This window comes from Lathyrus oleraceus, chromosome 1, assembly GCF_024323335.1.
Source record: "Lathyrus oleraceus cultivar Zhongwan6 chromosome 1, CAAS_Psat_ZW6_1.0, whole genome shotgun sequence".
NCBI lineage: Eukaryota > Viridiplantae > Streptophyta > Magnoliopsida > Fabales > Fabaceae > Lathyrus > Lathyrus oleraceus.
In genome coordinates this window covers 81,232,537-81,304,625 of record NC_066579.1, presented here as the reverse complement: position 1 = coordinate 81,304,625, position 72,089 = coordinate 81,232,537, and the positions used below count along the sequence as shown (strand labels likewise).

At 30.1% G+C, this 72,089-nt stretch overlaps 1 protein-coding gene and 1 long non-coding RNA gene across 2 annotated transcripts; both read left to right on the top strand.

Moving 5' to 3' along the window:
- Positions 1 to 47,101: 47,101 nt before the first annotated feature.
- Positions 47,102 to 48,918, top strand: LOC127117306 (uncharacterized). The gene is made up of 2 exons (XR_007801969.1): positions 47,102 to 47,199; positions 48,655 to 48,918. It is a non-coding gene; the product is annotated as an uncharacterized LOC127117306 (long non-coding RNA).
- A 399-nt stretch (positions 48,919 to 49,317) lies between these two features.
- Positions 49,318 to 49,895, top strand: LOC127092620 (uncharacterized). Its single transcript, XM_051031509.1, has 2 exons — positions 49,318 to 49,746; positions 49,812 to 49,895. The coding sequence occupies exons 1-2, from the start codon at positions 49,318 to 49,320 to the stop codon at positions 49,893 to 49,895; spliced, it is 513 nt and encodes a 170-aa protein (XP_050887466.1).
- The last annotated feature ends 22,194 nt before the right edge of the window (positions 49,896 to 72,089 follow it).

Here is a 72,089-nt window from a genome sequence, read left to right as displayed (position 1 = left end):
AATTTAGAATAGACTTGTGAATCTAAGCATCTATATAATATTTTAAATCTAAATAGACAGATTATATCACGACAAATGCTGATAATTCTATTTTATTAGTGCCACATCATCCCATAATCCTATATGGCACCTCTAAAACTCATTTTCAATTTTCAAATAGAAAAATAAAATATTTATTCTCTATTGAAGACCACGAGTTCGAACCTTGAGAAAGATAAAAAAGAAACTTATTTTTTAGCATAAACGGTTTAACACTAAAATAGACATGTGAATTGATATATTTTAAAATTTAGAATAGACATGTGAATCTAAACATCTAAATAATATATTAAATCTGAAGCGACAGATTATATGTTACATCTGTATAATATATTAAATCTGAAGCAACGGATTATATCACGAGAAATGCTAACAATTCTATTTTATTAGTGTCACATCATCCCATAATCCTATGTGGCACCTCTAAAACTCATTTTCAATTTTCAAATTGAAAAATATAATATTTATTCTCTATTAAAGGTCACGAGTTCGAACCTTGACAAACACGAAAATATCTCATTTTTTAACATAAATAATCTAACACTAAAATAGACATGTGAATTGATATATTTTCAAATTTAGAATAGACATGTGAATCTAAACATCTAAATAGTATATTTAATTTAAAGCGACAGATTATATCATGACATCTATCTTTATAATACATAAAACTTGAAGAGATGGATTATATCATGACAAATGCTAATAATTCTTTTTATTAGTGTCACATCATCCCATAATCCTTTGTGGCACCTCTAGAACTCTTTTTCAACTTTCAAATAGAAAAATATAATATTTATCCTCTATTGAAGGTCACGAGTTCGAACCTTGAGAAAGACGAAAATAATATCATTTTTTAGTATAAATGATCAAACACTAAAATAAACATGTGAATTGATATATTTTCAAATTTAGAGTAGACATGTGAATCTAAACATCTATATAATATATTAAATATGAAGCGACGAATTATATCATGACATTTATATAGTTCGTTGCTTCAGATTTAATATATATTATAGATGTCATGATATAATCCGCCGCTTCAGATTTAATATATTATATAGATGTTTATATTCACATGTCTATTCTAAATTTGAAAATATATCAATTCACATGTCTATTTTAGTGTTAGATCATTTATGTTGTGGCACTAATAAATCTGAAGCGACGGATTATATCACGACACTTGCTAACAATTCTATTTTATTAGTGCGACATCATCCCATAACCCTATGTGGCACCTCTAAAAATCATTTTCAATTTTCAAATATTAAAATATATAACGTATTCTCTATTGAAGGTTACGAGTTTGAACCTTGCCAAAGACAAAAAAAATCTCATTTTTTAACATAAATGATCTAACACTAAAATAGACATGTGAATTGATATATTATCAAATTTAGAATAGACATGTGAAACTAAATATCTATATAATATATTAAATCTGAAGACACGAATTATATCATGACATCTATCTATATAATATTTTAAATCTGAAGCGACAAATTATATCCCAACACATGCAAACAATTCAATTTTATTAGTGCCACATCATCCCATAATCCTTTGTGGCACCTCTAAAACTCATTTCAATTTTTAAATAGAAAAATAAAATATTTAATCTTTATTGAAGGTCACGAGTTCGAACCTTGACAAAGACAAAAAAAATCTCATTTTTTAGCATAAATGATCTAACACTAAAATAGACTTGTGAATTGATCTTTTTTAAAATTTAGAATAGACATGTGAAGCTAAACATCTATATAATATATTAAATCTGAAGCAACGGATTATATCATGACACATGCTAACAATTCTATTTTATTAGTGCGAAATCATCCAATAATCCTATTGTGCACCTCTAAAACTCATTTTCAATTTTCAAATATTAAAATATATAATTTATTCTCTATTGAAGTTCACGAGTTTGAACTTTGCCAAAGATTAAAAAAAACTAATTTTTTAACATAAATGATCTAACACTAAAATAAACATGTGAATTGATATATTTTCAAATTTAGAATAGACTTGTGAATCTAAGCATCTATATAATATATTAAATCTAAATAGACAGATTATATCACGACAAATGCTGATAATTCTATTTTATTAGTGCCACATCATCCCATAATCCTATATGGCACCTCTAAAACTCATTTTCAATTTTCAAATAGAAAAATAAAATATTTATTCTCTATTGAAGACCACGAGTTCGAACCTTGAGAAAGATAAAAAAGAAACTTATTTTTTAGCATAAACGGTTTAACACTAAAATAGACATGTGAATTGATATATTTTAAAATTTAGAATAGACATGTGAATCTAAACATCTAAATAATATATTAAATCTGAAGCGACAGATTATATGTTACATCTGTATAATATATTAAATCTGAAGCAACGGATTATATCACGAGAAATGCTAACAATTCTATTTTATTAGTGTCACATCATCCCATAATCCTATGTGGCACCTCTAAAACTCATTTTCAATTTTCAAATTGAAAAATATAATATTTATTCTCTATTAAAGGTCACGAGTTCGAACCTTGACAAACACGAAAATATCTCATTTTTTAACATAAATAATCTAACACTAAAATAGACATGTGAATTGATATATTTTCAAATTTAGAATAGACATGTGAATCTAAACATCTAAATAGTATATTTAATTTAAAGCGACAGATTATATCATGACATCTATCTTTATAATACATAAAACTTGAAGAGATGGATTATATCATGACAAATGCTAATAATTCTTTTTATTAGTGTCACATCATCCCATAATCCTTTGTGGCACCTCTAGAACTCTTTTTCAACTTTCAAATAGAAAAATATAATATTTATTCTCTATTGAAGGTCACGAGTTCGAACCTTGAGAAAGACGAAAATAATATCATTTTTTAGTATAAATGATCAAACACTAAAATAAACATGTGAATTGATATATTTTCAAATTTAGAGTAGACATGTGAATCTAAACATCTATATAATATATTAAATATGAAGCGACGAATTATATCATGACATTTATATAGTTCGTTGCTTCAGATTTAATATATATTATAGATGTCATGATATAATCCGCCGCTTCAGATTTAATATATTATATAGATGTTTATATTCACATGTCTATTCTAAATTTGAAAATATATCAATTCACATGTCTATTTTAGTGTTAGATCATTTATGTTGTGGCACTAATAAATCTGAAGCGACGGATTATATCACGACACTTGCTAACAATTCTATTTTATTAGTGCGACATCATCCCATAACCCTATGTGGCACCTCTAAAAATCATTTTCAATTTTCAAATATTAAAATATATAACGTATTCTCTATTGAAGGTTACGAGTTTGAACCTTGCCAAAGACAAAAAAAATCTCATTTTTTAACATAAATGATCTAACACTAAAATAGACATGTGAATTGATATATTATCAAATTTAGAATAGACATGTGAAACTAAATATCTATATAATATATTAAATCTGAAGACACGAATTATATCATGACATCTATCTATATAATATTTTAAATCTGAAGCGACAAATTATATCCCAACACATGCAAACAATTCAATTTTATTAGTGCCACATCATCCCATAATCCTTTGTGGCACCTCTAAAACTCATTTTCAATTTTTAAATAGAAAAATAAAATATTTAATCTTTATTGAAGGTCACGAGTTCGAACCTTGACAAAGACAAAAAAAATCTCATTTTTTAGCATAAATGATCTAACACTAAAATAGACTTGTGAATTGATCTTTTTTAAAATTTAGAATAGACATGTGAAGCTAAACATCTATATAATATATTAAATCTGAAGCAACGGATTATATCATGACACATGCTAACAATTCTATTTTATTAGTGCGAAATCATCCAATAATCCTATTGTGCACCTCTAAAACTCATTTTCAATTTTCAAATATTAAAATATATAATTTATTCTCTATTGAAGTTCACGAGTTTGAACTTTGCCAAAGATTAAAAAAAACTAATTTTTTAACATAAATGATCTAACACTAAAATAAACATGTGAATTGATATATTTTCAAATTTAGAATAGACTTGTGAATCTAAGCATCTATATAATATTTAAATCTAAATAGACAGATTATATCACGACAAATGCTGATAATTCTATTTTATTAGTGCCACATCATCCCATAATCCTATATGGCACCTCTAAAACTCATTTTCAATTTTCAAATAGAAAAATAAAATATTTATTCTCTATTGAAGACCACGAGTTCGAACCTTGAGAAAGATAAAAAAGAAACTTATTTTTTAGCATAAACGGTTTAACACTAAAATAGACATGTGAATTGATATATTTTAAAATTTAGAATAGACATGTGAATCTAAACATCTAAATAATATATTAAATCTGAAGCGACAGATTATATGTTACATCTGTATAATATATTAAATCTGAAGCAACGGATTATATCACGAGAAATGCTAACAATTCTATTTTATTAGTGTCACATCATCCCATAATCCTATGTGGCACCTCTAAAACTCATTTTCAATTTTCAAATTGAAAAATATAATATTTATTCTCTATTAAAGGTCACGAGTTCGAACCTTGACAAACACGAAAATATCTCATTTTTTAACATAAATAATCTAACACTAAAATAGACATGTGAATTGATATATTTTCAAATTTAGAATAGACATGTGAATCTAAACATCTAAATAGTATATTTAATTTAAAGCGACAGATTATATCATGACATCTATCTTTATAATACATAAAACTTGAAGAGATGGATTATATCATGACAAATGCTAATAATTCTTTTTATTAGTGTCACATCATCCCATAATCCTTTGTGGCACCTCTAGAACTCTTTTTCAACTTTCAAATAGAAAAATATAATATTTATCCTCTATTGAAGGTCACGAGTTCGAACCTTGAGAAAGACGAAAATAATATCATTTTTTAGTATAAATGATCAAACACTAAAATAAACATGTGAATTGATATATTTTCAAATTTAGAGTAGACATGTGAATCTAAACATCTATATAATATATTAAATATGAAGCGACGAATTATATCATGACATTTATATAGTTCGTTGCTTCAGATTTAATATATATTATAGATGTCATGATATAATCCGCCGCTTCAGATTTAATATATTATATAGATGTTTATATTCACATGTCTATTCTAAATTTGAAAATATATCAATTCACATGTCTATTTTAGTGTTAGATCATTTATGTTGTGGCACTAATAAATCTGAAGCGACGGATTATATCACGACACTTGCTAACAATTCTATTTTATTAGTGCGACATCATCCCATAACCCTATGTGGCACCTCTAAAAATCATTTTCAATTTTCAAATATTAAAATATATAACGTATTCTCTATTGAAGGTTACGAGTTTGAACCTTGCCAAAGACAAAAAAAATCTCATTTTTTAACATAAATGATCTAACACTAAAATAGACATGTGAATTGATATATTATCAAATTTAGAATAGACATGTGAAACTAAATATCTATATAATATATTAAATCTGAAGACACGAATTATATCATGACATCTATCTATATAATATTTTAAATCTGAAGCGACAAATTATATCCCAACACATGCAAACAATTCAATTTTATTAGTGCCACATCATCCCATAATCCTTTGTGGCACCTCTAAAACTCATTTTCAATTTTTAAATAGAAAAATAAAATATTTAATCTTTATTGAAGGTCACGAGTTCGAACCTTGACAAAGACAAAAAAAATCTCATTTTTTAGCATAAATGATCTAACACTAAAATAGACTTGTGAAGCTAAACATCTATATAATATATTAAATCTGAAGCAACGGATTATATCATGACACATGCTAACAATTCTATTTTATTAGTGCGAAATCGTCCAATAATCCTATTGTGCACCTCTAAAACTCATTTTCAATTTTCAAATATTAAAATATATAATTTATTCTCTATTGAAGTTCACGAGTTTGAACTTTGCCAAAGATTAAAAAAAACTAATTTTTTAACATAAATGATCTAACACTAAAATAAACATGTGAATTGATATATTTTCAAATTTAGAATAGACTTGTGAATCTAAGCATCTATATAATATATTAAATCTAAATAGACAGATTATATCACGACAAATGCTGATAATTCTATTTTATTAGTGCCACATCATCCCATAATCCTATATGGCACCTCTAAAACTCATTTTCAATTTTCAAATAGAAAAATAAAATATTTATTCTCTATTGAAGACCACGAGTTCGAACCTTGAGAAAGATAAAAAAGAAACTTATTTTTTAGCATAAACGGTTTAACACTAAAATAGACATGTGAATTGATATATTTTAAAATTTAGAATAGACATGTGAATCTAAACATCTAAATAATATATTAAATCTGAAGCGACAGATTATATGTTACATCTGTATAATATATTAAATCTGAAGCAACGGATTATATCACGAGAAATGCTAACAATTCTATTTTATTAGTGTCACATCATCCCATAATCCTATGTGGCACCTCTAAAACTCATTTTCAATTTTCAAATTGAAAAATATAATATTTATTCTCTATTAAAGGTCACGAGTTCGAACCTTGACAAACACGAAAATATCTCATTTTTTAACATAAATAATCTAACACTAAAATAGACATGTGAATTGATATATTTTCAAATTTAGAATAGACATGTGAATCTAAACATCTAAATAGTATATTTAATTTAAAGCGACAGATTATATCATGACATCTATCTTTATAATACATAAAACTTGAAGAGATGGATTATATCATGACAAATGCTAATAATTCTTTTTATTAGTGTCACATCATCCCATAATCCTTTGTGGCACCTCTAGAACTCTTTTTCAACTTTCAAATAGAAAAATATAATATTTATCCTCTATTGAAGGTCACGAGTTCGAACCTTGAGAAAGACGAAAATAATATCATTTTTTAGTATAAATGATCAAACACTAAAATAAACATGTGAATTGATATATTTTCAAATTTAGAGTAGACATGTGAATCTAAACATCTATATAATATATTAAATATGAAGCGACGAATTATATCATGACATTTATATAGTTCGTTGCTTCAGATTTAATATATATTATAGATGTCATGATATAATCCGCCGCTTCAGATTTAATATATTATATAGATGTTTATATTCACATGTCTATTCTAAATTTGAAAATATATCAATTCACATGTCTATTTTAGTGTTAGATCATTTATGTTGTGGCACTAATAAATCTGAAGCGACGGATTATATCACGACACTTGCTAACAATTCTATTTTATTAGTGCGACATCATCCCATAACCCTATGTGGCACCTCTAAAAATCATTTTCAATTTTCAAATATTAAAATATATAACGTATTCTCTATTGAAGGTTACGAGTTTGAACCTTGCCAAAGACAAAAAAAATCTCATTTTTTAACATAAATGATCTAACACTAAAATAGACATGTGAATTGATATATTATCAAATTTAGAATAGACATGTGAAACTAAATATCTATATAATATATTAAATCTGAAGACACGAATTATATCATGACATCTATCTATATAATATTTTAAATCTGAAGCGACAAATTATATCCCAACACATGCAAACAATTCAATTTTATTAGTGCCACATCATCCCATAATCCTTTGTGGCACCTCTAAAACTCATTTTCAATTTTTAAATAGAAAAATAAAATATTTAATCTTTATTGAAGGTCACGAGTTCGAACCTTGACAAAGACAAAAAAAATCTCATTTTTTAGCATAAATGATCTAACACTAAAATAGACTTGTGAAGCTAAACATCTATATAATATATTAAATCTGAAGCAACGGATTATATCATGACACATGCTAACAATTCTATTTTATTAGTGCGAAATCGTCCAATAATCCTATTGTGCACCTCTAAAACTCATTTTCAATTTTCAAATATTAAAATATATAATTTATTCTCTATTGAAGTTCACGAGTTTGAACTTTGCCAAAGATTAAAAAAAACTAATTTTTTAACATAAATGATCTAACACTAAAATAAACATGTGAATTGATATATTTTCAAATTTAGAATAGACTTGTGAATCTAAGCATCTATATAATATATTAAATCTAAATAGACAGATTATATCACGACAAATGCTGATAATTCTATTTTATTAGTGCCACATCATCCCATAATCCTATATGGCACCTCTAAAACTCATTTTCAATTTTCAAATAGAAAAATAAAATATTTATTCTCTATTGAAGACCACGAGTTCGAACCTTGAGAAAGATAAAAAAGAAACTTATTTTTTAGCATAAACGGTTTAACACTAAAATAGACATGTGAATTGATATATTTTAAAATTTAGAATAGACATGTGAATCTAAACATCTAAATAATATATTAAATCTGAAGCGACAGATTATATGTTACATCTGTATAATATATTAAATCTGAAGCAACGGATTATATCACGAGAAATGCTAACAATTCTATTTTATTAGTGTCACATCATCCCATAATCCTATGTGGCACCTCTAAAACTCATTTTCAATTTTCAAATTGAAAAATATAATATTTATTCTCTATTAAAGGTCACGAGTTCGAACCTTGACAAACACGAAAATATCTCATTTTTTAACATAAATAATCTAACACTAAAATAGACATGTGAATTGATATATTTTCAAATTTAGAATAGACATGTGAATCTAAACATCTAAATAGTATATTAATTTAAAGCGACAGATTATATCATGACATCTATCTTTATAATACATAAAACTTGAAGAGATGGATTATATCATGACAAATGCTAATAATTCTTTTTATTAGTGTCACATCATCCCATAATCCTTTGTGGCACCTCTAGAACTCTTTTTCAACTTTCAAATAGAAAAATATAATATTTATCCTCTATTGAAGGTCACGAGTTCGAACCTTGAGAAAGACGAAAATAATATCATTTTTTAGTATAAATGATCAAACACTAAAATAAACATGTGAATTGATATATTTTCAAATTTAGAGTAGACATGTGAATCTAAACATCTATATAATATATTAAATATGAAGCGACGAATTATATCATGACATTTATATAGTTCGTTGCTTCAGATTTAATATATATTATAGATGTCATGATATAATCCGCCGCTTCAGATTTAATATATTATATAGATGTTTATATTCACATGTCTATTCTAAATTTGAAAATATATCAATTCACATGTCTATTTTAGTGTTAGATCATTTATGTTGTGGCACTAATAAATCTGAAGCGACGGATTATATCACGACACTTGCTAACAATTCTATTTTATTAGTGCGACATCATCCCATAACCCTATGTGGCACCTCTAAAAATCATTTTCAATTTTCAAATATTAAAATATATAACGTATTCTCTATTGAAGGTTACGAGTTTGAACCTTGCCAAAGACAAAAAAAATCTCATTTTTTAACATAAATGATCTAACACTAAAATAGACATGTGAATTGATATATTATCAAATTTAGAATAGACATGTGAAACTAAATATCTATATAATATATTAAATCTGAAGACACGAATTATATCATGACATCTATCTATATAATATTTTAAATCTGAAGCGACAAATTATATCCCAACACATGCAAACAATTCAATTTTATTAGTGCCACATCATCCCATAATCCTTTGTGGCACCTCTAAAACTCATTTTCAATTTTTAAATAGAAAAATAAAATATTTAATCTTTATTGAAGGTCACGAGTTCGAACCTTGACAAAGACAAAAAAAATCTCATTTTTTAGCATAAATGATCTAACACTAAAATAGACTTGTGAAGCTAAACATCTATATAATATATTAAATCTGAAGCAACGGATTATATCATGACACATGCTAACAATTCTATTTTATTAGTGCGAAATCGTCCAATAATCCTATTGTGCACCTCTAAAACTCATTTTCAATTTTCAAATATTAAAATATATAATTTATTCTCTATTGAAGTTCACGAGTTTGAACTTTGCCAAAGATTAAAAAAAACTAATTTTTAACATAAATGATCTAACACTAAAATAAACATGTGAATTGATATATTTTCAAATTTAGAATAGACTTGTGAATCTAAGCATCTATATAATATATTAAATCTAAATAGACAGATTATATCACGACAAATGCTGATAATTCTATTTTATTAGTGCCACATCATCCCATAATCCTATATGGCACCTCTAAAACTCATTTTCAATTTTCAAATAGAAAAATAAAATATTTATTCTCTATTGAAGACCACGAGTTCGAACCTTGAGAAAGATAAAAAAGAAACTTATTTTTTAGCATAAACGGTTTAACACTAAAATAGACATGTGAATTGATATATTTTAAAATTTAGAATAGACATGTGAATCTAAACATCTAAATAATATATTAAATCTGAAGCGACAGATTATATGTTACATCTGTATAATATATTAAATCTGAAGCAACGGATTATATCACGAGAAATGCTAACAATTCTATTTTATTAGTGTCACATCATCCCATAATCCTATGTGGCACCTCTAAAACTCATTTTCAATTTTCAAATTGAAAAATATAATATTTATTCTCTATTAAAGGTCACGAGTTCGAACCTTGACAAACACGAAAATATCTCATTTTTTAACATAAATAATCTAACACTAAAATAGACATGTGAATTGATATATTTTCAAATTTAGAATAGACATGTGAATCTAAACATCTAAATAGTATATTAAATTTAAAGCGGCAAATTATATCATGACATCTATCTTTATAATACATAAAACTTGAAGAGATGGATTATATCATGACAAATGCTAATAATTCTTTTTATTAGTGTCACATCATCCCATAATCCTTTGTGGCACCTCTAAAACTCTTTTTCAACTTTCAAATAGAAAAATATAATATTTATCCTCTATTGAAGGTCACGAGTTCGAACCTTGAGAAAGACGAAAATAATATCATTTTTTAGTATAAATGATCAAACACTAAAATAAACATGTGAATTGATATATTTTCAAATTTAGAGTAGACATGTGAATCTAAACATCTATATAATATATTAAATATGAAGCGACGAATTATATCATGACATTTATATAGTTCGTTGCTTCAGATTTAATATATATTATAGATGTCATGATATAATCCGCCGCTTCAGATTTAATATATTATATAGATGTTTATATTCACATGTCTATTCTAAATTTGAAAATATATCAATTCACATGTCTATTTTAGTGTTAGATCATTTATGTTGTGGCACTAATAAATCTGAAGCGACGGATTATATCACGACACTTGCTAACAATTCTATTTTATTAGTGCGACATCATCCCATAACCCTATGTGGCACCTCTAAAAATCATTTTCAATTTTCAAATATTAAAATATATAACGTATTCTCTATTGAAGGTTACGAGTTTGAACCTTGCCAAAGACAAAAAAAATCTCATTTTTTAACATAAATGATCTAACACTAAAATAGACATGTGAATTGATATATTATCAAATTTAGAATAGACATGTGAAACTAAATATCTATATAATATATTAAATCTGAAGACACGAATTATATCATGACATCTATCTATATAATATTTTAAATCTGAAGCGACAAATTATATCCCAACACATGCAAACAATTCAATTTTATTAGTGCCACATCATCCCATAATCCTTTGTGGCACCTCTAAAACTCATTTTCAATTTTTAAATAGAAAAATAAAATATTTAATCTTTATTGAAGGTCACGAGTTCGAACCTTGACAAAGACAAAAAAAATCTCATTTTTTAGCATAAATGATCTAACACTAAAATAGACTTGTGAATTGATCTTTTTTAAAATTTAGAATAGACATGTGAAGCTAAACATCTATATAATATATTAAATCTGAAGCAACGGATTATATCATGACACATGCTAACAATTCTATTTTATTAGTGCGAAATCGTCCAATAATCCTATTGTGCACCTCTAAAACTCATTTTCAATTTTCAAATATTAAAATATATAATTTATTCTCTATTGAAGTTCACGAGTTTGAACTTTGCCAAAGATTAAAAAAAACTAATTTTTTAACATAAATGATCTAACACTAAAATAAACATGTGAATTGATATATTTTCAAATTTAGAATAGACTTGTGAATCTAAGCATCTATATAATATATTAAATCTAAATAGACAGATTATATCACGACAAATGCTGATAATTCTATTTTATTAGTGCCACATCATCCCATAATCCTATATGGCACCTCTAAAACTCATTTTCAATTTTCAAATAGAAAAATAAAATATTTATTCTCTATTGAAGACCACGAGTTCGAACCTTGAGAAAGATAAAAAAGAAACTTATTTTTTAGCATAAACGGTTTAACACTAAAATAGACATGTGAATTGATATATTTTAAAATTTAGAATAGACATGTGAATCTAAACATCTAAATAATATATTAAATCTGAAGCGACAGATTATATGTTACATCTGTATAATATATTAAATCTGAAGCAACGGATTATATCACGAGAAATGCTAACAATTCTATTTTATTAGTGTCACATCATCCCATAATCCTATGTGGCACCTCTAAAACTCATTTTCAATTTTCAAATTGAAAAATATAATATTTATTCTCTATTAAAGGTCACGAGTTCGAACCTTGACAAACACGAAAATATCTCATTTTTTAACATAAATAATCTAACACTAAAATAGACATGTGAATTGATATATTTTCAAATTTAGAATAGACATGTGAATCTAAACATCTAAATAGTATATTTAATTTAAAGCGACAAATTATATCATGACATCTATCTTTATAATACATAAAACTTGAAGAGATGGATTATATCATGACAAATGCTAATAATTCTTTTTATTAGTGTCACATCATCCCATAATCCTTTGTGGCACCTCTAGAACTCTTTTTCAACTTTCAAATAGAAAAATATAATATTTATCCTCTATTGAAGGTCACGAGTTCGAACCTTGAGAAAGACGAAAATAATATCATTTTTTAGTATAAATGATCAAACACTAAAATAAACATGTGAATTGATATATTTTCAAATTTAGAGTAGACATGTGAATCTAAACATCTATATAATATATTAAATATGAAGCGACGAATTATATCATGACATTTATATAGTTCGTTGCTTCAGATTTAATATATATTATAGATGTCATGATATAATCCGCCGCTTCAGATTTAATATATTATATAGATGTTTATATTCACATGTCTATTCTAAATTTGAAAATATATCAATTCACATGTCTATTTTAGTGTTAGATCATTTATGTTGTGGCACTAATAAATCTGAAGCGACGGATTATATCACGACACTTGCTAACAATTCTATTTTATTAGTGCGACATCATCCCATAACCCTATGTGGCACCTCTAAAAATCATTTTCAATTTTCAAATATTAAAATATATAACGTATTCTCTATTGAAGGTTACGAGTTTGAACCTTGCCAAAGACAAAAAAAATCTCATTTTTTAACATAAATGATCTAACACTAAAATAGACATGTGAATTGATATATTATCAAATTTAGAATAGACATGTGAAACTAAATATCTATATAATATATTAAATCTGAAGACACGAATTATATCATGACATCTATCTATATAATATTTTAAATCTGAAGCGACAAATTATATCCCAACACATGCAAACAATTCAATTTTATTAGTGCCACATCATCCCATAATCCTTTGTGGCACCTCTAAAACTCATTTCAATTTTTAAATAGAAAAATAAAATATTTAATCTTTATTGAAGGTCACGAGTTCGAACATTGACAAAGACAAAAAAAATCTCATTTTTTAGCATAAATGATCTAACACTAAAATAGACTTGTGAAGCTAAACATCTATATAATATATTAAATCTGAAGCAACGGATTATATCATGACACATGCTAACAATTCTATTTTATTAGTGCGAAATCATCCAATAATCCTATTGTGCACCTCTAAAACTCATTTTCAATTTTCAAATATTAAAATATATAATTTATTCTCTATTGAAGTTCACGAGTTTGAACTTTGCCAAAGATTAAAAAAAACTAATTTTTTAACATAAATGATCTAACACTAAAATAAACATGTGAATTGATATATTTTCAAATTTAGAATAGACTTGTGAATCTAAGCATCTATATAATATATTAAATCTAAATAGACAGATTATATCACGACAAATGCTGATAATTCTATTTTATTAGTGCCACATCATCCCATAATCCTATATGGCACCTCTAAAACTCATTTTCAATTTTCAAATAGAAAAATAAAATATTTATTCTCTATTGAAGACCACGAGTTCGAACCTTGAGAAAGATAAAAAAGAAACTTATTTTTTAGCATAAACGGTTTAACACTAAAATAGACATGTGAATTGATATATTTTAAAATTTAGAATAGACATGTGAATCTAAACATCTAAATAATATATTAAATCTGAAGCGACAGATTATATGTTACATCTGTATAATATATTAAATCTGAAGCAACGGATTATATCACGAGAAATGCTAACAATTCTATTTTATTAGTGTCACATCATCCCATAATCCTATGTGGCACCTCTAAAACTCATTTTCAATTTTCAAATTGAAAAATATAATATTTATTCTCTATTAAAGGTCACGAGTTCGAACCTTGACAAACACGAAAATATCTCATTTTTTAACATAAATAATCTAACACTAAAATAGACATGTGAATTGATATATTTTCAAATTTAGAATAGACATGTGAATCTAAACATCTAAATAGTATATTAAATTTAAAGCGGCAAATTATATCATGACATCTATCTTTATAATACATAAAACTTGAAGAGATGGATTATATCATGACAAATGCTAATAATTCTTTTTATTAGTGTCACATCATCCCATAATCCTTTGTGGCACCTCTAAAACTCTTTTTCAACTTTCAAATAGAAAAATATAATATTTATCCTCTATTGAAGGTCACGAGTTCGAACCTTGAGAAAGACGAAAATAATATCATTTTTTAGTATAAATGATCAAACACTAAAATAAACATGTGAATTGATATATTTTCAAATTTAGAGTAGACATGTGAATCTAAACATCTATATAATATATTAAATATGAAGCGACGAATTATATCATGACATTTATATAGTTCGTTGCTTCAGATTTAATATATATTATAGATGTCATGATATAATCCGCCGCTTCAGATTTAATATATTATATAGATGTTTATATTCACATGTCTATTCTAAATTTGAAAATATATCAATTCACATGTCTATTTTAGTGTTAGATCATTTATGTTGTGGCACTAATAAATCTGAAGCGACGGATTATATCACGACACTTGCTAACAATTCTATTTTATTAGTGCGACATCATCCCATAACCCTATGTGGCACCTCTAAAAATCATTTTCAATTTTCAAATATTAAAATATATAACGTATTCTCTATTGAAGGTTACGAGTTTGAACCTTGCCAAAGACAAAAAAAATCTCATTTTTTAACATAAATGATCTAACACTAAAATAGACATGTGAATTGATATATTATCAAATTTAGAATAGACATGTGAAACTAAATATCTATATAATATATTAAATCTGAAGACACGAATTATATCATGACATCTATCTATATAATATTTTAAATCTGAAGCGACAAATTATATCCCAACACATGCAAACAATTCAATTTTATTAGTGCCACATCATCCCATAATCCTTTGTGGCACCTCTAAAACTCATTTCAATTTTTAAATAGAAAAATAAAATATTTAATCTTTATTGAAGGTCACGAGTTCGAACATTGACAAAGACAAAAAAAATCTCATTTTTTAGCATAAATGATCTAACACTAAAATAGACTTGTGAAGCTAAACATCTATATAATATATTAAATCTGAAGCAACGGATTATATTATGACACATGCTAACAATTCTATTTTATTAGTGCGAAATCATCCAATAATCCTATTGTGCACCTCTAAAACTCATTTTCAATTTTCAAATATTAAAATATATAATTTATTCTCTATTGAAGTTCACGAGTTTGAACTTTGCCAAAGATTAAAAAAAACTAATTTTTTAACATAAATGATCTAACACTAAAATAAACATGTGAATTGATATATTTTCAAATTTAGAATAGACTTGTGAATCTAAGCATCTATATAATATATTAAATCTAAATAGACAGATTATATCACGACAAATGCTGATAATTCTATTTTATTAGTGCCACATCATCCCATAATCCTATATGGCACCTCTAAAACTCATTTTCAATTTTCAAATAGAAAAATAAAATATTTATTCTCTATTGAAGACCACGAGTTCGAACCTTGAGAAAGATAAAAAAGAAACTTATTTTTTAGCATAAACGGTTTAACACTAAAATAGACATGTGAATTGATATATTTTAAAATTTAGAATAGACATGTGAATCTAAACATCTAAATAATATATTAAATCTGAAGCGACAGATTATATGTTACATCTGTATAATATATTAAATCTGAAGCAACGGATTATATCACGAGAAATGCTAACAATTCTATTTTATTAGTGTCACATCATCCCATAATCCTATGTGGCACCTCTAAAACTCATTTTCAATTTTCAAATTGAAAAATATAATATTTATTCTCTATTAAAGGTCACGAGTTCGAACCTTGACAAACACGAAAATATCTCATTTTTTAACATAAATAATCTAACACTAAAATAGACATGTGAATTGATATATTTTCAAATTTAGAATAGACATGTGAATCTAAACATCTAAATAGTATATTAAATTTAAAGCGGCAAATTATATCATGACATCTATCTTTATAATACATAAAACTTGAAGAGATGGATTATATCATGACAAATGCTAATAATTCTTTTTATTAGTGTCACATCATCCCATAATCCTTTGTGGCACCTCTAAAACTCTTTTTCAACTTTCAAATAGAAAAATATAATATTTATCCTCTATTGAAGGTCACGAGTTCGAACCTTGAGAAAGACGAAAATAATATCATTTTTTAGTATAAATGATCAAACACTAAAATAAACATGTGAATTGATATATTTTCAAATTTAGAGTAGACATGTGAATCTAAACATCTATATAATATATTAAATATGAAGCGACGAATTATATCATGACATTTATATAGTTCGTTGCTTCAGATTTAATATATATTATAGATGTCATGATATAATCCGCCGCTTCAGATTTAATATATTATATAGATGTTTATATTCACATGTCTATTCTAAATTTGAAAATATATCAATTCACATGTCTATTTTAGTGTTAGATCATTTATGTTGTGGCACTAATAAATCTGAAGCGACGGATTATATCACGACACTTGCTAACAATTCTATTTTATTAGTGCGACATCATCCCATAACCCTATGTGGCACCTCTAAAAATCATTTTCAATTTTCAAATATTAAAATATATAACGTATTCTCTATTGAAGGTTACGAGTTTGAACCTTGCCAAAGACAAAAAAAATCTCATTTTTTAACATAAATGATCTAACACTAAAATAGACATGTGAATTGATATATTATCAAATTTAGAATAGACATGTGAAACTAAATATCTATATAATATATTAAATCTGAAGACACGAATTATATCATGACATCTATCTATATAATATTTTAAATCTGAAGCGACAAATTATATCCCAACACATGCAAACAATTCAATTTTATTAGTGCCACATCATCCCATAATCCTTTGTGGCACCTCTAAAACTCATTTCAATTTTTAAATAGAAAAATAAAATATTTAATCTTTATTGAAGGTCACGAGTTCGAACATTGACAAAGACAAAAAAAATCTCATTTTTTAGCATAAATGATCTAACACTAAAATAGACTTGTGAAGCTAAACATCTATATATATATTAAATCTGAAGCAACGGATTATATCATGACACATGCTAACAATTCTATTTTATTAGTGCGAAATCATCCAATAATCCTATTGTGCACCTCTAAAACTCATTTTCAATTTTCAAATATTAAAATATATAATTTATTCTCTATTGAAGTTCACGAGTTTGAACTTTGCCAAAGATTAAAAAAAACTAATTTTTTAACATAAATGATCTAACACTAAAATAAACATGTGAATTGATATATTTTCAAATTTAGAATAGACTTGTGAATCTAAGCATCTATATAATATATTAAATCTAAATAGACAGATTATATCACGACAAATGCTGATAATTCTATTTTATTAGTGCCACATCATCCCATAATCCTATATGGCACCTCTAAAACTCATTTTCAATTTTCAAATAGAAAAATAAAATATTTATTCTCTATTGAAGACCACGAGTTCGAACCTTGAGAAAGATAAAAAAGAAACTTATTTTTTAGCATAAACGGTTTAACACTAAAATAGACATGTGAATTGATATATTTTAAAATTTAGAATAGACATGTGAATCTAAACATCTAAATAATATATTAAATCTGAAGCGACAGATTATATGTTACATCTGTATAATATATTAAATCTGAAGCAACGGATTATATCACGAGAAATGCTAACAATTCTATTTTATTAGTGTCACATCATCCCATAATCCTATGTGGCACCTCTAAAACTCATTTTCAATTTTCAAATTGAAAAATATAATATTTATTCTCTATTAAAGGTCACGAGTTCGAACCTTGACAAACACGAAAATATCTCATTTTTTAACATAAATAATCTAACACTAAAATAGACATGTGAATTGATATATTTTCAAATTTAGAATAGACATGTGAATCTAAACATCTAAATAGTATATTAAATTTAAAGCGGCAAATTATATCATGACATCTATCTTTATAATACATAAAACTTGAAGAGATGGATTATATCATGACAAATGCTAATAATTCTTTTTATTAGTGTCACATCATCCCATAATCCTTTGTGGCACCTCTAAAACTCTTTTTCAACTTTCAAATAGAAAAATATAATATTTATCCTCTATTGAAGGTCACGAGTTCGAACCTTGAGAAAGACGAAAATAATATCATTTTTAGTATAAATGATCAAACACTAAAATAAACATGTGAATTGATATATTTTCAAATTTAGAGTAGACATGTGAATCTAAACATCTATATAATATATTAAATATGAAGCGACGAATTATATCATGACATTTATATAGTTCGTTGCTTCAGATTTAATATATATTATAGATGTCATGATATAATCCGCCGCTTCAGATTTAATATATTATATAGATGTTTATATTCACATGTCTATTCTAAATTTGAAAATATATCAATTCACATGTCTATTTTAGTGTTAGATCATTTATGTTGTGGCACTAATAAATCTGAAGCGACGGATTATATCACGACACTTGCTAACAATTCTATTTTATTAGTGCGACATCATCCCATAACCCTATGTGGCACCTCTAAAAATCATTTTCAATTTTCAAATATTAAAATATATAACGTATTCTCTATTGAAGGTTACGAGTTTGAACCTTGCCAAAGACAAAAAAAATCTCATTTTTTAACATAAATGATCTAACACTAAAATAGACATGTGAATTGATATATTATCAAATTTAGAATAGACATGTGAAACTAAATATCTATATAATATATTAAATCTGAAGACACGAATTATATCATGACATCTATCTATATAATATTTTAAATCTGAAGCGACAAATTATATCCCAACACATGCAAACAATTCAATTTTATTAGTGCCACATCATCCCATAATCCTTTGTGGCACCTCTAAAACTCATTTCAATTTTTAAATAGAAAAATAAAATATTTAATCTTTATTGAAGGTCACGAGTTCGAACCTTGACAAAGACAAAAAAAATCTCATTTTTTAGCATAAATGATCTAACACTAAAATAGACTTGTGAATTGATCTTTTTTAAAATTTAGAATAGACATGTGAAGCTAAACATCTATATAATATATTAAATCTGAAGCAACGGATTATATCATGACACATGCTAACAATTCTATTTTATTAGTGCGAAATCGTCCAATAATCCTATTGTGCACCTCTAAAACTCATTTTCAATTTTAAAATATTAAAATATATAATTTATTCTCTATTGAAGTTCACGAGTTTGAACTTTGCCAAAGATTAAAAAAAACTAATTTTTTAACATAAATGATCTAACACTAAAATAAACATGTGAATTGATATATTTTCAAATTTAGAATAGACTTGTGAATCTAAGCATCTATATAATATATTAAATCTAAATAGACAGATTATATCACGACAAATGCTGATAATTCTATTTTATTAGTGCCACATCATCCCATAATCCTATATGGCACCTCTAAAACTCATTTTCAATTTTCAAATAGAAAAATAAAATATTTATTCTCTATTGAAGACCACGAGTTCGAACCTTGAGAAAGATAAAAAAGAAACTTATTTTTTAGCATAAACGGTTTAACACTAAAATAGACATGTGAATTGATATATTTTAAAATTTAGAATAGACATGTGAATCTAAACATCTAAATAATATATTAAATCTGAAGCGACAGATTATATGTTACATCTGTATAATATATTAAATCTGAAGCAACGGATTATATCACGAGAAATGCTAACAATTCTATTTTATTAGTGTCACATCATCCCATAATCCTATGTGGCACCTCTAAAACTCATTTTCAATTTTCAAATTGAAAAATATAATATTTATTCTCTATTAAAGGTCACGAGTTCGAACCTTGACAAACACGAAAATATCTCATTTTTTAACATAAATAATCTAACACTAAAATAGACATGTGAATTGATATATTTTCAAATTTAGAATAGACATGTGAATCTAAACATCTAAATAGTATATTAAATTTAAAGCGGCAAATTATATCATGACATCTATCTTTATAATACATAAAACTTGAAGAGATGGATTATATCATGACAAATGCTAATAATTCTTTTTATTAGTGTCACATCATCCCATAATCCTTTGTGGCACCTCTAAAACTCTTTTTCAACTTTCAAATAGAAAAATATAATATTTATCCTCTATTGAAGGTCACGAGTTCGAACCTTGAGAAAGACGAAAATAATATCATTTTTTAGTATAAATGATCAAACACTAAAATAAACATGTGAATTGATATATTTTCAAATTTAGAGTAGACATGTGAATCTAAACATCTATATAATATATTAAATATGAAGCGACGAATTATATCATGACATTTATATAGTTCGTTGCTTCAGATTTAATATATATTATAGATGTCATGATATAATCCGCCGCTTCAGATTTAATATATTATATAGATGTTTATATTCACATGTCTATTCTAAATTTGAAAATATATCAATTCACATGTCTATTTTAGTGTTAGATCATTTATGTTGTGGCACTAATAAATCTGAAGCGACGGATTATATCACGACACTTGCTAACAATTCTATTTTATTAGTGCGACATCATCCCATAACCCTATGTGGCACCTCTAAAAATCATTTTCAATTTTCAAATATTAAAATATATAACGTATTCTCTATTGAAGGTTACGAGTTTGAACCTTGCCAAAGACAAAAAAAATCTCATTTTTTAACATAAATGATCTAACACTAAAATAGACATGTGAATTGATATATTATCAAATTTAGAATAGACATGTGAAACTAAATATCTATATAATATATTAAATCTGAAGACACGAATTATATCATGACATCTATCTATATAATATTTTAAATCTGAAGCGACAAATTATATCCCAACACATGCAAACAATTCAATTTTATTAGTGCCACATCATCCCATAATCCTTTGTGGCACCTCTAAAACTCATTTTCAATTTTTAAATAGAAAAATAAAATATTTAATCTTTATTGAAGGTCACGAGTTCGAACCTTGACAAAGACAAAAAAATCTCATTTTTTAGCATAAATGATCTAACACTAAAATAGACTTGTGAATTGATCTTTTTTAAAATTTAGAATAGACATGTGAAGCTAAACATCTATATAATATATTAAATCTGAAGCAACGGATTATATCATGACACATGCTAACAATTCTATTTTATTAGTGCGAAATCGTCCAATAATCCTATTGTGCACCTCTAAAACTCATTTTCAATTTTCAAATATTAAAATATATAATTTATTCTCTATTGAAGTTCACGAGTTTGAACTTTGCCAAAGATTAAAAAAAACTAATTTTTTAACATAAATGATCTAACACTAAAATAAACATGTGAATTGATATATTTTCAAATTTAGAATAGACTTGTGAATCTAAGCATCTATATAATATATTAAATCTAAATAGACAGATTATATCACGACAAATGCTGATAATTCTATTTTATTAGTGCCACATCATCCCATAATCCTATATGGCACCTCTAAAACTCATTTTCAATTTTCAAATAGAAAAATAAAATATTTATTCTCTATTGAAGACCACGAGTTCGAACCTTGAGAAAGATAAAAAAGAAACTTATTTTTTAGCATAAACGGTTTAACACTAAAATAGACATGTGAATTGATATATTTTAAAATTTAGAATAGACATGTGAATCTAAACATCTAAATAATATATTAAATCTGAAGCGACAGATTATATGTTACATCTGTATAATATATTAAATCTGAAGCAACGGATTATATCACGAGAAATGCTAACAATTCTATTTTATTAGTGTCACATCATCCCATAATCCTATGTGGCACCTCTAAAACTCATTTTCAATTTTCAAATTGAAAAATATAATATTTATTCTCTATTAAAGGTCACGAGTTCGAACCTTGACAAACACGAAAATATCTCATTTTTTAACATAAATAATCTAACACTAAAGTAGACATGTGAATTGATATATTTTCAAATTTAGAATAGACATGTGAATCTAAACATCTAAATAGTATATTAAATTTAAAGCGGCAAATTATATCATGACATCTATCTTTATAATACATAAAACTTGAAGAGATGGATTATATCATGACAAATGCTAATAATTCTTTTTATTAGTGTCACATCATCCCATAATCCTTTGTGGCACCTCTAAAACTCTTTTTCAACTTTCAAATAGAAAAATATAATATTTATCCTCTATTGAAGGTCACGAGTTCGAACCTTGAGAAAGACGAAAATAATATCATTTTTTAGTATAAATGATCAAACACTAAAATAAACATGTGAATTGATATATTTTCAAATTTAGAGTAGACATGTGAATCTAAACATCTATATAATATATTAAATATGAAGCGACGAATTATATCATGACATTTATATAGTTCGTTGCTTCAGATTTAATATATATTATAGATGTCATGATATAATCCGCCGCTTCAGATTTAATATATTATATAGATGTTTATATTCACATGTCTATTCTAAATTTGAAAATATATCAATTCACATGTCTATTTTAGTGTTAGATCATTTATGTTGTGGCACTAATAAATCTGAAGCGACGGATTATATCACGACACTTGCTAACAATTCTATTTTATTAGTGCGACATCATCCCATAACCCTATGTGGCACCTCTAAAAATCATTTTCAATTTTCAAATATTAAAATATATAACGTATTCTCTATTGAAGGTTACGAGTTTGAACCTTGCCAAAGACAAAAAAAATCTCATTTTTTAACATAAATGATCTAACACTAAAATAGACATGTGAATTGATATATTATCAAATTTAGAATAGACATGTGAAACTAAATATCTATATAATATATTAAATCTGAAGACACGAATTATATCATGACATCTATCTATATAATATTTTAAATCTGAAGCGACAAATTATATCCCAACACATGCAAACAATTCAATTTTATTAGTGCCACATCATCCCATAATCCTTGGTGGCACCTCTAAAACTCATTTTCAATTTTTAAATAGAAAAATAAAATATTTAATCTTTATTGAAGGTCACGAGTTCGAACATTGAAAAAAAGACAAAAAAAATCTCATTTTTTAGCATAAATGATCTAACACTAAAATAGACTTGTGAATTGATCTTTTTTAAAATTTAGAATAGACATGTGAAGCTAAACATCTATATAATATATTAAATCTGAAGCAACGGATTATATCATGACACATGCTAACAATTCTATTTTATTAGTGCGAAATCGTCCAATAATCCTATTGTGCACCTCTAAAACTCATTTTCAATTTTCAAATATTAAAATATATAATTTATTCTCTATTGAAGTTCACGAGTTTGAACTTTGCCAAAGATTAAAAAAAACTAATTTTTTAACATAAATGAGCTAACACTAAAATAAACATGTGAATTGATATATTTTCAAATTTAGAATAGACTTGTGAATCTAAGCATCTATATAATATATTAAATCTAAATAGACAGATTATATCACGACAAATGCTGATAATTCTATTTTATTAGTGCCACATCATCCCATAATCCTATATGGCACCTCTAAAACTCATTTTCAATTTTCAAATAGAAAAATAAAATATTTATTCTCTATTGAAGACCACGAGTTCGAACCTTGAGAAAGATAAAAAAGAAACTTATTTTTTAGCATAAACGGTTTAACACTAAAATAGACATGTGAATTGATATATTTTAAAATTTAGAATAGACATGTGAATCTAAACATCTAAATAATATATTAAATCTGAAGCGACAGATTATATGTTACATCTGTATAATATATTAAATCTGAAGCAACGGATTATATCACGAGAAATGCTAACAATTCTATTTTATTAGTGTCACATCATCCCATAATCCTATGTGGCACCTCTAAAACTCATTTTCAATTTTCAAATTGAAAAATATAATATTTATTCTCTATTAAAGGTCACGAGTTCGAACCTTGACAAACACGAAAATATCTCATTTTTTAACATAAATAATCTAACACTAAAGTAGACATGTGAATTGATATATTTTCAAATTTAGAATAGACATGTGAATCTAAACATCTAAATAGTATATTTAATTTAAAGCGACAGATTATATCATGACATCTATCTTTATAATACATAAAACTTGAAGAGATGGATTATATCATGACAAATGCTAATAATTCTTTTTATTAGTGTCACATCATCCCATAATCCTTTGTGGCACCTCTAGAACTCTTTTTCAACTTTCAAATAGAAAAATATAATACTTATTCTCTATTGAAGGTCACGAGTTCGAACCTTGAGAAAGACGAAAATAATATCATTTTTTAGTATAAATGATCAAACACTAAAATAAACATGTGAATTGATATATTTTCAAATTTAGAGTAGACATGTGAATCTAAACATCTATATAATATATTAAATATGAAGCGACGAATTATATCATGACAATTATATAGTTCGTTGCTTCAGATTTAATATATATTATAGATGTCATAATATAATCCGCCGCTTCAGATTTAATATATTATATAGATGTTTATATTCACATGTCTATTCTAAATTTGAAAATATATCAATTCACATGTCTATTTTAGTGTTAGATCATTTATGTTGTGGCACTAATAAATCTGAAGCGACGGATTATATCACGACACTTGCTAACAATTCTATTTTATTAGTGCGACATCATCCCATAACCCTATGTGGCACCTCTAAAAATCATTTTCAATTTTCAAATATTAAAATATATAACGTATTCTCTATTGAAGGTTACGAGTTTGAACCTTGCCAAAGACAAAAAAAATCTCATTTTTTAACATAAATGATCTAACACTAAAATAGACATGTGAATTGATATATTATCAAATTTAGAATAGACATGTGAAACTAAATATCTATATAATATATTAAATCTGAAGACACGAATTATATCATGACATCTATCTATATAATATTTTAAATCTGAAGCGACAAATTATATCCCAACACATGCAAACAATTCAATTTTATTAGTGCCACATCATCCCATAATCCTTTGTGGCACCTCTAAAACTCATTTCAATTTTTAAATAGAAAAATAAAATATTTAATCTTTATTGAAGGTCACGAGTTCGAACCTTGACAAAGACAAAAAAAATCTCATTTTTTAGCATAAATGATCTAACACTAAAATAGACTTGTGAATTGATCTTTTTTAAAATTTAGAATAGACATGTGAAGCTAAACATCTATATAATATATTAAATCTGAAGCAACGGATTATATCATGACACATGCTAACAATTCTATTTTATTAGTGCGAAATCGTCCAATAATCCTATTGTGCACCTCTAAAACTCATTTTCAATTTTAAAATATTAAAATATATAATTTATTCTCTATTGAAGTTCACGAGTTTGAACTTTGCCAAAGATTAAAAAAAACTAATTTTTTAACATAAATGATCTAACACTAAAATAAACATGTGAATTGATATATTTTCAAATTTAGAATAGACTTGTGAATCTAAGCATCTATATAATATATTAAATCTAAATAGACAGATTATATCACGACAAATGCTGATAATTCTATTTTATTAGTGCCACATCATCCCATAATCGTATATGGCACCTCTAAAACTCATTTTTAATTTTCAAATAGAAAAATAAAATATTTATTCTCTATTGAAGACCACGAGTTCGAACCTTGAGAAAGATAAAAAAGAAACTTATTTTTTAGCATAAACGGTTTAACACTAAAATAGACATGTGAATTGATATAGTTTAAAATTTAGAATAGACATGTGAATCTAAACATCTAAATAATATATTAAATCTGAAGCGACAGATTATATGTTACATCTGTATAATATATTAAATCTGAAGCAACGGATTATATCACGAGAAATGCTAACAATTCTATTTTATTAGTGTCACATCATCCCATAATCCTATGTGGCACCTCTAAAACTCATTTTCAATTTTCAAATTGAAAAATATAATATTTATTCTCTATTAAAGGTCACGAGTTCGAACCTTGACAAACACGAAAATATCTCATTTTTTAACATAAATAATCTAACACTAAAGTAGACATGTGAATTGATATATTTTCAAATTTAGAATAGACATGTGAATCTAAACATCTAAATAGTATATTTAATTTAAAGCGACAGATTATATCATGACATCTATCTTTATAATACATAAAACTTGAAGAGATGGATTATATCATGACAAATGCTAATAATTCCTTTTATTAGTGTCACATCATCCCATAATCCTTTGTGGCACCTCTAGAACTCTTTTTCAACTTTCAAATAGAAAAATATAATATTTATTCTCTATTGAAGGTCACGAGTTCGAACCTTGAGAAAGACGAAAATAATATCATTTTTTAGTATAAATGATCAAACACTAAAATAAACATGTGAATTGATATATTTTCAAATTTAGAGTAGACATGTGAATCTAAACATCTATATAATATATTAAATATGAAGCGACGAATTATATCATGACATTTATATAGTCCGTTGCTTCAGATTTAATATATATTATAGATGTCATGATATAATCCGTCGCTTCAGATTTAATATATTATATAGATGTTTATATTCACATGTCTATTCTAAATTTGAAAATATATCAATTCACATGTCTATTTTAACTACGCCAAAAACTGGAATAGACAGCGCCCCTTAGAGGGCGCTTTATTACAAAAGCGCACTCTAAAGTAAAGAGAAAAAATAAGGAGCATACTATTGGAATAGACAGCGCACTTTAGAGGGCGCTTTTGTAACAAAGCGCACTCTAAAGTGAAGCGAAAAAATAATGAGGAAATGGAGGGACACCAATAGAGGACGCTTTATTGAAAGCGCCCTCTAAGGGTAACCTTAGAGGGCGCTTCTAAAAAAGCGCTCTCTATGTCCATGTACATTTCCAGTTTATAAGGCGCTTTTTGGAAAGCCTTAGAGAGCGCTTTTAGAAGTGCCCTCTTAGGCCCCCTTTAGAGGGCGCTTTTGTAATTAAGCGCCCTCTAAAGTGAAGCCAAAAAAAAATGGAGGGACAACAATAGAGGGCGCTTTTGTGAAAGCGCCCTCTAAGGTTACCCTTAGAGGGCGCTTTTGAAAAAGCGCTCTCTAAGTCCATGTACATTTCCAGTTTAGAAGGCGCTTTTGGAAAGCCTTAGAGAGCGCTTTCAGAAGCGCCCTCTTAGGCCCCCTTTAGAGGGCGCTTTTTTTAAAAAAGCGCCCTCTAAGGTCCCCTTTAGTAAACATTAAAATTATAACATATACTGCATGTCTCTTTATTTTCCCTCTCTATAAGCTATTTCGTTTACGTAACTGGGTTTTCTCTCAACTGCGATTACTCTCTACTGCGATTACTCTCGTCCTCCGTTCGTTCTCCCTCCCTCACCGTCATCGTCGCCGTTCGTTCTCCCTCCCTCACCGTTCACGTTCACTGCGTTAACCTCTTCCACCGTCACTGTTCACTTTCTTCTCCATCGTTACCGTCACCTTTAAGGTATTTCTCTTCTCCATCGTTACCGTTCACTTTCTTCATGTTTTTGATTAGGGCATTTTCTAAACTTAGTTTTTCATTTTGTGCATTATGTTGATTAATGTTGTTTAGGGCAAACTGAGTTTTTTATTTCTGATTGAAAACTGATATATTTGAAGTGTGTTTGAGCTTGTGCTTGGAAGTTTGATGATTATGGATGCAAGTTTGTTCATGTTCCAAACACCATAAGTTTGCATTGGTCTTTTGCATGCAATAGGTGTGTGTGAGTAAATGTGTATGCAGTAAGTTTGTGCATGCAGTAAATGTGTTCACGTATTGAATCATTGTCTTACTTGGGTCTTATTGAATCATTTCTATATTACAGATAAAATGGCTAACCAAGACGATACCCATGCCGCGAATGAATCACGTAATAATGTTGAAAAAGAAATCAAACGAGGATTGACTGTTATGAAGTCAATCATTCGTGCAAGAGACAAGGGTGTAAAATTTGAAGTACATTGGAGTGCTGAAGACCAACTAATTGAGCCTAACGGTTCAATGTTGGCAAGTTACATTGGTTTCCTTGTTCGCCAACATATTCCGATTACATGTGATAATTGGAGAAGTCCGGACTTGAAGGTTGGCAAGGAAAAAATATGGTCGGAGATACAGGTACTTACCATATATTGTTATATGTTTTTTTGTTGACTATTTGTTAACCATATATTGTTATAATATTACTTTATAATAACACACTCCATTTGTATGTTTTTTAGAGATCCTTTCACATCGATGAAAGCCGGCAAAAATATTGTATTCAATTGGCCGGAAAAAGACTCCGAGGATTTCGATCCTTTTTGTGCAACAAATTTCTCAAGGATGAGGAAGGAAAATTTGTTGAAGGAGAACGGCCAATGAAGTATGCCGAGATTATTTCAGCCGATGAATGGGATAACTTTGTCGCCAAACGAAGAAACGAAAAATTCCATGTAATGTCTATTAATTATGGTATTATACAATTGTTAAGTTACTTGGTTCTAATATGCCTTAAACTTTTTTATCCAGGAAATAAGCGACATAAATAGGAAAAGGGCATCAAAACCCGCGTATCCGTACAAAAAAGGGCGTACGGGTTATGCACGGTTACAACAAAGAATTGTGAGTATATTCAAATGCTATGAGCTTATACATTGTCACAATATGTTATAATTGATGATCTTATAATCTAATTCAATGTGTAGCTAGCCGAGGAGAAAAGTGACGCAACATCTCTTCCGGACCACGTATTATGGAAGGCTGCTCGGGTTGGGAAGGATGGGGCTGTCGTTGAAGCGGTCCAAAATGTTTATGACGAATGTGTAAGTATATGTAACATTATTTCTTTAATTATATCGAAAATTTTGTTAGACATATAATTCATTTTTAATCTCCTCTAATAATATTTCAGGAGACTTTATCCCAAACCCCTTCAACCGAGGTCCAGGATTGCAGGAGCGTACTTAGTCGAGTACTAAATGTTCCTGAGTATTCCGGTCGTGTGAGGGGTAAGGGTTTTGGTGTGACTCCGTCGTCATTTTATAAAAAAACAAAAACAAAAAATCCTACCAACAAAGAGGTGATGGAGACCTTGGCGGAGTTAAGGGCACAAGTACTCCAACTGCAAAACGAGAATGCAAGGTATAGAGAGGAAAGGTGCGCTTCCGAGGCAAAAGATACTAGTGACCGAGCTAGTATCAATCATCAACCGAAATTTCCCGAGGTAATTATATATGTTATTATGAAATTAAAATAGCACTTTTTTACTTGACACATATACAAGTTAACAATAACATTTATTATTGGTTTAGGGCATTTCACCTTGTCAGCTGTATCTATCGTCACCAACTTATCGCATGGTTGGCAAGGGAAAAGTGCACAATACTTCGGGTGAATTACTTCACCATAATCCCCTCCCGGTGGGATTTATGAAAGTTTCGGTTGACCTCGTATTAGATACGGACGCCCGTCTACCATTACCCGACGTTGTTTCAGAGACAACGTTGATGCGAGATGCAGTCGGATCCTTTGTTGGTTGGCCGTCAGATCTAATTTTCCCTGATGCCGAGGTATATATGTTCTAAATGATTATGAATATTTAGAATTCACATTTCAATTCAGCTACAATTATGATATTTAATCAATCCTTATTACATGGTAATGTTAGACTCCTACAAGACCCACCCCTAAAGCTGGTAAAGGGATTTCAAGACGCATCGAGTCGGTTGCATCTCAAAAAGAGGTACAAATATATATACCCATTGAATTATATACACAACGATTCTTTTGCATCACAAAAAGTAATGATTTATTTTATATGAATTTTTAGGTTCCCGGTCGAAAGTTGAAAAGCGATGGTAAGGATATTCCAACGAAGGATATTCCAACGAAGGATATTCCAACGAAGGATATTCCAACGAAGGATATTCCAACGACGGCCGGGACAAAATCTCAAATTATGATGCATCTTGAGAAAATGGTGGAAGAGTCTGATATTATGGACGGGTCCATTCGTAGTATAGATTTTGATGAAGGTGTTTTCGGAAAAGCTCATTTCGAAATAATTGGAAAGCAGGACATGCAACAACTTTTTGAGCACGACGAATTGGGCATCGCTATCATTCATACATACATATGGTACTCCGATCAATCTATAATTTACTTAGTTGAACAATTTATTTACACATTTCAATGAGTAGTCTAATATTTATTATGTTTCTATTTAAGGTATATGTATGACAAATTGATGCGGGGAACTGAATTGTGTAACCGTTTCAATTTTATTGCTGCTTCCCGTGTCAACGCAACGTTAATATCGAAAAATCCAACATCCGTAAAGAATGATCTAGTCGATAGATTCATGGCGGCCGGCGATACACGCAGTTTGTATTTTTTACCGTTTAATTCTGGCAACGGGTTAGATTTTCTTTCTAATAATTTCATTCTAATCTATGTATATCTTTTACGTAGAAAATTTTCATTCATCTAAATTTTTGTTTTATTTTACAGTGGCCACTGGGTGTTGGTTGCTATGGATCTTTCGAGACTAATAGTGTATTATCTCGATTCGTTATCGGGTGATTGGAGTAAATATCCGGGTTTGAAGAAGACGGTTGACACGTAAGTGAAATTCCCCTAAATATTCGTGTGTATTTCTATATTTAATTATGTCTGTCAGATTGATCTCAATATACGTTTTTATTTTGTTAGGGCAATACTAAAATTTAGATCGAAAAAGAATTACCGCATTAGGAAGGACATTACCTGGGTCAGAGTTCAGGTATATATTAAGTATCTTATTTTTGCTTATAATAGTGTTTGTTTTTTTGCTTATAATAGTGTTTGTAAGAAATTAACTATATATATATTGTTTGTTTTTCTGTGTAGTGTCCTCAGCAAAATAATTCGGTCGATTGCGGATTTTTTGTATTGAGATTTATGAGAGATATCATTGCATTGAATCGTATAGACATCCCAAAAATGGTATGGAATAATAACTTAGGGTTTATTTTAATATTATCGGATAACTAATCTAATTTGTTACTAAATCATGAATATGTTTTATTCTCTTAATTGTAGTACTTTGAGGAATACAAATCTTACACAAGAGCTCATTTGGATGAAATGAAGGATGAATTGTGTCAATTCATTGTTGATCAAAGAATCATATAGCTAGGTTGTATATTGTTGTACATATATGTATGGAATGTTGTTGTTGTATGCTGTTGTTGTATATATGTTGTATATTGTTGTTGTACTTTTACTAAATCAAGAATATGTTGTTGTATATTGTTGATCAAAGAATCATATATTAATGTTGTATATATGGAGGATTAATGTTGTATATAAATGGATTCATGTTGTATATATCAATGGATTAATGGTGTATAACATTGGATTAAAGGATGAAATCAATATGAATTTTACACTTTTGCAGCATGCGAACAGGTTACCAATTAAATATCCACTGTTTTTCAAACAAATTTTTTTAAAATAACTAACACTTTAGAGGGCGCTTTCTGTAGGAAGCGCCCTCTAAACACTTTACATTGAGAACTTTAGAGGGCGCTTTGTCCAGAAAGCGCCCTCTAAACACTTTACATTGACAACTTTAGAGGGCGCTTTCTGCAGAAAGCGCCCTCTAAAGTGTTAGTTATTTTAAAAAAATAAGCGCCCTCTAAACACTTTACATTGACACTTTTAGAGGGCGCTTTTTCCAGAAAGCGCCCTCTAAGGTGTCCCTTTATGGACCACTCCAGAGGGCGCTTTTTTCATAAAGCGCACTATAATGTGGGCCTTTAGACAACGCTTTCTCCAGGAAAACAAAGCGCTGTCTTTACCTATGCCAGCGCCAGATTAGAGGGCGCTTAAAAGCGCTGTTATAGGCCAAAATAAGCACCCTCTTTTCCCTTATTTGGCGTAGTGTTTAGTGTTAGATCATTTATGTTGTGGCACTAATAAATCTGAAGCGACGGATTATATCACGACACTTGCTAACAATTCTATTTTATTAGTGCGACATCATCCCATAACCCTATGTGGCACCTCTAAAAATCATTTTCAATTTTCAAATATTAAAATATATAACTTATTCTCTATTGAAGGTTACGAGTTTGAACCTTGCCAAAGACAAAAAAAATCTCATTTTTTAACATAAATGATCTAACACTAAAATAGACATGTGAATTGATATATTATCAAATTTAGAATAGACATGTGAAACTAAATATCTATATAATATATTAAATCTAAAGACACGAATTATATCATGACATCTATCTATATAATATTTTAAATCTGAAGCGACAAATTATATCCCAACACATGCAAACAATTCAATTTTATTAGTGCCACATCATCCCATAATCCTTTGTGGCACCTCTAAAACTCATTTCAAATTTTAAATAGAAAAATAAAATATTTAATCTTTATTGAAGGTCACGAGTTCGAACCTTGACAAAGACAAAAAAAATCTCATTTTTTAGCATAAATGATCTAACACTAAAATAGACTTGTGAATTGATCTTTTTTAAAATTTACAATAGATATGTGAAGCTAAACATCTATATAATATATTAAATCTGAAGCGACGGATTATATCATGACACATGCTAACAATTCTATTTTATTAGTGCGAAATCATCCAATAATCCTATTGTGCACCTCTAAAACTCATTTTCAATTTTCAAATATTAAAATATATAATTTATTCTCTATTGAAGTTCACGAGTTTGAACTTTGCCAAAGATTAAAAAAAACTAATTTTTTAACATAAATGATCTAACACTAAAATAAACATGTGAATTGATATATTTTCAAATTTAGAATAGACTTGTGAATCTAAGCATCTATATAATATATTAAATCTAAATAGACAGATTATATCACGACAAATGCTGATAATTCTATTTTATTAGTGCCACATCATCCCATAATCCTATATGGCACCTCTAAAACTCATTTTCAATTTTCAAATAGAAAAATAAAATATTTATTCTCTATTGAAGACCACGAGTTCGAACCTTGAGAAAGATAAAAAAGAAACTTATTTTTAGCATAAACAGTTTAACACTAAAATAGACATGTGAATTGATATATTTTAAAATTTAGAATAGACATGTGAATCTAAACATCTAAATAATATATTAAATCTGAAGCGACAGATTATATGTTACATCTGTATAATATATTAAATCTGAAGCAACGGATTATATCACGAGAAATGCTAACAATTCTATTTTATTAGTGTCACATCATCCCATAATCCTATGTGGCACCTCTAAAACTCATTTTCAATTTTCAAATTGAAAAATATAATATTTATTCTCCATTAAAGGTCACGAGTTCGAACCTTGACAAACACGAAAATATCTCATTTTTTAACATAAATAATCTAACACTAAAATAGACATGTGAATTGATATATTTTCAAATTTAGAATAGACATGTGAATCTAAACATCTAAATAGTATATTAAATTTAAAGCGGCAAATTATATCATGACATCTATCTTTATAATACATAAAACTTGAAGAGATGGATTATATCATGACAAATGCTAATAATTCTTTTTATTAGTGTCACATCATCCCATAATCCTTTGTGGCACCTCTAAAACTCTTTTTCAACTTTCAAATAGAAAAATATAATATTTATCCTCTATTGAAGGTCACGAGTTCGAACCTTGAGAAAGACGAAAATAATATCATTTTTTAGTATAAATGATCAAACACTAAAATAAACATGTGAATTGATATATTTTCAAATTTAGAGTAGACATGTGAATCTAAACATCTATATAATATATTAAATATGAAGCGACGAATTATATCATGACATTTATATAGTTCGTTGCTTCAGATTTAATATATATTATAGATGTCATGATATAATCCGCCGCTTCAGATTTAATATATTATATAGATGTTTATATTCACATGTCTATTCTAAATTTGAAAATATCAATTCACATGTCTATTTTAGTGTTAGATCATTTATGTTGTGGCACTAATAAATCTGAAGCGACGGATTATATCACGACACTTGCTAACAATTCTATTTTATTAGTGCGACATCATCCCATAACCCTATGTGGCACCTCTAAAAATCATTTTCAATTTTCAAATATTAAAATATATAACTTATTCTCTATTGAAGGTTACGAGTTTGAACCTTGCCAAAGACAAAAAAAATCTCATTTTTTAACATAAATGATCTAACACTAAAATAGACATGTGAATTGATATATTATCAAATTTAGAATAGACATGTGAAACTAAATATCTATATAATATATTAAATCTGAAGACACGAATTATATCATGACATCTATCTATATAATATTTTAAATCTGAAGCGACAAATTATATCCCAACACATGCAAACAATTCAATTTTATTAGTGCCACATCATCCCATAATCCTTTGTGGCACCTCTAAAACTCATTTTCAATTTTTAAATAGAAAAATAAAATATTTAATCTTTATTGAAGGTCACGAGTTCGAACATTGAAAAAAGACAAAAAAAATCTCATTTTTTAGCATAAATGATCTAACACTAAAATAGACTTGTGAATTGATCTTTTTTAAAATTTAGAATAGACATGTGAAGCTAAACATCTATATAATATATTAAATCTGAAGCAACGGAATATATTATGACACATGCTAACAATTCTATTTTATTAGTGCGAAATCATCCAATAATCCTATTGTGCACCTCTAAAACTCATTTTCAATTTTCAAATATTAAAATATATAATTTATTCTCTATTGAAGTTCACGAGTTTGAACTTTGCCAAAGATTAAAAAAAACTAATTTTTTAACATAAATGATCTAACACTAAAATAAACATGTGAATTGATATATTTTCAAATTTAGAATAGACTTGTGAATCTAAGCATCTATATAATATATTAAATCTAAATAGACAGATTATATCACGACAAATGCTGATAATTCTATTTTATTAGTGCCACATCATCCCATAATCCTATATGGCACCTCTAAAACTAATTTTCAATTTTCAAATAGAAAAATAAAATATTTATTCTCTATTGAAGACCACGAGTTCGAACCTTGAGAAAGATAAAAAAGAAACTTATTTTTTAGCATAAACGGTTTAACACTAAAATAGACATGTGAATTGATATATTTTAAAATTTAGAATAGACATGTGAATCTAAACATCTAAATAATATATTAAATCTGAAGCGACAGATTATATGTTACATCTGTATAATATATTAAATCTGAAGCAACGGATTATATCACGAGAAATGCTAACAATTCTATTTTATTAGTGTCACATCATCCCATAATCCTATGTGGCACCTCTAAAACTCATTTTCAATTTTCAAATTGAAAAATATTATATTTATTTTCTATTAAAGGTCACGAGTTCGAACCTTAACAAACACGAAAATATCTCATTTTTTAACATAAATAATCTAACACTAAAGTAGACATGTGAATTGATATATTTTCAAATTTAGAATAGACATGTGAATCTAAACATCTAAATAGTATATTTAATTTAAAGCGACAGATTATATCATGACATCTATCTTTATAATACATAAAACTTGAAGAGATGGATTATATCATGACAAATGCTAATAATTCTTTTTATTAGTGTCACATCATCCCATAATCCTTTGTGGCACCTCTAGAACTCTTTTTCAACTTTCAAATAGAAAAATATAATATTTATTCTCTATTGAAGGTCACGAGTTCGAACCTTGAGAAAGACGAAAATAATATCATTTTTTAGTATAAATGATCAAACACTAAAATAAACATGTGAATTGATATATTTTCAAATTTAGAGTAGACATGTGAATCTAAACATCTATATAATATATTAAATATGAAGCGACGAATTATATCATGACATTTATATAGTTCGTTGCTTCAGATTTAATATATATTATAGATGTCATGATATAATCCGTCGCTTCAGATTTAATATATTATATAGATGTTTATATTCACATGTCTATTCTAAATTTGAAAATATCAATTCACATGTCTATTTTAGTGTTAGATCATTTATGTTGTGGCACTAATAAATCTGAAGCGACGGATTATATCACGACACTTGCTAACAATTCTATTTTATTAGTGCGACATCATCCCATAACCCTATGTGGCACCTCTAAAAATCATTTTCAATTTTCAAATATTAAAATATATAACTTATTCTCTATTGAAGGTTACGAGTTTGAACCTTGCCAAAGACAAAAAAAATCTCATTTTTTAACATAAATGATCTAACACTAAAATAGACATGTGAATTGATATATTATCAAATTTAGAATAGACATGTGAAACTAAATATCTATATAATATATTAAATCTAAAGACACGAATTATATCATGACATCTATCTATATAATATTTTAAATCTGAAGCGACAAATTATATCCCAACACATGCAAACAATTCAATTTTATTAGTGCCACATCATCCCATAATCCTCTGTGGCACCTCTAAAACTCATTTCAAATTTTAAATAGAAAAATAAAATATTTAATCTTTATTGAAGGTCACGAGTTCGAACCTTGACAAAGACAAAAAAAATCTCATTTTTTAGCATAAATGATCTAACACTAAAATAGACTTGTGAATTGATCTTTTTTAAATTTAGAATAGACATGTGAAGCTAAACATCTATATAATATATTAAATCTGAAGCAACGGATTATATCATGACACATGCTAACAATTCTATTTTATTAGTGCGAAATCATCCAATAATCCTATTGTGCACCTCTAAAACTCATTTTCAATTTTCAAATATTAAAATATATAATTTATTCTCTATTGAAGTTCACGAGTTTGAACTTTGCCAAAGATTAAAAAAAACTAATTTTTTAACATAAATGATCTAACACTAAAATAAACATGTGAATTGATATATTTTCAAATTTAGAATAGACTTGTGAATCTAAGCATCTATATAATATATTAAATCTAAATAGACAGATTATATCACGACAAATGCTGATAATTCTATTTTATTAGTGCCACATCATCCCATAATCCTATATGGCACCTCTAAAACTCATTTTCAATTTTCAAATAGAAAAATAAAATATTTATTCTCTATTGAAGACCACGAGTTCGAACCTTGAGAAAGATAAAAAAGAAACTTATTTTTAGCATAAACAGTTTAACACTAAAATAGACATGTGAATTGATATATTTTAAAATTTAGAATAGACATGTGAATCTAAACATCTAAATAATATATTAAATCTGAAGCGACAGATTATATGTTACATCTGTATAATATATTAAATCTGAAGCAACGGATTATATCACGAGAAATGCTAACAATTCTATTTTATTAGTGTCACATCATCCCATAATCCTATGTGGCACCTCTAAAACTCATTTTCAATTTTCAAATTGAAAAATATAATATTTATTTTCTATTAAAGGTCACGAGTTCGAACCTTAACAAACACGAAAATATCTCATTTTTTAACATAAATAATCTAACACTAAAGTAGACATGTGAATTGATATATTTTCAAATTTAGAATAGACATGTGAATCTAAACATCTAAATAGTATATTTAATTTAAAGCGACAGATTATATCATGACATCTATCTTTATAATACATAAAACTTGAAGAGATGGATTATATCATGACAAATGCTAATAATTCTTTTTATTAGTGTCACATCATCCCATAATCCTTTGTGGCACCTCTAGAACTCTTTTTCAACTTTCAAATAGAAAAATATAATATTTATTCTCTATTGAAGGTCACGAGTTCGAACCTTGAGAAAGACGAAAATAATATCATTTTTTAGTATAAATGATCAAACACTAAAATAAACATGTGAATTGATATATTTTCAAATTTAGGAGTAGACATGTGAATCTAAACATCTATATAATATATTAAATATGAAGCGACGAATTATATCATGACATTTATATAGTTCGTTGCTTCAGATTTAATATATATTATAGATGTCATGATATAATCCGTCGCTTCAGATTTAATATATTATATAGATGTTTATATTCACATGTCTATTCTAAATTTGAAAATATCAATTCACATGTCTATTTTAGTGTTAGATCATTTATGTTGTGGCACTAATAAATCTGAAGCGACGGATTATATCACGACACTTGCTAACAATTCTATTTTATTAGTGCGACATCATCCCATAACCCTATGTGGCACCTCTAAAAATCATTTTCAATTTTCAAATATTAAAATATATAACTTATTCTCTATTGAAGGTTACGAGTTTGAACCTTGCCAAAGACAAAAAAAATCTCATTTTTTAACATAAATGATCTAACACTAAAATAGACATGTGAATTGATATATTATCAAATTTAGAATAGACATGTGAAACTAAATATCTATATAATATATTAAATCTAAAGACACGAATTATATCATGACATCTATCTATATAATATTTTAAATCTGAAGCGACAAATTATATCCCAACACATGCAAACAATTCAATTTTATTAGTGCCACATCATCCCATAATCCTCTGTGGCACCTCTAAAACTCATTTCAAATTTTAAATAGAAAAATAAAATATTTAATCTTTATTGAAGGTCACGAGTTCGAACCTTGACAAAGACAAAAAAAATCTCATTTTTTAGCATAAATGATCTAACACTAAAATAGACTTGTGAATTGATCTTTTTTAAAATTTAGAATAGACATGTGAAGCTAAACATCTATATAATATATTAAATCTGAAGCAACGGATTATATCATGACACATGCTAACAATTCTATTTTATTAGTGCGAAATCATCCAATAATCCTATTGTGCACCTCTAAAACTCATTTTCAATTTTCAAATATTAAAATATATAATTTATTCTCTATTGAAGTTCACGAGTTTGAACTTTGCCAAAGATTAAAAAAAACTAATTTTTTAACATAAATGATCTAACACTAAAATAAACATGTGAATTGATATATTTTCAAATTTAGAATAGACTTGTGAATCTAAGCATCTATATAATATATTAAATCTAAATAGACAGATTATATCACGACAAATGCTGATAATTCTATTTTATTAGTGCCACATCATCCCATAATCCTATATGGCACCTCTAAAACTCATTTTCAATTTTCAAATAGAAAAATAAAATATTTATTCTCTATTGAAGACCACGAGTTCGAACCTTGAGAAAGATAAAAAAGAAACTTATTTTTAGCATAAACAGTTTAACACTAAAATAGACATGTGAATTGATATATTTTAAAATTTAGAATAGACATGTGAATCTAAACATCTAAATAATATATTAAATCTGAAGCGACAGATTATATGTTACATCTGTATAATATATTAAATCTGAAGCAACGGATTATATCACGAGAAATGCTAACAATTCTATTTTATTAGTGTCACATCATCCCATAATCCTATGTGGCACCTCTAAAACTCATTTTCAATTTTCAAATTGAAAAATATAATAATTATTCTCCATTAAAGGTCACGAGTTCGAACCTTGACAAACACGAAAATATCTCATTTTTTAACATAAATAATCTAACACTAAAATAGACATGTGAATTGATATATTTTCAAATTTAGAATAGACATGTGAATCTAAACATCTAAATAGTATATTAAATTTAAAGCGGCAAATTATATCATGACATCTATCTTTATAATACATAAAACTTGAAGAGATGGATTATATCATGACAAATGCTAATAATTCTTTTTATTAGTGTCACATCATCCCATAATCCTTTGTGGCACCTCTAAAACTCTTTTTCAACTTTCAAATAGAAAAATATAATATTTATCCTCTATTGAAGGTCACGAGTTCGAACCTTGAGAAAGACGAAAATAATATCATTTTTTAGTATAAATGATCAAACACTAAAATAAACATGTGAATTGATATATTTTCAAATTTAGAGTAGACATGTGAATCTAAACATCTATATAATATATTAAATATGAAGCGACGAATTATATCATGACATTTATATAGTTCGTTGCTTCAGATTTAATATATATTATAGATGTCATGATATAATCCGCCGCTTCAGATTTAATATATTATATAGATGTTTATATTCACATGTCTATTCTAAATTTGAAAATATATCAATTCACATGTCTATTTTAGTGTTAGATCATTTATGTTGTGGCACTAATAAATCTGAAGCGACGGATTATATCACGACACTTGCTATCAATTCTATTTTATTAATGCGACATCATCCCATAACCCTATGTGGCACCTCTAAAAATCATTTTCAATTTTCAAATATTAAAATATATAACGTATTCCCTATTGAAGGTTACGAGTTTGAACCTTGCCAAAGACAAAAAAAATCTCATTTTTTAACATAAATGATCTAACACTAAAATAGACATGTGAATTGATATATTATCAATTTTAGAATAGACATGTGAAACTAAATATCTATATAATATATTAAATCTGAAGACACGAATTATATCATGACATCTATCTATATAATATTTTAAATCTGAAGCGACAAATTATATCCCAACACATGCAAACAATTCAATTTTATTAGTGCCACATCATCCCATAATCCTTTGTGGCACCTCTAAAACTCATTTTCAATTTTTAAATAGAAAAATAAAATATTTAATCTTTATTGAAGGTCACGAGTTCGAACATTGAAAAAAGACAAAAAAAATCTCATTTTTTAGCATAAATGATCTAACACTAAAATAGACTTGTGAATTGATCTTTTTTAAAATTTAGAATAGACATGTGAAGCTAAACATCTATATAATATATTAAATCTGAAGCAACGGAATATATTATGACACATGCTAACAATTCTATTTTATTAGTGCGAAATCATCCAATAATCCTATTGTGCACCTCTAAAACTCATTTTCAATTTTCTAATATTAAAATATATAATTTATTCTCTATTGAAGTTCACGAGTTTGAACTTTGCCAAAGATTAAAAAAAACTAATTTTTTAACATAAATGATCTAACACTAAAATAAACATGTGAATTGATATATTTTCAAATTTAGAATAGACTTGTGAATCTAAGCATCTATATAATATATTAAATCTAAATAGACAGATTATATCACGACAAATGCTGATAATTCTATTTTATTAGTGCCACATCATCCCATAATCCTATATGGCACCTCTAAAACTAATTTTCAATTTTCAAATAGAAAAATAAAATATTTATTCTCTATTGAAGACCACGAGTTCGAACCTTGAGAAAGATAAAAAAGAAACTTATTTTTTAGCATAAACGGTTTAACACTAAAATAGACATGTGAATTGATATATTTTAAAATTTAGAATAGACATGTGAATCTAAACATCTAAATAATATATTAAATCTGAAGCGACAGATTATATGTTACATCTGTATAATATATTAAATCTGAAGCAACGGATTATATCACGAGAAATGCTAACAATTCTATTTTATTAGTGTCACATCATCCCATAATCCTATGTGGCACCTCTAAAACTCATTTTCAATTTTCAAATTGAAAAATATAATATTTATTTTCTATTAAAGGTCACGAGTTCGAACCTTAACAAACACGAAAATATCTCATTTTTTAACATAAATAATCTAACACTAAAGTAGACATGTGAATTGATATATTTTCAAATTTAGAATAGACATGTGAATCTAAACATCTAAATAGTATATTTAATTTAAAGCGACAGATTATATCATGACATCTATCTTTATAATACATAAAACTTGAAGAGATGGATTATATCATGACAAATGCTAATAATTCTTTTTATTAATGTCACATCATCCCATAATCCTTTGTGGCACCTCTAGAACTCTTTTTCAACTTTCAAATAGAAAAATATAATATTTATTCTCTATTGAAGGTCACGAGTTCGAACCTTGAGAAAGACGAAAATAATATCATTTTTTAGTATAAATGATCAAACACTAAAATAAACATGTGAATTGATATATTTTCAAATTTAGGAGTAGACATGTGAATCTAAACATCTATATAATATATTAAATATGAAGCGACGAATTATATCATGACATTTATATAGTTCGTTGCTTCAGATTTAATATATATTATAGATGTCATGATATAATCCGTCGCTTCAGATTTAATATATTATATAGATGTTTATATTCACATGTCTATTCTAAATTTGAAAATATCAATTCACATGTCTATTTTAGTGTTAGATCATTTATGTTGTGGCACTAATAAATCTGAAGCGACGGATTATATCACGACACTTGCTAACAATTCTATTTTATTAGTGCGACATCATCCCATAACCCTATGTGGCACCTCTAAAAATCATTTTCAATTTTCAAATATTAAAATATATAACTTATTCTCTATTGAAGGTTACGAGTTTGAACCTTGCCAAAGACAAAAAAAATCTCATTTTTTAACATAAATGATCTAACACTAAAATAGACATGTGAATTGATATATTATCAAATTTAGAATAGACATGTGAAACTAAATATCTATATAATATATTAAATCTAAAGACACGAATTATATCATGACATCTATCTATATAATATTTTAAATCTGAAGCGACAAATTATATCCCAACACATGCAAACAATTCAATTTTATTAGTGCCACATCATCCCATAATCCTCTGTGGCACCTCTAAAACTCATTTCAAATTTTAAATAGAAAAATAAAATATTTAATCTTTATTGAAGGTCACGAGTTCGAACCTTGACAAAGACAAAAAAAATCTCATTTTTTAGCATAAATGATCTAACACTAAAATAGACTTGTGAATTGATCTTTTTTAAAATTTAGAATAGACATGTGAAGCTAAACATCTATATAATATATTAAATCTGAAGCAACGGATTATATCATGACACATGCTAACAATTCTATTTTATTAGTGCGAAATCATCCAATAATCCTATTGTGCACCTCTAAAACTCATTTTCAATTTTCAAATATTAAAATATATAATTTATTCTCTATTGAAGTTCACGAGTTTGAACTTTGCCAAAGATTAAAAAAACTAATTTTTTAACATAAATGATCTAACACTAAAATAAACATGTGAATTGATATATTTTCAAATTTAGAATAGACTTGTGAATCTAAGCATCTATATAATATATTAAATCTAAATAGACAGATTATATCACGAGAAATGCTGATAATTCTATTTTATTAGTGCCACATCATCCCATAATCCTATATGGCACCTCTAAAACTCATTTTCAATTTTCAAATAGAAAAATAAAATATTTATTCTCTATTGAAGACCACGAGTTCGAACCTTGAGAAAGATAAAAAAGAAACTTATTTTTTAGCATAAACGGTTTAACACTAAAATAGACATGTGAATTGATATATTTTAAAATTTAGAATAGACATGTGAATCTAAACATCTAAATAATATTTAAATCTGAAGCGACAGATTATATGTTACATCTGTATAATATATTAAATCTGAAGCAACGGATTATATCACGAGAAATGCTAACAATTCTATTTTATTAGTGTCACATCATCCCATAATCCTATGTGGCACCTCTAAAACTCATTTTCAATTTTCAAATTGAAAAATATAATATTTATTTTCTATTAAAGGTCACGAGTTCGAACCTTAACAAACACGAAAATATCTCATTTTTTAACATAAATAATCTAACACTAAAGTAGACATGTGAATTGATATATTTTCAAATTTAGAATAGACATGTGAATCTAAACATCTAAATAGTATATTTAATTTAAAGCGACAGATTATATCATGACATCTATCTTTATAATACATAAAACTTGAAGAGATGGATTATATCATGACAAATGCTAATAATTCTTTTTATTAATGTCACATCATCCCATAATCCTTTGTGGCACCTCTAGAACTCTTTTTCAACTTTCAAATAGAAAAATATAATATTTATTCTCTATTGAAGGTCACGAGTTCGAACCTTGAGAAAGACGAAAATAATATCATTTTTTAGTATAAATGATCAAACACTAAAATAAACATGTGAATTGATATATTTTCAAATTTAGGAGTAGACATGTGAATCTAAACATCTATATAATATATTAAATATGAAGCGACGAATTATATCATGACATTTATATAGTTCGTTGCTTCAGATTTAATATATATTATAGATGTCATGATATAATCCGTCGCTTCAGATTTAATATATTATATAGATGTTTATATTAACATGTCTATTCTAAATTTGAAAATATCAATTCACATGTCTATTTTAGTGTTAGATCATTTATGTTGTGGCACTAATAAATCTGAAGCGACGGATTATATCACGACACTTGCTAACAATTCTATTTTATTAGTGCGACATCATCCCATAACCCTATGTGGCACCTCTAAAAATCATTTTCAATTTTCAAATATTAAAATATATAACTTATTCTCTATTGAAGGTTACGAGTTTGAACCTTGCCAAAGACAAAAAAAATCTCATTTTTTAACATAAATGATCTAACACTAAAATAGACATGTGAATTGATATATTATCAAATTTAGAATAGACATGTGAAACTAAATATCTATATAATATATTAAATCTAAAGACACGAATTATATCATGACATCTATCTATATAATATTTTAAATCTGAAGCGACAAATTATATCCCAACACATGCAAACAATTCAATTTTATTAGTGCCACATCATCCCATAATCCTCTGTGGCACCTCTAAAACTCATTTCAAATTTTAAATAGAAAAATAAAATATTTAATCTTTATTGAAGGTCACGAGTTCGAACCTTGACAAAGACAAAAAAAATCTCATTTTTTAGCATAAATGATCTAACACTAAAATAGACTTGTGAATTGATCTTTTTTAAAATTTAGAATAGACATGTGAAGCTAAACATCTATATAATATATTAAATCTGAAGCAACGGATTATATCATGACACATGCTAACAATTCTATTTTATTAGTGCGAAATCATCCAATAATCCTATTGTGCACCTCTAAAACTCATTTTCAATTTTCAAATATTAAAATATATAATTTATTCTCTATTGAAGTTCACGAGTTTGAACTTTGCCAAAGATTAAAAAAAACTAATTTTTTAACATAAATGATCTAACACTAAAATAAACATGTGAATTGATATATTTTCAAATTTAGAATAGACTTGTGAATCTAAGCATCTATATAATATATTAAATCTAAATAGACAGATTATATCACGAGAAATGCTGATAATTCTATTTTATTAGTGCCACATCATCCCATAATCCTATATGGCACCTCTAAAACTCATTTTCAATTTTCAAATAGAAAAATAAATCATTTATTCTCTATTGAAGACCACGAGTTCGAACCTTGAGAAAGATAAAAAAGAAACTTACTTTTTAGCATAAACAGTTTAACACTAAAATAGACATGTGAATTGATATATTTTAAAATTTAGAATAGACATGTGAATCTAAACATCTAAATAATATATTAAATCTGAAGCGACAGATTATATGTTACATCTGTATAATATATTAAATCTGAAGCAACGGATTATATCACGAGAAATGCTAACAATTCTATTTTATTAGTGTCACATCATCCCATAATCCTATGTGGCACCTCTAAAACTCATTTTCAATTTTCAAATTGAAAAATATAATAATTATTCTTGTAATACCCCGTATTTCCTTAAATGCCTAAACTCCTATTAATTGAGATCAACTGAGTTCCTATGTGCTCTAAAAGTTGTCAATTGGGATAAATAGAGCAAATAGTGAGTTCAGGTTGACTTAATTAATATTATTTGGAACTGACCTTTTATTAATTAGGACATTTTGGTAACACTAATAATGGGTCAATAGCTCTGGTAGAACAAATATTATGGTTGGTACCACTTAAGATATTTGTTTCCACCACTTTCTAACCACACATATGCTACAAGGCTTGTGGTCCACATGTTACTACCTTATTGTTACCTACCATAAGCCATTTGGTTTCTATGTATCAGAAAGCATAGAAAGAAAGAGGAAGCTTAAGAGAAGAAGGAGGGCAAGGCTAGTGGAGAAGAAGAAGAAGAAGGAAAGCTTGGAACCAACACCATCATCTTCATCCTCATCTCATCTTCAACAACTTCTCCTCTTCAATTTCTTGAGGTGGGTTCTAGTTAGAAACTTTAGTTTTCTAGAAAAAATTAGGGTTGTAGAATGTTAGATAAATCATGAATATCCATGCTACAAGATGAATATGTTCTTGCTCTTGTTGATTTTCATGAACATGTGTTGTGATTGGTATGATAATATGATTTGCTATGGTTATGTTATGATGTTGAAATCCTTGTGGTTATGAACATGTAGTGAGGTGGGAGTGTTGGAAGAAGGAGTGTGGGTTTGATTGGAAATGGAGTTACAGAGGAAAATGGTGTTTTGAGAAGTGGAAAACAATGAAAATATGCGTGTTAACCGGTTAACGTATTAGGTTAACCGGTTAACACTGAACAGAATTTAATTTTCTGTCTGTACAGAATTTGTCACCAAGGGGGTTCAAACCCAGGACCTCATTGAAACTGTACATGCCTTACCACTAGGCTAGAGAGGTTGTTGTTGAATGCTTATGCAATGAATAAATATTAACCTAAATCTTGATTAAGATAGATTGATGAATTAATTGAGTATTATACCTCCGTTTTGGACACGGTCGGATGCGTTAGAAAGATAACGTAAATGGCTATTATTATTATTCCATGTTATAAAATATGATGTGATTTATAAATGCCATGAATTTTATTACGATGGAAATTAAACATGGTTGATATGTTTGATTGTGAAATAACATGATTAAAAACCTTACAAAGGAGAGTGAGGAAATCTAGTAGTATAATATGATTAATAACTTAGAAGGATAATCTAGGTTATGGAACATATGTGAGTTATGTGTATGAGACGCATTGTATGGAACATGCCATGTTATTATTTATGTAATATGGTGAATGAAGTCACCTGTGATTGATGAATTTTGTTATGGTTCATGGAACCAATGATTATGGAACCGATCATGTATTCAAAATGTTTATTTTCTGTGGTGGTACACATCTCCATTGGTATGCTTAGATGAGTAAGCATTGGGATGTGGGACCAATGATTCGAGCCTCAATTGGGTTTGAGCCCCAACCATGGCGGACATGGGGGAAAGGTGGACACCTAAGTGGGTTAGAGTCCCATACGGTGAAAGATACTCAAAGTGGGTTAGAGTCCCATACGAGTGACGGTTCTTAAAAGTGGGTTAGAGTCCCATAGGGGAACCTGATATCCACCGCGAAAGTCGAATCATACGAGCATGCATGAACCGGGCCTGGCTTAGACGTAAGTCCGTTCGGGAATTGATGCGTCGTGATCTGAATAATGATCGTGGTTGAGTTATGAGAACTCAGATGCATGTTGCCATACAATTGCGAGTTAGTTTCCCCATCGCTCAAGTCTTCGTTCCCTTGTTGACTTGAGTTGGATATGAGCTGAATATTCATTAGAAAACCCTGTAGAGCCGAGTGGACCCATAGGATAGGGAACCCACTGAGATTATTATCTCACCCCATGTTGTTGATTATTTTTCAGGTGGTTCTGAGCAGGATAAGGGTAAGGGCAAGATAGAGTGATGTCTTGCTTACCTGAGGACTGGTGGCTTTTCTTCCGCTATGTAGATATTTTTTGAGATCATTGTCTAATGATCTAGATCAGTAGTTTTATTTTGGGCACTCTTATGTACATTTATGCCATATTATGTTATTTTGGGCATGTATTGTATATGTATGATGTGCTTCTAGGCACTTATGTATTTCAGTACCAGTTTTACACTATGTATAATATGTATTCTAGACATATATTATATGTGGGTGTTACAGTTGGTATCAGAGCAGGTCGTATCCTCGACCTAGCCATGAAATATTATAAGTATTCCTTTCTGCCTCACATGTGGGTTGTCATCATTGTCCTTGGTGTTATATTCATAGTATTGAGCCTGATCAACTTAATCCTATTTGTATGACATTCAGGATCATGGCTGACGGACGCAGAGGTCGTGGTAGACCTAGAACCCAGAATTCGGACTCTGAACCGCCAAGTGGTAGTGAAGGTTTTCAATGGCCTCAGTTTATGCAACAAATGCAACAACAACAGAATCAATTCATGCAACAGATGATGCAGCAGTGGAATGGTGGTTTGCATCCTCAGGGAGTTCCACAAGTAGTTGCAGGTGGTAGTTTCTGAGATTTCTTCCGCATGAATCCTCCAGAATTCCATGGTGGGCTAAATCCTGTGAAGGCTCAGGAGTGGATAACCGACATGAAAAGGATTTTTCGGATAGTGCATTGTAGTGAAGAAAATAAGGTTGTGTTTGCCTCTCACATGATGAAGGGTCCAGCTATAAGATGGTGGGAGAGTGCTTCGACTCTTATGACCAATCAAGGAATACCTAGAGATTGGGAGCATTTTAAGACTGTTTTCTTGGATAAGTATTTTCCTAGTTCTTTGAGGACTCAGAAAGAGTTTGAATTTCAACAGCTCAGGCAGGGAGCTATGTCAGTAGCTGCGTATGCTGAAAAGTTCGAAGATATGGCTGCGTATTCTAGACAAGCCGCGTACGCTCCTGATGAGAGGTGGAAGATTGATCAGTTTCTTTTTGGTCTAAGGGGTGAAATTTCTCATAGTGTTTCTCAGAGGGAATTCACTTCTTATGCTGAACTATTAAGACAATGTTATGTGGCTGAGAACAGTTTGAAGAAGGTTCAGGAAGAAAGGGATCGGTTCAGGAGTGGGCAGAGAGACCAAGGAAGGCCAGGAAACCAGTTCAGGCCTAGATCTCAGGCTTTCAAAGGGAAACAAGTGCAACATGCAAAACCTAACCAACCTCCTCAATGTCAGGCATGTAAGAAGTATCACTTTGGAAGATGTGGTGTGAGTGGAATTAGGTGTTTTACTTGTCAGAAGGAGGGACACTTGTCTAGGGAATGCCCTCAGAATAAGAATCAGATGCAGGGGAGGAGTATCGGTCGAGTTTATACCTTGGATGCAAGAAAAACTAAGAGCAACAATGCCTTAATTGCTGGTACGTGTCTCGTCAATGATCATCCTTGTTTTGTATTATTTGATTGTGGGGCGACACACTCTTTTGTATCAATTCGGTGCGTGAAGCGTCTTGGCTTGCAAGCAATTCCTTTGTCTCCTCCTATGGTGGTTACTACCGCCATGGATGATGTGGTTGAGACACCGTTGATTTGTGAAAATTGTTCGCTCTCGGTAAATGGTAGACTTTTTCAGATTGATCTTATTTGTTTACCACTTAAGAAGGTTGATGTGGTTTTGGGGATGGATTGGCTTTCTGCCAACTCGGTGTTTATTGGTTGTGAAGAGAAGTTGATTATCATTCCGTCTAGTGAAGCTACTCCAAAGGATGTGTTAACTACGATCTTGGAAGGTACGGTTGGCATGGTTAATTTCTTATTTGAGAATGAAAAGTCAGTTCTCTTGGCTCTTACCAAGGAATCTAGCGATAATCTGAATGTTACACAAATCCCTGTTGTTTGTGAATTTCCGGAAGTTTTTCCTGAGGATGTCTCCTCTCTTCCTCCTGAAAGGGAAGTGGAATTCTCTATTGATCTGGTACCTGGGACGGCTCCAATCTCCGTCTCTCCGTATCGCATGGCGCCACTAGAGTTGAGAGAGTTGAAGAATCAATTGGAAGAGTTGCTAACTAAGCATTTTATCCGACCTAGTGTCTCACCATGGGGAGCTCCAGTGTTACTAGTAAAGAAGAAGGACGGTAGTATGCGGTTGTGTATTGATTATCGTCAATTGAATAAAGTTACCATCAAGAACAAGTACCCTCTGCCTCGGATAGACGATTTGTTAGATCAGTTGAAAGGAGCCTGCGTGTTCTCGAAGATTGATCTGCGATCGGGCTATCATCAAATAAGAGTTAAGAGTTCGGATGTGCCGAAGACCGCATTTAGAACCCGATATGGCCATTATGAGTTCCTTGTAATGCCGTTTGGTGTAACGAATGCCCCAGCTGTTTTCATGGACTATATGAATCGGATATTCCAACCCTACTTGGACCAGTTCGTGGTGATATTTATTGATGACATTCTTATTTATTCTCGTACTCCTCAAGAGCACGAAGAACACTTAAGGATTGTTCTATCAGTACTGCAAGAGAAACAACTGTTTGCCAAGTTAAGTAAGTGTGAATTTTGGATGAACGAAGTGAGGTTTCTTGGTCATGTGATATCACAAGGAGGAGTATCGGTGGATCCATCTAAAGTTGAAGCGGTTATTAATTGGGAAAGACCGAAGAATGCTTCCGAAGTCAGAAGTTTCTTAGGTTTGGCAGGTTACTACCGAAGGTTTATAAAGGGATTTTCACAGATAGCGTTACCAATGACTAGACTTACCCGAAAGGAAATTTCTTTCAAATGGGATTCGAAGTGTGAGAAGAGTTTTATGAGTTTGAAGGAGAAGCTGACGACTGCCCCTGTTTTAGTCATCCCTGATCCTAGTAAGTCTTATGAAGTATTTTGTGACGCCTCTAAGAAAGGATTATGAGGGGTGTTAATGCAAAATGGTCAAGTTGTAGCCTATGCCTCCTGTAACACCCCAATTAAAATAAGCTAATTATTTAATTTAAATTAATATTTTATTTATTAATTTAATTGAATAATTGGAAGTTTGGATTAATAGTATTATTTTTGGGAATAATAATAATTGGGATTATTATTATTGGATTATTATTTTATAATTGGAATAAAAGTGGAAATCAGTAAAAAGGTCCCATTTGGTAAAAAGGTTTATTGTTTTCACGTGGAAAGGAAAAGAGGCAGAACGTGGAAAAGGGCAAAAAGAGAACCAGAGAACAAGGGATTGAAGGGAGGAAAAGCTTGAAGCTGCAGAATTTGCCGGATTAACTCAGGTAAGGGGGGTTTATCGTTGATTAACGGGTATTGTATGATAATATGTCATGGGTAGTGATAGACCTTTAATTTACCTTTGAATTGGATGATTATGATGAATTTGTGGAAATAATTGATGAACGAAATTGGGTGATAATCGAAAGAAATTCGTAGGAATTGTATGTGATAATGTCAGGAGTTGTGAAATCGAATAGGGAATGATTCGGGTTAGATGATATGAGTGATTTCTGTGTAAATTTGGACTGTGGAAGGTGAGATCGAATAGAACTCGTAGCAGGAAAAACCATAGCAGATCTGGAAATCTGGTTTCTGGTCATACGCGTATGGCACTAGGCAATACGCGTATGGGATGGCTGGTACGCGTATGGCGCTAGGCAATACGCGTATGGATGAGGAAGATGAAATTTTGAACGTAAAATGGTCTCTGGTGGTACGCGTATGGGGAAGTGATACGCGTAGCATACGCGTATGGAATTGGGCAATACGCGTATGGCTTGGTCAGGATTTAGGCAATACGCGTATGAGCATAGGCAATACGCGTATGGGCAGGATTGTGATTTCCTGTGCTGTTGTCGTGCAGTTTTTGACTGTTCAGGCTGAGTAGTGAGACTTAGCTGAAGTATGATGTAATAGGGATCGTTTCTCGTTGTTTTGAGTAGTATAGGTATTAGTAGAATGTGCTAATACTGTGTTTGATTTTATGGCACGTTGTGATATGCTTTTGTGATAAATGTGTTGACAATATGTGTTGGTTGGTATGCTTTATACTGTAAATGTATCAGTTATGTATGCATTAGCGAATAGACTGTTTTATGGCTTAGAGTGTGAGCATATGTCTATTCTTGAGTTGATGTTGTTGTTGCATTGCTAGGTGATTAGCATGCATAGTTTAGCCTTCGGGGCTGTAGCTAATTCCCATTGTGAGGAATTAGTGAGTTGTGGATTGTTGTTGATGTTTGCATACTAGATGAGTAGCGTGCATAGTCTAGCCTTCGGGGCTGTAGCTAATTCCCATGGTGAGGAATTAGTGAGTGAGTCACTAGGTCTCAAATGAGTGGGACTAGTGAGCTTAGTAGCCGTATCTGGAGGGATCGGTGAGCTTGAACTATATGTTCAAGAATAGTCGGTACCGCATGTGTAGAGTCTCATTGCATAATGAATGCATGGCATAGCCGGTGGGGCTGTAGCTAATTCCCATTGTGAGGAATTAGTGAGTAAATCGTTGTGTTGTGTTGTTGGTATGGAGTATGGTTTGAGATTATATATAGATATATATGCTATATGTTATTGCTGAGTATGATGTTGCGTTGATACTGCCGTTATGGAGTGTGTAGTCTGGTTGGGGTGATTTGATGCGTCATTTACTTAACATTACATAATGTCGTATAATGCCTGTTATATTGATTGAGGAACTCACCCTTACAACTCTTTTTCAGGTAACGAGCAGTGAGTTGAGTAGAAGCTAATGATTGGAGTCTAGTGTAGTCTCCTAGTGGGTCATGCTCTGATAGATGTAACATCGGGGTGGGATGTTTGAATATTTTATCGATTGGTTGTGAACCATTTTGCATGTAATATGTTACATGTTTGGAATAATTGAATTGATTTCTATCCGCTGCGTATTATGCAGATACTTTATATTTTGAATTAAATAAATGAGCATGACAGGATATTTGATGAATGTAGTGAAATGATCGTGTGACACCCTTCGGGGCATAATTACTCTGATGAATATATGTGTATTTTAATTATAATAATTTGGGGTATTTAGAAGGGTGTTACATTAGTGGTATCAGAGCATAGTCGGTCGTGTCGAGTCATAATTTTCTATTTCCCCTGTACGGGATAGGTGTTGTTTAACCCTATCAGTACTTATTGTTTGGCTTGTTTGGGTTTTCAGAATAGAGATGGCTGGAAGAGGTAGAGATGATGCTGCAATTGCTGAGGCTCTGGGTATGCTAGCTGGAGTACTTGGAGGAAATCCGAATGTTGTGGGAATGGGAGCTGCTCGTCAACTGAGTGAGTTCCAGAAGAACAATCCTCCAATGTTCAAAGGAGCATACGATCCAGATGGTGCTCAGAAATGGTTGAAGGAGATAGAGAGGATCTTCAGAGTAACTGAGTGTGCTGATAACCAGAAGGTCAGGTTCGGTACCCATATGCTGTCAGAGGAAGCTGACGATTGGTGGGTTGCTACCCGCACTGAGTTGGAAACTGCTGGAGATGCTGAGATTACTTGGGCAGTGTTCAGAGAGAGATTTCTGAGGAAGTACTTTCCAGAGGATGTCAGAGGAAAGAAGGAGATAGAGTTCTTGGAATTGAAGCAGGGTAACAGGTCTGTTACGGAGTATGCTGCTAAGTTCACAGAGCTGTCGAAGTATTACACTCCCTATGCTGAGGCTGCTGGGGAATTTTCCAAATGTGTGAAGTTTGAGAACGGGTTGCGTCCCGAGATCAAGCAAGCTATTGGGTATCAAAGGATTAGAGTGTTCTCTGATTTGGTTGACTGTTGCAGGATCTTCGAACAGGATTCCAAGGCCAGAGCTGAGAGCTATCAGCAGAGGGTTGATAGGAAAGGCAAGAATCAGATTGACCGTGGGAAACCATATGCAGCTGGCAAAGGTTTTCAGAGGCAGAGTGGGATGAAGAGGCCTAGTGGGGGAGACTCCAGTGCTCCTGTTAAGTGTTACAGATGTGGTCGGGCTGGACATCGTGTTCATGAGTGTACCAGTGCTGAGATGAAGTGTTTCAAGTGTGGAAAAGGTGGTCATTTGGCTGCAGAGTGCCGGTTGAAGACTGTGACTTGCTTCAACTGTGGAGAGTTGGGTCATATCAGTCCGCAGTGTCCTAAGCCGAAGAAAGAGAATCAGTCGGGAGGCAAGGTTTTTGCTTTATCGGGTTCTGAGACTTCTGCAGATGATCGTTTGATCCGAGGTACGTGTTATATTAATAGCTTTCCTCTTGTAGCTATTATTGACACAGGTGCGACTCATTCTTTTATATCTTTGGATTGTGCTGTGAAACTTAAGTTAGAGATATCTGAGATGCATGGTAGTATGGTGATTGATACTCCTGCGAAGGGTTCAGTGACTACTACTTCTGTTTGTTTAAGTTGTCCCTTGAGTATTTTTGGTAGAGCCTTTGGGATAGATCTTGTGTGTCTTCCATTAGTGCAGATTGACGTTATTCTGGGTATGAACTGGTTGGTGTTCAACCGAGTTTCTATCAACTGTTTTGATAAGACTGTGATATTTCCTGAGATTGAAGAAGGAAAGAGTTTGTTTCTATCAGCCAGGCGGGTGAATGAGGAAGTGGCAGATGGGGCAGAGTTGTTTATGCTGTTAGCGACTTTGGAAGCTAAAGGTAAACTGGTGATTGGCGATCTAGCTGTAGTGTGTGATTTTCCTGAGGTGTTTCCGGAAGAAGTGAATGAATTGCCACCAGAACGTGAAGTTGAGTTCTCGATTGATTTGGTACCTGGTACTAGGCCAATATCGATGGCTCCGTACCGTATGTCTGCTGTTGAGTTAGCTGAATTGAAGAGTCAATTGGAAGATCTGTTGGATAAGAAATTTATTCGTCCGAGTGTGTCACCGTGGGGTGCACCAGTGTTGTTGGTTAAGAAGAAAGAAGGTACTATGAGGTTGTGTGTGGACTACAGGCAATTGAATAAAGTGACGATCAAGAATCGGTATCCTTTACCGAGGATTGATGATTTGATGGATCAATTGGTTGGTGCTAGTGTGTTCAGCAAGATAGACTTGAGATCTGGGTATCATCAGATACGTGTGAAAACTGAAGATATTCAGAAGACTGCTTTCAGAACGAGGTATGGACATTATGAGTATTCTGTAATGCCTTTTGGTGTGACTAATGCGCCTGGAGTATTCATGGAGTATATGAACAGGATCTTTCATCCGTACCTAGACAAGTTTGTAGTAGTGTTTATTGATGACATTTTGGTGTATTCGAAATCTGAAGAAGAGCATGCTGAGCATTTGAGAGTGGTTTTGGGAGTTCTACGAGAAAAGACGTTATTTGCTAAACTATCGAAGTGTGAATTTTGGTTAGAAGAAGTTAGTTTTCTTGGCCATGTGATTTCCAGAGGTGGTGTTGCCGTTGATCCTTCTAAGATAGAAGCGGTATCTAAGTGGGAAGCTCCGAAGTCAGTTTCTGAAATAAGAAGTTTTCTTGGACTGGCAGGTTACTATAGGAAGTTTATTGAGGGATTCTCTAAGTTGGCGTTACCGTTGACAATGTTGACTAGAAAGGGACAAGCGTTTGTTTGGGACTCAAAATGTGAAGAAGGGTTCCAAGAGTTAAAGAGAAGGCTAACCACTGCTCCTATTCTGATATTACCGAGTTCGTCGGAATTATTTGAGGTTTATTGTGATGCTTCATTGTTGGGTTTAGGTGGTGTGTTGATGCAGAATAAGCAGGTAATAGCTTATGCTTCGAGACAACTAAGGGTTCATGAGAGGAACTATCCGACACATGATTTAGAGTTGGCAGCTGTGGTATTTGTTCTGAAGTTGTGGAGGCATTATTTGTATGGGTCAAGATTTGAAGTTTTCAGTGACCATAAGAGTTTAAAGTATTTGTTCGATCAGAAAGAGCTGAATATGAGACAGAGAAGATGGTTAGAGTTTCTGAAGGATTATGACTTTGGTTTGAATTACCATCCGGGTAAAGCAAATGTAGTGGCTGATGCATTGAGTCGGAAATCATTGCATATGTCTATGTTAATGGTTAAAGAGTTGGACTTAATTGAGCAGTTTCGAGATTTGAGTTTGGTGTGTGAGAGTACTCACAATAGTGTTAAATTGGGAATGCTGAAGTTAACAAGTGGTATTCTGGATGAGATCAGAGAGGGTCAGAAATCCGATATGCTTTTGGTTGATAAGTTGACTTTAGTGAATCAAGGTCAAGGTGGTGAATTCAGAGTTGATGAGAATGGTGTTTTGAGATTTGGTGATCGGGTGTGTATTCCGGATGTTACTGAGCTTAAGAAGAGTATCCTGGAGGAAGGACATCGTAGTGGCTTGAGTATCCATCCTGGAGCTACGAAGATGTATCATGATTTGAAAAGGTTATTTTGGTGGCCGGGAATGAAGAGAGAAATTGCGAGTTTTGTGTATTCCTGTTTGACTTGTCAGAAGTCAAAGATTGAGCATCAGAAGCCGTCTGGGCTAATGCAACCGTTGGCTATTCCTGAGTGGAAGTGGGATAGTATCAGTATGGATTTTGTTTCTGGTTTGCCGAGGACAAGTAAGAGTTTTGAGGCTATTTGGGTAATTGTTGATAGGTTGACGAAGTCGGCTCATTTCATTCCGATCAGAATGGATTATCCATTAGAGAGATTAGCCGAGTTGTATATTGAGAAGATTGTAAGTTTGCATGGTATTCCGTCGAGTATTGTTTCGGACAGAGATCCCAGATTTACATCGAAGTTTTGGGATGGGTTGCAGAGAGCTTTGGGAACTAAGCTGAGATTGAGTTCTGCATATCATCCGCAGACTGATGGTCAGACTGAGAGGACGATTCAGTCATTAGAAGATCTTTTGAGAGCTTGTGTTTTGGAAAAAGGAGGTGCTTGGGATTGTTATTTGCCTTTGATTGAATTTACCTACAACAATAGTTTTCATTCGAGCATTGGTATGGCACCGTTTGAAGCTTTGTACGGTAGGAGATGTCGGACGCCTTTATGTTGGTATGAGTCCGGTGAGAGTGCTGTGGTTGGACCGGAGATTGTTCAGCAAACTACAGAAAAGATTAAGATGATTCAGGAGAAGATGAGAATTGCTCAGAGTCGTCAGAAGAGTTATCATGATAAGAGGAGGAAGTCACTTGAGTTTCAAGAGGGAGACCATGTGTTTCTTCGTGTTACTCCGATAACTGGTGTTGGTCGAGCTTTGAAGTCGAAGAAGTTGACACCTCGATTTATTGGTCCTTATCAGATTTTGGAGAGGATAGGAGAAGTAGCCTATCGTATCGCTTTACCGCCGTCGCTTGCGAATTTGCATGAGGTTTTTCATGTGTCTCAGTTGAGGAGGTACATTCATGATCCATCGCATGTTGTCCAAGTAGATGATGTACAGGTGAGAGATAACCTGACTGTTGAAACATCACCTATGAGGATCGAGGATCGAGAGTTGAAGCAGTTGCGGGGTAAAGAGATTGCTTTGGTGAAGGTAGCTTGGGGAGGACCAGCAGGTGGCAATGTGACTTGGGAACTTGAGAGTCAGATGAAGGAATCTTATCCGGAGTTGTTCGCTTGAGGTATGTTTTCGAGGACGAAAACTCTTTTAGTGGGGGAGAGTTGTAACACCCCAATTAAAATAAGCTAATTATTTAATTTAAATTAATATTTTATTTATTAATTTAATTGAATAATTGGAAGTTTGGATTAATAGTATTATTTTTGGGAATAATAATAATTGGGATTATTATTATTGGATTATTATTTTATAATTGGAATAAAAGTGGAAATCAGTAAAAAGGTCCCATTTGGTAAAAAGGTTTATTGTTTTCACGTGGAAAGGAAAAGAGGCAGAACGTGGAAAAGGGCAAAAAGAGAACCAGAGAACAAGGGATTGAAGGGAGGAAAAGCTTGAAGCTGCAGAATTTGCCGGATTAACTCAGGTAAGGGGGGTTTATCGTTGATTAACGGGTATTGTATGATAATATGTCATGGGTAGTGATAGACCTTTAATTTACCTTTGAATTGGATGATTATGATGAATTTGTGGAAATAATTGATGAACGAAATTGGGTGATAATCGAAAGAAATTCGTAGGAATTGTATGTGATAATGTCAGGAGTTGTGAAATCGAATAGGGAATGATTCGGGTTAGATGATATGAGTGATTTCTGTGTAAATTTGGACTGTGGAAGGTGAGATCGAATAGAACTCGTAGCAGGAAAAACCATAGCAGATCTGGAAATCTGGTTTCTGGTCATACGCGTATGGCACTAGGCAATACGCGTATGGGATGGCTGGTACGCGTATGGCGCTAGGCAATACGCGTATGGATGAGGAAGATGAAATTTTGAACGTAAAATGGTCTCTGGTGGTACGCGTATGGGGAAGTGATACGCGTAGCATACGCGTATGGAATTGGGCAATACGCGTATGGCTTGGTCAGGATTTAGGCAATACGCGTATGAGCATAGGCAATACGCGTATGGGCAGGATTGTGATTTCCTGTGCTGTTGTCGTGCAGTTTTTGACTGTTCAGGCTGAGTAGTGAGACTTAGCTGAAGTATGATGTAATAGGGATCGTTTCTCGTTGTTTTGAGTAGTATAGGTATTAGTAGAATGTGCTAATACTGTGTTTGATTTTATGGCACGTTGTGATATGCTTTTGTGATAAATGTGTTGACAATATGTGTTGGTTGGTATGCTTTATACTGTAAATGTATCAGTTATGTATGCATTAGCGAATAGACTGTTTTATGGCTTAGAGTGTGAGCATATGTCTATTCTTGAGTTGATGTTGTTGTTGCATTGCTAGGTGATTAGCATGCATAGTTTAGCCTTCGGGGCTGTAGCTAATTCCCATTGTGAGGAATTAGTGAGTTGTGGATTGTTGTTGATGTTTGCATACTAGATGAGTAGCGTGCATAGTCTAGCCTTCGGGGCTGTAGCTAATTCCTATGGTGAGGAATTAGTGAGTGAGTCACTAGGTCTCAAATGAGTGGGACTAGTGAGCTTAGTAGCCGTATCTGGAGGGATCGGTGAGCTTGAACTATATGTTCAAGAATAGTCGGTACCGCATGTGTAGAGTCTCATTGCATAATGAATGCATGGCATAGCCGGTGGGGCTGTAGCTAATTCCCATTGTGAGGAATTAGTGAGTAAATCGTTGTGTTGTGTTGTTGGTATGGAGTATGGGTTGAGATTATATATAGATATATATGCTATATGTTATTGCTGAGTATGATGTTGCGTTGATACTGCCGTTATGGAGTGTGTAGTCTGGTTGGGGTGATTTGATGCGTCATTTACTTAACATTACATAATGTCGTATAATGCCTATTATATTGATTGAGGAACTCACCCTTACAACTCTTTTTCAGGTAACGAGCAGTGAGTTGAGTAGAAGCTAATGATTGGAGTCTAGTGTAGTCTCCTAGTGGGTCATGCTCTGATAGATGTAACATCGGGGTGGGATGTTTGAATATTTTATCGATTGGTTGTGAACCATTTTGCATGTAATATGTTACATGTTTGGAATAATTGAATTGATTTCTATCCGCTGCGTATTATGCAGATACTTTATATTTTGAATTAAATAAATGAGCATGACAGGATATTTGATGAATGTAGTGAAATGATCGTGTGACACCCTTCGGGGCATAATTACTCTGATGAATATATGTGTATTTTAATTATAATAATTTGGGGTATTTAGAAGGGTGTTACACCTCCCGTCAGTTGAAGCCTCATGAAGAGAACTACCCAACTCATGATCTTGAACTGGCTGTTGTTGTCTTTGTATTGAAAGTTTGGAGACACTACTTGTATGGGGTGCATTTTCAGATGTTTAGTGACCACAAGAGTTTGAAATACTTATTTGACCAGAAGGAGTTAAACATGAGACAGAGGAGATGGATGGAATACTTGAAGGACTATGATTTTGAGCTTAAGTATCACCCAGGGAAGGCGAATAAGGTTTCGGATGCCTTGAGTCGGAAAGAGATACATAAAGCTGAGTTGATGATGTTGGAATATGCGTTGTTGGAAAAGTTCCGAGATCTCAATCTTCAGTTTAGTTGGACGCAGGATGGTGTAATAATGGGAAATTTGAATATTACCTCTAACCTAAGGGAAGAGATCCGACAAGGACAAATGATAGATGAGAGATTGCAAGAGATGTCAACTCAACCAGGTTTCACTCAGTCATCGGACAAAGTTATTCTGTTTAATCAAAGGATTTGTGTTCCGGATGATGTAGAGCTAAAAAGGAAAGTTTTAAAGGAAGCTCACAAAGGGGCGTTTACTATACATCCAGGTTCATCAAAGATGTATCAAGACTTGAAGAAGGACTATTGGTGGCCTGGAATGAAAAGGGATATCGCAGAGTATGTGTCAGAATGCATTGTATGCCAACAGGTAAAGATTGAACATCAGAAGCCAGGTGGGTTATTACAGCCTTTAGAAATTCCAGTTTGGAAATGGGATAGTATTTCAATGGATTTTGCGGTAGGGTTGCCTCGGACCCAAGGTGGCTATGATTCAATTTGGGTGATTGTGGATCGGTTGACTAAGTCCGCACACTTTTTGGCCGTGAAGACTACTTACAAGGCAAGTCATCTTGCACGGTTGTTCATTTCAGAAATTGTTAGGTTGCACGGTGTTCCTACTAGCATCGTGTCCGATAGAGACCCAAAGTTTACTTCAAGGTTTTGGAGAGCATTCCAACAGGCTATGGGATCGAGATTGTGTTTAAGTACCTCTAATCATCCCCAGACAGATGGTCAGACTGAACGGACAATACAGACACTGGAAGATATGTTAAGAGCTTGTGTACTTGAAAGTGGGGGGAATTGGAAGGAGCTTTTACCATTGATTGAATTCGCATATAACAATACTTATCATGCAAGTATTGGGATGGCCCCTTATGAAGCTTTGTATGGACGGAAATGTAGAACACCTTTATGTTGGACAGAAGTTGGCGAAGAAAGGATCTTAGGACCGGAGATTATTCAAGAGACAACGGAAAAGATAAAGATAGTCCGTGATAAGTTAAAGAAAGCACAAGATCGCCAAAAGAGCTATGCGGATCACAGGAGAAGACTTTTGGAATTTGATGAAGGTGACCATGTATTTTTGAAGGTGACTCTGAGGTTGAGATTGAAAGGACCGTTTAAGTCACGGAAGCTAAGTCCGAGATACATAGGGCCATACCAGATTATAGAGAGAATTGGAGAAGTAGCCTACAGATTAGCCTTACCACCTTCTCTATCAGAAATGCATGATGTTTTTCACGTATCTCAACTCAGGAAGTTCATTCCAGATTCTTTTCAGCCTATTCTTCCAAGTTCAGTAGAAGTAGAAGCAGATCTGACCTTCGAACCTCTACCAAGTTGTATTACAGGACAAGAAGTTAAGGTGTTAAGGAATAAGGAGATTCCTCTTGTTAAAGTTCAGTGGGATGAATCACACCCAGGCGACGCCACCTGGGAACTAGAGTCAGAAATGCGAGAAGCTTACCCTCATCTTTTCCAGGTAATATTTAAATTCGAGGACGAATTTTATTTAAGGGGGGAGGATGTAATACCCCGTATTTCCTTAAATGCCTAAACTCCTATTAATTGAGATCAACTGAGTTCCTATGTGCTCTAAAAGTTGTCAATTGGGATAAATAGAGCAAATAGTGAGTTCAGGTTGACTTAATTAATATTATTTGGAACTGACCTTTTATTAATTAGGACATTTTGGTAACACTAATAATGGGTCAATAGCTCTGGTAGAACAAATATTATGGTTGGTACCACTTAAGATATTTGTTTCCATCACTTTCTAACCACACATATGCTACAAGGCTTGTGGTCCACATGTTACTACCTTATTGTTACCTACCATAAGCCATTTGGTTTCTATGTATCAGAAAGCATAGAAAGAAAGAGGAAGCTTAAGAGAAGAAGGAGAGCAAGGCTAGTGGAGAAGAAGAAGAAGAAGGAAAGCTTGGAACCAACACCATCATCTTCATCCTCATCTCATCTTCAACAACTTCTCCTCTTCAATTTCTTGAGGTGGGTTCTAGTTAGAAACTTTAGTTTTCTAGAAAAAATTAGGGTTGTAGAATGTTAGATAAATCATGAATATCCATGCTACAAGATGAATATGTTCTTGCTCTTGTTGAATTTCATGAACATGTGTTGTGATTGGTATGATAATATGATTTGCTATGGTTATGTTATGATGTTGAAATCCTTGTGGTTATGAACATGTAGTGAGGTGGGAGTGTTGGAAGAAGGAGTGTGGGTTTGATTGGAAATGGAGTTACAGAGGAAAATGGTGTTTTGAGAAGTGGAAAACAATGAAAATATGCGTGTTAACCGGTTAATGTATTAGGTTAACCGGTTAACCATTAGCAAATTCACCTTCTGGGCAAATTTCATGCGCGTTAACCGGTTAACGTATTAGGTTAACCGGTTAACACTGAACAGAATTTAATTTTCTGTCTGTACAGAATTTGTCACCAAGGGGGTTCGAACCCAGGACCTCGTTGAAACTGTACATGCCTTACCACTAGGCTAGAGAGGTTGTTGTTGAATGCTTATGCAATGAATAAATATTAACCTAAATCTTGATTAAGATAGATTGATGAATTAATTGAGTATTATACCTCCGTTTTGGACACGGCCGGATGCGTTAGAAAGATAACGTAAATGGCTATTATTATTATTCCATGTTATAAAATATGATGTGATTTATAAATGCCATGAATTTTATTACGATGGAAATTAAACATGGTTGATATGTTTGATTGTGAAATAACATGATTAAAAACCTTACAAAGGAGAGTGAGGAAATCTAGTAGTATAATATGATTAATAACTTAGAAGGATAATCTAGGTTATGGAACATATGTGAGTTATGTGTATGAGACGCATTGTATGGAACATGCCATGTTATTATTTATGTAATATGGTGAATGAAGTCACCTGTGATTGATGAATTTTGTTATGGTTCATGGAACCAATGATTATGGAACCGATCATGTATTCAAAATGTTTATTTTCTGTGGTGGTACACATCTCCATTGGTATGCTTAGATGAGTAAGCATTGGGATGTGGGACCAATGATTCGAGCCTCAATTGGGTTTGAGCCCCAACCATGGCGGACATGGGGGAAAGGTGGACACCTAAGTGTGTTAGAGTCCCATACGGTGAAATATACTCAAAGTGGGTTAGAGTCCCATACGAGTGACGGTTCTTAAAAGTGGGTTAGAGTCCCATAGGGGAACCTGATATCCACCGCGAAAGTCGAATCATACGAGCATGCATGAACCGGGCCTGGCTTAGACGTAAGTCCGTTCGGGAATTGATGCGTCGTGATCTGAATAATGATCGTGGTTGAGTTATGAGAACTCAGATGCATGTTGCCATACAATTGCGAGTTAGTTTCCCCATCGCTCAAGTCTTCGTTCCCTTGTTGACTTGAGTTGGATATGAGCTGAATATTGATTAGAAAACCCTGTAGAGCCGAGTGGACCAATAGGATAGGGAACCCACTGAGATTATTATCTCACCCCATGTTGTTGATTATTTTTCAGGTGGTTCTGAGCAGGATAAGGGTAAGGGCAAGATAGAGTGATGTCTTGCTTACCTGAGGACTGGTGGCTTTTCTTCCGCTATGTAGATATTTTTTGAGATCATTGTCTAATGATCTAGATCAGTAGTTTTATTTTTGGCACTCTTATGTACATTTATGCCATATTATGTTATTTTGGGCATGTATTGTATATGTATGATGTGCTTCTAGGCACTTATGTATTTCAGTACCAGTTTTACACTATGTATAATATGTATTCTAGACATATATTATATGTGGGTGTTACAATTCTCTATTAAATATCACGAGTTCGAACCTTGACAAACACGAAAATATCTCATTTTTTAACATAAATAATCTAACACTAAAGTAGACATGTGAATTGATATATTTTCAAATTTAGAATATACATGGGAATCTAAACATCTAAATAGTATATTTAATTTAAAGCGACAGATTATATCATGACATCTATCTTTATAATACATAAAACATGAAGAGATGGATTATATCATGACAAATGCTAATAATTCTTTTAATTAGTGTCACATCATCCCATAATCCTTTGTGGCACCTCTAGAACTCTTTTTCAACTTTCAAATAGAAAAATATATTATTTATTCTCTATTGAAGGTCACGAGTTCGAACCTTGAGAAAGACGAAAATAATATCATTTTTTAGTATAAATGATCAAACACTAAAATAAACATATGAATTGATATATTTTCAAATTTAGAGTAGACATGTGAATCTAAACATCTATATAATATATTAAATATGAAGCGACGAATTATATCATGACATTTATATAGTTCGTTGCTTCAGATTTAATATATATTATAGATGTCATGATATAATCCGTCGCTTCAGATTAAATATTTTATTTAGATGTTTATATTCACATGTCTATTCTAAAATTGAAAATATATCAATTCACATGTGTATTTTAGTGTTAGATCATTTATGTTGTGGCACTAATAAATCTGAAGCGACGGATTATATCACGACACTTGCTAACAATTCTATTTTATTAGTGCGACATCATCCCATAACCCTATGTGGCACCACTAAAAATCATTTTCAATTTTCAAATATTAAAATATATAACTTATTCTCTATTGAAGGTTACGAGTTTGAACCTTGCCAAAGACAAAAAAAATCTCATTTTTTAACATAAATGATCTAACACTAAAATAGACATGTGAATTGATATATTATCAAATTTAGAATAGACATGTGAAACTAAATATCTATATAATATATTAAATCTGAAGACACGAATTATATCATGACATCTATCTATATAATATTTTAAATCTGAAGCGACAAATTATATCCCAACACATGCAAACAATTCAATTTTATTAGTGCCACATCGTCCCATAATCCTTTGTTGCACCTCTAAAACTCATTTCAATTTTTAAATAGAAAAAAAAAATATTTAATCTTTATTGAAGGTCACGAGTTCGAACCTTGACAAAGACAAAAAAAATCTCATTTTTTAGCATAAATGATCTAACACTAAAATAGACTTGTGAATTGATCTTTTTTAAAATTTAGAATAGACATGTGAAGCTAAACATCTATATAATATATTAAATCTGAAGCAACGGAATATATCATGACACATGCTAACAATTCTATTTTATTAGTGCGAAATCATCCAATAATCCTATTGTGCACCTCTAAAACTCATTTTCAATTTTCAAATATTAAAATATATAATTTATTCTCTATTGAAGTTCACGAGTTTGAACTTTGCCAAAGATTAAAAAAAACTATTTTTTTAACATAAATGATCTAACACTAAAATAAACATGTGAATTGATATATTTTCAAATTTAGAATAGACTTGTGAATCTAAGCATCTATATAATATGTTAAATCTAAATAGACAGATTATATCACGAGAAATGCTGATAATTCTATTTTATTAGTGCCACATCATCCCATAATCCTATATGGCACCTCTAAAACTCATTTTCAATTTTCAAATAGAAAAATAAAATATTTATTCTCTATTGAAGACCACGAGTTCGAACCTTGAGAAAGATAAAAAAGAAACTTATTTTTTAGCATAAACGGTTTAACACTAAAATAGACATGTGAATTGATATATTTTAAAATTTAGAATAGACATGTGAATCTAAACATCTAAATAATATATTAAATCTGAAGCGACAAATTATATGTTACATCTGTATAATATATTAAATTTGAAGCAACGGATTATATCACGAGAAATGCTAACAATTCTATTTTATTAGTGTCACATCATCCCATAATCCTATGTGGCACCTCTAAAACTCATTTTCAATTTTCAAATTGAAAAATATAATATTTGTTCTCTATTAAAGGTCACGAGTTCGAACCTTGACAAACACGAAAATATCTCATTTTTTAACATAAATAATCTAACACTAAAGTAGACATGTGAATTGATATATTTTCAAATTTAGAATAGACATGTGAATCTAAACATCTAAATAGTATATTTAATTTAAAGCGACAGATTATATCATGATATCTATCTTTATAATACATAAAACTTGAAGAGATGGATTATATCATGACAAATGCTAATAATTCTTTTTATTAGTGTCACATCATCCCATAATCCTTTGTGGCACCTCTAGAACTCTTTTTCAACTTTCAAATAGAAAAATATAATATTTATTCTCTATTGAAGGTCACGAGTTCGAACCTTGAGAAAGACGAAAATAATATCATTTTTTAGTATAAATGATCAAACACTAAAATAAACATGTGAATTGATATATTTTCAAATTTAGAGTAGACATGTGAATCTAAACATCTATATAATATATTAAATATGAAGCGACTAATTATATCATGACATTTATATAGTTCGTTGCTTCAGATTTAATATATATTATAGATGTCATGATATAATCCGCCGCTTCAGATTTAATATATTATATAGATGTTTATATTCACATGTCTATTCTAAATTTGAAAATATATCAATTCACATGTCTATTTTAGTGTTAGATCATTTATGTTGTGGCACTAATAAATCTGAAGCGACGGATTATATCACGACACTTGCTAACAATTCTATTTTATTAGTGCGACATCATCCCATAACCCTATGTGGCACCTCTAAAAATCATTTTCAATTTTCAAATATTAAAATATATAACTTATTCTCTATTGAAGGTTACGAGTTTGAACCTTGCCAAAGACAAAAAAAATCTCATTTTTTAACAAAAATGATCTAACACTAAAATAGACATGTGAATTGATATATTATCAAATTTAGAATAGACATGTGAAACTAAATATCTATATAATATATTATATCTGAAGACACGAATTATATCATGAAATCTATCTATATAATATTTTAAATCTGAAGCGACAAATTATATCCCAACACATGCAAACAATTCAATTTTATTAGTGCCACATCATCCCATAATCCTTTGTGGCACCTCTAAAACTCATTTCAATTTTTAAATAGAAAAATAAAATATTTAATCTTTATTGAAGGTCACGAGTTCGAACCTTGACAAAGACAAAAAAAATCTCATTTTTTAGCATAAATGATCTAACACTAAAATAGACTTGTGAATTGATCTTTTTTAAAATTTAGAATAGACATGTGAAGCTAAATATATATATAATATATTAAATCTGAAGCAACGGATTATATCATGACACATGCTAACAATTCTATTTTATTAGTGCGAAATCGTCCAATAATCCTATTGTGCACCTCTAAAACTCATTTTCAATTTTCAATTATTAAAATATATAATTTATTCTCTATTGAAGTTCACGAGTTTGAACTTTGCCAAAGATTAAAAAAAACTAATTTTTTAACATAAATGATCTAACACTAAAATAAACATGTGGATTGATATATTTTCAAATTTAGAATAGACTTGTGAATCTAAGCATCTATATAATATATTAAATCTAAATAGACAGATTATATCACGACAAATGCTGATAATTCTATTTTATTAGTGCCACATCATCCCATAATCCTATATGGCACCTCTAAAACTCATTTTCAATTTTCAAATAGAAAAATAAAATATTTATTCTCTATTGAAGACCACGAGTTCGAACCATGAGAAAGATAAAAAAGAAACTTATTTTTTAGCATAAACGGTTTAACACTAAAATAGACATGTGAATTGATATATTTTAAAATTTAGAATAGACATGTGAATCTAAACATCTAAATAATATATTAAATCTGAAGCGACAAATTATATGTTACATCTTTATAATATATTAAATCTGAAGCAACGGATTATATCACGAGAAATGCTAACAATTCTATTTTATTAGTGTCACATCATCCCATAATCCTATGTGGCACCTCTAAAACTCATTTTCAATTTTCAAATTGAAAAATATAATATTTATTCTCTATTAAAGGTCACGAGTTCGAACCTTGACAAACACGAAAATATCTCATTTTTTAACATAAATAATCTAACACTAAAGTAGACATGTGAATTGATATATTTTCAAATTTAGAATAGACATGTGAATCTAAATATCTAAATAGTATATTTAATTTAAAGCGACAGATTATATCATGACATCTATCTTTATAATACATAAAACTTGAAGAGATGGATTATATCATGACAAATGCTAATAATTCTTTTTATTAGTGTCACATCATCCCATAATCCTTTGTGGCACCTCTAGAACTCTTTTTCAACTTTCAAATAGAAAAATATAATATTTATTCTCTATTGAAGGTTACGAGTTCGAACCTTGAGAAAGACGAAAATAATATCATTTTTTAGTATAAATGATCAAACACTAAAATAAACATGTGGCACTAATAAATCTGAAGCGACGGATTATAACACGACACTTGCTAACAATTCTATTTAATTAGTGCGACATCTTCCCATAATCCTATGTGGCACCTCTAAAAATCATTTTCAATTTTCAAATATTAAACTATATAATTTATTCTCTATTAAAGGTTACGAGTTTGAACCTTGCCAAAGACAAAAAAAATCTCATTTTTTAACATAAATGATCTAACACTAAAATAGACATGTGAATTGATATATTATCAAATTTAGAATAGACATGTGAATCTAAATGTCTGTACGATGTATTAAATCTGAAGAGACAAATTATATCATGACATCTATCTATATAATATTTTAAATCTAAAGCGACAAATTATATCCCAACACATGCTAACAATTCAATTTTATTAGTTCCACATCATCCCATAATCCGTTGTGGCACCTCTAAAACTCATTTTCAATTTTTAAATATAAAAATATCATATTTATTTTCTTTTGAAGGTCACGAGTTCGAAGCTTGACAAAGACGAAAAAAATCTCATTTTTTAGCATAAATGATCTAACACTAAAATAGACATGTGCATTAATATATTTTAAAATTTAGAATAGACATGTGAAGCTAAACATCTATATAATATATTAAATCTGAAGCAACGGATTATATCATGACATCTATCTATATAATATATTAAATCTGAAGAGACATATTATATCACGACAAATGCTTATAATTCTATTTTATTAGTGCCAATCATCCCATAATCTTATGTGGCACCTCTAAAACTCATTTACAATTTTCAAATAGAAAAATATAATATTTATTCTCTATTGAAGGTCACGAGTTTGAACCTTGAGAAAGACGAAAAAAATCTCATTTTTTAACATAAATGATCTAACACTAAAATAGCATGTGAGTTGATATATTTTCAAATTTAGAATAAACATGTGAATCTAAACATCTATATAATATATTAAATCTGAAGCGACGAATTATCTCATGACATCTATATATTATATTAAATCTGAAGCCCCAGATTATATCACGACAAATGCTAACAATTCTATTTTATTAGTGTCACAACATCCCATAATCCCATGTGGAACCTCTAAAACTCATTTTCAATTTTCAAATTGAAAAATATAATATTTACTCTCAATTAAAGCTAACGAGTTCGAACCTTGACAAAGATGAAAAGAATCTCATATTTTAGCATAAATGATATAACACTAAAATAGGTATATGAAGTGATATATTTTCAAACTTAGAATAGACATGTGAATCTAAACATATATATAATATATTAAATCTGAAGCGACGGATTATATCATGTCATCTATCTATATAATATATTAAATCTGAAGATACGGATTATATCACAAAAGATGCTAATAATTTTATTTTATTAGTGCCATATCATCCCATAATCTTATGTGGCACCTCTAAAACTCATTTTCAATTTTCAAATAGAAAAATATAATATTTATTCGCTAGTGAAGGTCACGAGTTCGAACCTTGACAAATAAGAAAAAAATGCCATTTTTTAGCATAAATTATCTAACACTTAAATTGACATGTGAATTGATATATTTTCAAATTTAGAATAGACATGTGAATCTAAACATCTATATAATATATTAAATTTGAAGCGATGAATTATATCATGACATCTATATAATATATCTAATCTGAAGCGACGGATTATATAACGACAAATGCTAACAATTCTATTTTGTTAGTGTCACATCATCCCATAATCCTATGTGGCACCTCTAAAACTCATTTTGAATTTTCAAATTGAAAAAAAAAATATTTACTCTCTATTAAAGGTCACGAGTTCGAACCTTGACAAAACAAAAAAAATCTCATTTTTTAGCATAAATGATGTAACACTAAAATAGACATGTGGATTGATATATTTTCAAATTTAGAATAGACATGTGAATCTAAACATCTATATAATATATTAAATCTGAAGAGACGGATTATATCATGACATCTATCTATATAATATATTAAATCTTAAGAGAAAGATTATATCAAGACAAATGTTAACAATTATATTTTATTAGTGCCACATCATCCCATAATCCTATGTGGCACCTATAAAACTCATTTTTATTTTTCAAATAGAAAAATATAATATTTATTCTCTATTAAAGGTCACGATTTGAACCTTGACAAAGATGAAAAAAATCTCATTTTTTAGCATAAATGATCTAACACTAAAATAGCATGTGCATTGATATATTTTCAAATTTAAAATAGACACGTGAATCTAAACATATATATAATATATTGAATCTGAAGCGACGGATTATATCATGACATCTATCTATATATTATATTAAATCTAAAGAGACAGATTATATCAATACAAATGCTAATAATTCTATTTTATTAGTGTCACATCATCTCATAATCCTATGTCGCACCACTAAAACTTATTTCCAAATTTCAAATAGGAAAATATAATATTTATTCTCTATTAAAGGTCACGAGTTCGGACCTTGAGAAAGACGAAAAAAATATCATTTTTTAGCATAAATTATATAATACTAAAATAGACATGTGAATTGATATATTTTCACAATTAGAATAGACATGTGAATCTAAACATCTATATATTATATTAAATTTGAAGCGACGGATTATATCACGACAAATGCTAACAATTCTATTTTATTAGTGCCACATCATCCCATAATCCTATGTGGCTCCTCTAAAACTCATTTTCAATTTCGAAATTGAAAAATATAATATTTACTCTCTATTAAAGCTAACGAGTTCGAACCTTGCCAAAACGATAAAAATCTCATTTTTTAGCATGAATGATCTAACACTAACATAGACATGTGAATTGATATATTTTAAAATTTGGAATAGACATCTGAATCTAAACATCTATATAATATATTAAATCTGATGCGATGGATTATATTATTACATCTATCTATATAATATATTAAATCTGAAGATACAAATTATATCA

Coding starts and splice junctions, on each gene's coding strand:
- LOC127092620 (XM_051031509.1), top strand. CDS start 49,318: ATGAATCCTCCAGAATTCCATGGTGGGCTAAATCCTGTGAAGGCTCAG. Junction 49,747..49,811: donor GGGGTGAAATTTCTCATAGT/GTTTCTCAGAGG, acceptor GGCTGAGAACAG/TTTGAAGAAGGTTCAGGAAG.